Source organism: Gossypium arboreum, chromosome 12 (assembly GCF_025698485.1).
Source record: "Gossypium arboreum isolate Shixiya-1 chromosome 12, ASM2569848v2, whole genome shotgun sequence".
Classification (NCBI taxonomy): domain Eukaryota; kingdom Viridiplantae; phylum Streptophyta; class Magnoliopsida; order Malvales; family Malvaceae; genus Gossypium; species Gossypium arboreum.
The window spans coordinates 13,682,345-13,754,433 of NC_069081.1; the positions used below are offsets into that span (position 1 = coordinate 13,682,345).

Consider the following 72,089-nt stretch of genomic DNA (forward strand, 5'->3'; position numbering starts at 1 on the left):
ATGCTTTGATATAACTTAAACTGTGAATACGAGACTTCAGACAAATTCTTCAATGACTCGATGGAAATTCGGCATACGAAATCTCGGTTGAACCTTAAAAATAGATTAGGATGCTAATGACATGTCATTAGGGAACATTAATTTGACTTCGGGCCATGATATTAGCACTTCAGGTGTGAATTATACCGATTTGGATTCGGGCCATGAATATCGGTTGATTTGGCTTCGGGACATGAATATCTGCTGATTTGGCTTCGGGCCATGATATCAGTATTTCGAATATAAGTTACATTGATTTGGCTTCGGGCCATGGTATAGGTACTTAGTGTGCGAGACTCCTGAGTATCCGACTTCTATTCCAAATGGTTCAATGGGTTAATGAATGATGTGGTTAAGAATGGGATTGGCACGATATGGTACAGGTATATGCATAAACCATATTAGCTTTGAATCGAATAAATGGTGAAGATAGTATATAGTATTGTGAATGAGTAATTGAAAGGTTTGTTAGTTGATGTGAATTCATGTACTTATAATCAATTGTTGAATTATGTGTTTATGATTATATCGAGTTTATTTCATACGAGCTTACTAAGCTATAAAGCTTACTTTGTTTATTTTTCTATGTTTTATAGTGATTTCAAAGCTAGCTCAGATTTGGGGATCGTCAGAGATTTTGTCACACTATCCTACAATCAATTTTGTACCTTTAAGCATATGTTTTGAGAATATGGCATGTATAGGGACTTTGGTCATGTTGGTTATGTTTTGATAATGATTTTTTCCATTTAAATTGGTTTGTAAATGTATATGTTTTGGTTTGTATATAATAGCCATGAGAGTTGGCTTATTTTGAGTTAATTTACTTGTGTATTAGTGTACATGCCTATAGATTATGTTATGTAAACTGAGGTTCGTTTTGTGATGCTTATTAATAGTTGGTATTAAGGAAGCTGAATGTTGATATCGGTAATGTTATTTGTTTGTGAATCAATGTAAAGAATACATGTTCTAAGTAGCCATATTGATGATCTAAGTTTATGAGATTTGAGTATAAATGGATTGGTATATTTTGTAACTTGTGTATATTGAGAAATGTAGTATAGAATATGCATGAACTAGGTTTGAATTGGCTGGTTTAAATGCCTATTTATGCTATGTGATGGTGCAAATTGATGTGTTGTAGGTACATTCAAATTTGGGTGGCAAATTGGTTTGGTAAATAGCATATTTTTGTCCACACGAATATAGAGACACAGGCGTGTGTCTCAGCCGTGTGCAACACACGGTCATGTTACACGGCTGTGTGTCCCTTGGTGTTGAATTTGAAACCAAGTCAGTATGCTTCACGTGACCTCACACACGAGGTGTGACTTGGCCGTGTGGCATAAGTCAGTATACCCTACAAGTTTGGCACGGCTTGGCACGCGAGCGTGTATGGCCATTTTTAGGGCACACGAGCGTGTGTGTTGGCCGTATGACCCAAGTCAGAGAGTTACACGAGGTCAGACACGGACTGGTACACGGTTATGTGCTCTCGTTTCGAATGTCCACACGGCTTGTGACACGGGCGTGTCTCACACGTCAGACCACACGAGCGTATGACCCCTGTTTTTGAGAAAAAATTTCAAGGTTTCGTGAACATTTCCTAAGTTATCGGTTTAGTCCTGAACCACTCCCAAGACATGTTTAGGCCTCGTAGGCTCGTTATAGGAATTATGCTTGAGTTTGAATAATGTTTGCATGAAATGTGAAATTATATGTGAATTGAATGTTTAAATGTTTTATAAGTTCAGTAATGCTTTGTAACCCTATTCCGGTGTTGAATACGGGTGAGGGGTGTTACAGATTATGACATTGTTCAACCAAAACCACCTTGATAATACGGAGTACGGGGTGTGACTTGGCCATGTGGCATAAGTCAGTATACCCTACAGGTTTGGCACGGCCTGGCACACAGGCGTGTATGGCCATTTTTAGGGCACACGAACGTGTGTGTTTTCCATATGACCCAAGTCAGAGAGTTACACGGGGTCAGACATGGACTGGTACATGGTTATCTGTTCTTGTTTCGAATGTCCATACGGCTTGTGACAAGGGCGTGTCTCACACGCCGGACCACACGAACGTATGACCCCTGTTTTTAAGAAAAATTTTCAAGGTTTCGTGAACATTTCCTAAGTTATCTGTTTAGTCCTGAACCACTCCCAAGGCATGTTTAGGGCCTCGTAGGCTCGTTATAGGGATTATGTTTGAGTTTGAATAATGTTTGCATGAAATGTGAAATTATATGTGAATTGAATGTTTAAATGTTTTATAAGTTCAGTAATGCTCTGTAACCCTATTCCGGCGTTGAATACGGGTGAGGGCCGTTACAGATTATGACATTGTTCAACCAAAACCACCTTGATAATACAGAGCACAGGGTTGTATCACTTGCCCGTGTGTGACACACGGTCGTGTTGAGCCCCTGTATGCCAAAATAACAAGTTGCCAATTCAACAATTATGTATGCCAAAAGTAGTCACTTATCCATTCTTTTAACCTATTCAAAATGCACCAAAAGCATACCAAAATGTAGCATTTTCCTAACTTTAACCAATATGCCCTAAGGCACCTCAATCACATTCAAACACCAAGTGAAACCTCTCACTTCATTTAAACATTTAATACCAAATATTCATTCCATCTAATACCAATCATACATCAACATTCATTGCATTCCCTATATTCATCAATTAAGCACTTAACCATTCACAAACATAAACATTTATCAAAGCTTATAACATACCAAATAGCCTTGTTATAAGTTTACACATTTGTGCATTTCATACCAATTCCATTGAAATTAGTCATCATTCAAAATAACTCAACCATTTAGCAAGACTTAAAAACATACTATATCATGATCAAACTCAAGCATTTGACACACATATCATTATCATTATCATCCAAGATGACATTATACATATTAAGTCTATATACATGTCGAAAAATTGATTCTTGGACTACAAAAGGTATATAGAGATAGAAGTTGCATAGTGTGCGCTTCTAGTTGATCCGATCCTCACGCTCCGCAAAATATATGTACAAGGTAGGAAACATAATAAGCATTATATATGCTTAGTAAGCTCATAGGTGTTAAAACCGTAAACTTACCTCATATTAGAATTAACATATCAAAATAAAAAGTTTAACTAAGTTTCCTGTCACAATATACCACAACCGAAAGGTGAGCATTTAATATACAACCATATAAATCATTCATTCATTCGTATAAATCAACTAAATACCATTTCATCAGACTATCAAACAAATGTACCATTTTATTCAATTCAAGCATAAGTGTTATTATAACCATGTGAACACATTCATTCCAATCACTATACAAAATCAAAAAATGCATTTTCCTTTAAACAGTCAACCGAATGAACTAAATGAATAGATATGAATATGTGGGTAACTAAACCACACTAGTAGGCACCATAATGTGTAAATCAATAGGAACCGAAGTGCAGTACAGTAGGTACTGTAGTACAAATCAGAAGGCACTGTAGTACAAAATAGTAGGCACCATAGTGCAAATTAGTAGGCACCGAAGTGCAGAGCAGTAGGCACCGTAGTGCAAATCAGTAGGCATCGAATTGCAAATCCCGTACACATGCATGACTAACCCTATTGGCTTGCCAATTGTATCCTATCTTATTGTTCATCCGGGCACAATTTACACATCTATACAATTCAATATAGTTCCAATGTTTCTCACATTCATACCAATTTGCATATAAATCACAGTACAATCAATACACATAAAATATTCATTACAACCACAAATAGCACAGTTATATATAAAAGTTTATCCTATGAACTTACCAGGTACAAACAACAATAATAGAACTGTCAGGGACTAATTTACAATTTTTTCTTTTCCTCGATTATCTACCAATTACTTCAAATCTTAATATGCAAGGAAAAAAATTAACCGAATTCTCCAAGCTCCCTTCAATGAGGTTTTAGTGTTGGAAAAAAAGGAAAATGAAGATGGTGATGGTGATGTTTTTCTTCCTTATTTTATGTTTTATTACTTTTTAATCTTTTATTTTAACTTATATTTTAACATATAAATTAATAAAATTGATGCACTAACGGTGCATAATAACTAAAAAGGATATTTTGCGACTTAAATTCTTAACCATTTATTTTTAATCCTTTTAATTAATATAAATCAATTTACTTTTACCATTTTTACAATTTAATTTCTTTATTCTAATTAATCATTTCATTGACAAAATTATCATATTGAAATTTAATATATCTCTATAATAAATTAGTAAATATTAATAAATAATATTTACCTACTTGAATCTCAAAAATGAGGTTTTAAACTACCATTTTCGATACTACTAAAAAGCAATTGTTATATTGTCAATTTAAATAAAACAAGTGATTTAATCGCTTTAATAAAAATTTACAGTGGGCACTATCAAATGTCACTCAACTCACTCAACACATTTTGACTGAACAAAAATATTATAAATACATTTTTATATTAATATTTATATATTCTTACAATTAATTTAAATTTAAATATAATTTTATTATTTAAATTAAATTCAAGCAAAAACCAAATCTTAGACAAAAACCTCTATACAAATTCCAACCAAAGGCCAAACTTTCTGGCAATATATAGGTCTAACGAGAGACTATACTCATCTAAAAGGGACAGTCTATCATTTAGAGGGAAACGGCACCGTTTTGACGGTGCTTTTAAACCTAAAAAGAGCCTTACATTTACAATTACAAACATCTGCTTTCCTCCTCAAAACTCCGCCGTCTCATTATCCTCTTGTTGTAAAACGGCCGCTGCGAAATCCGCCGCTGGTGACAACCTTTTCTCCTTCCTCTTTCTTTACCCCGATTGTTCTTTTTTATTCTTTCCCTGCGCTTTGTGGGAAAAAGAAAAAAGCAAAGCAAAAAAGAATCGAGGAAGAATTTAAGACAATGGCACAGCAAGCAGTGCAGAAGAACACGTTGTACGTGGGAGGACTAGCAGAGGAAGTGAATGAAACAATCCTCCATGCAGCTTTCATCCCCTTTGGAGACATAAAGGACGTCAAGACTCCATTAGATCAGGCCACTCAAAAGCACCGCTCCTTTGGCTTCGTTACCTTCTTGGAGAAAGAGGATGCTGCTGCTGCCATGGACAACATGGATGGGGCTGAGCTCTATGGTCGAGTCCTCACTGTCAACTACGCCCTCCCTGAGCGGATCAAGGGTGGTGAGCAGGGCTGGGCTGCTCAACCCAGTATGTCCTCTAATCCCCTTACCTTTCCTTTCTTTTGTCTCAATGTATTTCTCTTTATCTGTGATTCGAAAGGTGCTTAATTCTATCGGGTAGTCGGATTCAGTTTCAAGCTCTACCTCTGGTTTTAGTTTGGTTTCGGTAAAGGGGTTACATAGAGATATGTTAAATACCCTTTAGGCAAAAACAGTTAGGATTATGTTTTGGCAACTTCTGGTCCAACTAAAGAATTTGTTGGGTTGATTTGAATGTGTATTTCTTTTGATCCCTGAATATGCAGCAATTTGAACTTGTGGGTGCGTAGAAAAAAAATGGAATAAATGGGGTTTGGGTTGACTCAAAAGAGATCAAGAGAGGCATACTGAAACGAAATAGCTTTTCATAGTAGCATTAAGTTTGTCTTTGTTTCTTCATGGGTTTATTTGAATCTACATTCCTAGCCTTAAAAGATGGGAATTTTGACACTTTCTTTTTGGTACCATGCTCGTTTCTACCCTTAAATTGGACGTCTTCCTTGTTATTGCAATAGCAATAGTGCCAATTGAACTAAGATTGTAATTTTGTATTAGTTTCTTATACTGTATTTGTGGCCTCCGGGATAACCCTTCCAAGGAATTTTTTTGACGCTCATCCTATCGAGTCTGGGGAATGTTTGGGCTATGATTAGAGATTTGTAACTGTGATGCAATATACTCAATTCTTTTCCTTTTATCGTAAATGTTTGCTTTTAGGCTTTTCATTGTAGAACATATTCTTGGTCGCTTGCTCCTGAGATTAACAACCCATTTTGTACAAACTGCAGTTTGGGCTGATGCTGACACATGGTTTGAGCGGCAGCAACAAGAAGAAGAAATGCAGCGTATTCAGGCAGAGAACCAAGCAGCAATGCGTGCTGCAGAGGAGTTGCATAGGAAGAAAATGGCAGAGGAACGACAAGGGGAGAAAGAGGATGAAACAGAGATGAAGGATGATCCAATGGCAAGGGCTGAAGCTGAAGTTTCGAAACAGAATAACTAGTTTCTTTGTTATTAAATTCAGCAATCAAATACTAAAAATACATTAAGGTTGTCTTTTATGCTAACCAACCTTTTGCCTTGTGCAATCTACAAATTCCAAGGCTGGCCTAGCTACCCAAAAAGGTTTATAACGGAAGTTGACTCGGGAATGCTTTGTGGTTAAAGTGGCTTATTACTTAGAATTTCTTCGAACTAATTGCATCTTGTACTCTGTTAATACGACTATGGATTTCAAAGGTGTGCTGTAATTGCATCAAATACAGTTCCAAGTCATTTCTTTATTATTCCTAATGCTTTCAGAGTACAAAAATCCAGGAGAGTGGAGAATCAAAACTCTCTTTTTCATTTCGTGATTTCACCCCTAAATTGTCTTTTGAGATAGTTGTAATTAAATTATCTGACTAGTACCTATACTGTAGGTTTACCAGCAAATTAGTGAGTATTTTAGTTCCATGTACATTTAATTAGAAAAAAAGAAAGAAAGAAAGTTCTAAATGAAGATAATATTGATAATGTCTCTGGATTTTATTTGTATCAATGTTTTAAAATTTTAAAAATGAATTTACTTGTTTCGATAAATGTATTAAAGAAATTTAAAATTTGTTAGTAATTTCAAGATTAGCCTAGTTTCTGTTTTTTATTTTCAAATTTTATGGAAGAGTTGATTTTTCAATTTTTTTATAATTTTATTTAATTTAATACAAATTGTTTTACTATAAGATAAAAATTTAAATTTCTTATTTAATTTTAATATATTTTTTAAGATTTTATTTTTTTATAAAATTTTACAAATATAATGATATTTATACTGTATATTTTTATATTATTTATTTTTAATATATTTATTTTTAAATTTATAAAATGAGTTAGTATTTGGTACACTGGCAATTTATTGTTTTTATTCCACAAATAACTTTTAAAAATTACACGTATCTCTTTTTTAAAATATTTTATTATTCTCTTATAAAACACTGATCAACCTATTGACCCTGCTTGTGGTAGCAGTGTACCAAACTTTTCTCTTGTAAAATTTCTATAATTTATTTATTTATCCAAACAAAACAATTACAATTTAGAAAATTTATTCAATATAAATATCATTAAAAACATAACCTCGGGTTGCTAAATTTTTATTTTTAATAATTCAATATATATACTTTTTAAAATATAAAATTATAAGTTAAATAACATAACTCACTTAAAACTTAAACTTAACTTTTAAAATTTTGAAAACTAAACTGTGATATTGTAACAAAGATAAATATTTTATGGTTGAAAATTTTAAGGAATTATGTGATTTATATAGTTAAAAGGTTTTTAGTTGCAAAAATAAAAAATTTATAATAATATTTATATAAAGTCATTTAATATTTTATAATAATTAATATTAACTTAAAAGGAAGATTTTAAAAATATTTTTAACAATTTGTTGCTCATTTATTTTATGAATTTAATTTAGTAAATGTTGCAAAAAAAAAATGTACTTATTACTAAAGTCATGTGTACCATTCTATCAGAAAAATCGTTTCAATTTTTATATGTTTTTATTTTGTATTTAAAGCAATTTATGTTGTTATAATAGATAAAATAAAATTTGTAACATCTATAAGAAATTAAAAAAAAGATAAATAAAAAAATTTTAACTCCGCCTCATCCCATATCCACTTTTAAAAATATTATTTTGTTTTAGAATCAAAGCTCAATTCCTATACACCCAACCATTATAGTGTTGAATGCAAATCTTCTATCCCTATCTATAGTGTTTTAAAAAGATTATATATACTCATTATAGTGTTGAATGCAAATCTTCCATCCCTATCTATGCCCCTTTTATAAAATCATGCCACGTGTGACTTTAGTTAAAGTCATAATTTTTTTCAATTATGCAATGCAATGATTAAAATTAATAATATTTAATTTCTAAAAAATTAATAAAAATTGAAATGAGAAATTAGAATAGTAAATATTAAATTAAAATTCATCTTATTTTTAATTTGTATTATTAAAATTTGAAAATCCCTTTTTTAAAGAATAATCCAACACTTCTTGTATCATTAAATTAAGTAAAATTTTTATTGACCTTTTTACTTTGAGAAACAATTATTAAATCAAACATGTTATTTTTAAGATTATATATTTATTTTGTATATATAAATTTCATAATAAATATAAATGTTTTATAATTAAAAGAGTTGGATTTAAAATTGTTAAGAGGGCTGGCACCTTCAAAAGAAGTATTCGAAAGTGTTATCCGTCATATAGTTAATCGATCCCTCAACAATCAAATATATTCTCCTTTTAACGGAGGGTTTTATTATTGTAGTTGAAGATTTTAGGAAACAGTTATGATTTTGTTGACCTTGTTTTTAGGCACTTTGTTAGTAGTTAATTATTTGTTCATATTTTATAGCTATAATAGTGGATTAATGGTTGCTATTTTTTTTTTATATATATAAAGCTATGTTAATCAATAAAGTAGGATGTGACAGTTTACTAGAAATTTCTTCAAATTATTCTCTCTAATCATTTTCTTTATAAACTTTGTTATTAGCCTTCTATCTATAACAATGGTATTAGAGTTAGGTTAAGTTGTGAGCAATGTGTTAAAGTTGTATTGGGTAGTTGTTTGAGAATTCCAATGGCATCAACATCAATAGCTTTCGAATATTTTGTTCAACCTGCAATTCCTCGCTTTGATGGTCATTATGACCATTAGAGCATCTTGATGGAGAATTTCCTTAGGTCCAAGGATTATTGGCAAGTTGTTGAGTTTGGTGTGCAGGAACCAACAACGAGAGTCAACGATAGAAAAAGCTGAAATGGAGTTTTTAAAGTTGAAAGATCTCAAGGCCAAGAACTACTTGTTTCAAACCATTGATCGAGCAAACCTCGAAGACAATTCGTTGTAAAGATACCTCCAAGCATATTTGGGATGTTATGAAGAAGAAGTATCAAGGGAATGCAAAGGCCGAACGTGTGTTGCTCCAAGCACTTCAAATTGAATTTGAGAATTTGCATATGAAACCGGGTGAATCTATTGCTGATTACATAGGAAGAACAATGAAATTTGTTGATTGCAATATTGTAACTTTCTATATTAACGCTCAAAATTTCCTATTTAGTCACATGGCACTGTACCCAGCTTCAAGGCATAACGCGTATGTTACATGTGCTTTGTGCAAGGTGGACTCAAGTTGGTCCTGGCTTTCAATCGAACGGCCTTCTTTGCTATCCTTAAACCACAAATCACGTCAAGTGTGGGCTTGAGAAACTCAAACCAAAAACACAAAAAAAAATGATTTACTTATTTTCAGTAAGAAAGTAAGTTTTCTTTATAATTCGATAAAACTCGTAATTCCCAGAAAATAGAATTTATTCTTAGTAAATAAATTTCCACTACTTTTGGTAGAATAATAATGTATGAGCATCATGTGAAGTATATTTTTATGTCAACCATTGCTCCTTATTTATAGAGGGAAGTACAAGAGTTCTAGTTGAATAATTCTTTGATAAATAACATTATTTAAATAGAAAATTAAGTCTCACTTTAAGTGTGTGAGAGTCGAGGTAGGGGGTGGCACACCCTTGTATTTTTACTAGGGTTGCTGCCCCTCATGTTACATGAGAGATAGGTTAGGTCCTCTCATGTATTGGGTCCAATTATATGTGCTTCTTAGACTTTTAACCCAACACTTTATAATTTAATCTAATCTAATATTTATTTTCTATTTCTTAAAATAAATATTATTTAATCAAATTAAAATTCTTAATTAAATAAAATTTTCAACCCAATTTTAATTCCATTAAAGTTATAACAACTTTACCATAATAGAATCTATGAGGAAATATGTTTAATTTTCTTATTCAATAATTTCATAATGATTGATTAATTTAATTTCATTTTGAACTTCAATTATTTTATTATAATTAATAAAATAATAATTCAAGAACCTTAAATTAATCCTTAAGTTATTTTTGTACTTAGCAAAAAAAAAAAAAAGCATCCACTGCAGACAGTGATACATGCGATTTATTTCCCTCACTTTATTGTTTCCATTTATTTCTATCTATTGATTCTACATGCAATTCATTTCTGGCTATTTCGAGTTAGCGGAGGGATCAATTGGACATATATAATTAAGGCTCAAATAATTTATAATTAAGTTTCGACTTTTCACTTATTAATTATAAACTTATTTAGTTATAAAGTCATTATTGAGTTCTCTCTTATTAATAACATTATGAAAGCGACTTAATAAGTGATTGTCCAATGACCTTCTTATAAGTGTGTTATCCTCATAGGATATCCTTAATCTCTTTAGGATAAATACATTCTCCCAACATTATCATATTTTATCTCACAGTATCCATTAAATCTTCCTTCATGAAAAGTTAATTATAAAGACAAATGATCGGTGGTCACGTTTATTTTTCATCTATCATGAAATGCCAATGAAAGGATACCATTTACCCTTATGTTGGGTCATGAATTTCACTATTGTGGAATGATGCTAGATACGGTACAAGTCATATACCCAACGTACTAGATTTTGGTTCCTTATCTATTTGAACTCAGGCTTTCATTTACATTAAAGTATATGAGTCATGCATACAGAGTCCATCATCCACTCAAGATTAAGGTATGTCACACTCTGAATAACACAAGTGAATAAATCCATAAATAAATCTATGATCTATTCTACTTGGGCCCTGCCCGATGTACTGTCAGTTTAGTCAATCACGTTTATGTCTCTATCTTCTGGGAGTCATATACTCCAATACCCAATACAAGTTATCTCCCTAATTGGACTTGATAGACGACATATTAGTCTTTCAATCGATTTACTCGTTTGTGATTAAACTAAGGACATGTTTAGATTATCTACTAATATAAGATGTTTTTTTTGTATTACAATCCAACCACATAATACTACTTAGTATTACTTAAACATTAGACAATCAATGAGAAAATATTTGCTTTCATTTAGCTTTGTGTGAAAAAATCATTGAGAACAATATACAAAGGATATTAATGTAATTAATGGATACTTAATCAAACCAATTTGTTCAAAAAATACAAGTACACAAAGAAGAAAATACTACATTAAGGGCACTAAATCCAATGGGAACCCCTGTCTAACCCAGTTGTATCAGCACAAATGGGTACTTGTACCAATACAAATACTTTTTACTATTCATTTCTAGCTATTGACTTACTTGTACCAATACATCTGACCCATTGTACCAAAACAAGTTTGTCAAGACCTAAAAATGACCCTTAAAGTTACTGGTTTTTAATGTAAAACACCAATTCATTTCCAAAGCTTTTGGGACTTTAAATGCATATCTCAACATCATACATCCCTATTTAAACACATTCAAATACATGGATAATATCATGGTCACAACATTTCGAAATTCAAACATTAAGTTCACTTACTTGGCATGCAAGCAACACTTGAAACATGGCATAAACATTGCAACAAGGTCATACATACCATCATATTCATATAAATACATATTGCACATCTTCTTACATATATAATCACGCTTAAATTTACAAGTTCCTTGTATTTCAAATGCCAAAACATCAAAAGAGACTCTAAAGCTAAGTCTTGACACTAGGTATATACCAACTTAAAACACAACATACAAAAGGCTATACAAACTTTCCTAAGTCGAGATGTAAGTAATGGATGTTGTCAACCTTCTTGAATCATTGAGACCTATTTGATACGTGCACACTAAAATAAACAAATTCGCACGTTAAGCAAAGAAGCTTAGTGGTGCTAACATAATTTAAAAACAATGCATAATCAAATCAAGTACGTACATTAGTTATTAAATCATCTATATACATGCTTATAATATCTATTATTGTCTCATGATTCATTTCATTAGTGTCTTCATATGATTCATCATTCGGCTTAAGTTCCATATGCCATCTTATCAAATACCTTCAAAGTTTTACATTATCATATTTAGTATCTACATATTTAATCAAATCATGTAATAAAATCAATACTATCTCAATATCATTTATATACATATGACATCATAATATCATTATTTTTGTCTCAATTTCACCAAATAAGTACTTTAACTTGTCTTATATCAACATCGACCCCTTAGGTTAGTAATATCCAATTCGCATGATCTTTCAGATGTTATTGTTCAATATATTAACGTTTATAATCAATTAATCATATTAAGCAACTATAGAGGTCACAATCATGATTGTGGCTGTGGATGTAGCTTTGATGTGGTCGATGACGTACTAGTAACCGAGATCATGGTGATCATAATGGTAGTACTTCTAACCACAAAAAAAAATCAAGGAAGGGTTTAAAATACCAAAGGATATAGAGTTCCTTAGGAAAATTTCACGATCAAATTAAAGAAATCCTTATATAGATTAAAATAATTAGGACATATGTGGTATAATGTCTTAATGAATATTTGTTGAAAGAATGTTATAAAAATGATTCAATTTGTCTATGTGTTTTTATAAAAAGGTTTGGATCAAATTCTGTGATGATTGTTGTTTATGTTGACAATTTAAATATCATTGGAACTCTCAAAGAGCTTCAAAATATGGTAAATTATTTAAAGAAAGAATTTGAGATGAAAGATCTTGGAAAAACATAGTTCTTTTTAGGCTTGTAGATCAAAAAACTAAAGGATGAAATTCATGTCCATTATTCTTTTTTCTTTTTTTTTTATAAAAACAACCCGAAGGTCAATCTCATTTTATTGCTTCACGACTAATAACATTGTGGATTCCCAACGGATAATCCATTTAAAATGTAACAAATCACATCTGTTTTTAATAGCTAGCTTAAAAGTAAATCAGCAACTTCATTACTTCTACAGTCAACCCAATTAAAATAGACCGACTCAAAATTCCTAAGGACCATACACTCTTTTTTAACACATCGACCCAAAATAGTAATGTCATTTTCACACTTTTTGACTGTGTTAGTTAAGGTTGCATTGTCAGACTCCATTATTAGCTTGGATATTTTCATAGTTTCAGCCTGCTTCAAACCTATAGACAAGGCTTCCAATTCCGCCCAAATTACATCGAGAGTCTTATAAGCAAAGCCATAACAGCCACCCAAAACAAAACCATCAACATCTCTCACAATTACCCCGTAACCAACACACCCATCTAAGATCACAGCATCAACAATAACCTTAACAAAATCATTCGGGGGCTTCTTCCATCCTTTACACACTAAAGTAGGGGGAATCATAGGGGGATCGTTGAAAATTCTGAACTCATTGCTAAGAGCCTGCACCCTCTCTCACACCACCATAGCAGGATTCTCATTGCCCTGGAACACCATCTTATTCCTGTTGTTCCAACAATTCCAGAGGAGAGTAAAAAAATCAGCTGCAACCTTTGAGTTGAGCTTGCGAAGGGTATTTTCCAGCCAGTCTATGCAGCGGTCATAGCTACCATCAAGAAATATGTTATTTAAACCCCCAATAATAAGAATTTCACGGACCTTGGGGCATTCTTTGCACTGTTTTTACATCTCAGGTAGGTTATGGAAAAATTCTTATGAATGCAATCGATGTTGTCATAGGTTAGTAAAATGTCATGGCCAATTCTCCAGCTGAAAACTTTAATCTTAGGAAGTATTTTGAGCTTCTAAATAATTCTCCAAGGGAGTCTGTGAGGGCCATAACTGATTCTCTTGAGGGATAACCAGGTGTAGGCTGACTTCGATATATAGAACCCATGGGGGATTTGTATCCATGTTATATTGTCTTTTATACCATTATGAGGAATGGGTAAATTGAAAATACACTCCCCCATAATTTTGCCATAAAGTTTAATGACCTTTTCCCTTTTCCATCGCTTATTATGTTGGTCCCACAAATCATTAACTCTTCTTTCATCGTTGGTTAGTATAGACCTATCAAGAGAGTTCCTATTAAGCCCCTCGATGCCTCATTGGTCCCACAAAATATTTATCATACTGCCATCTCTGACTTGCCGCTTTAGCAATGCTCATCTAGGTAAACGACGACTTATTGCAGCGTTTGGGCCTGAAAACATCTCCCTAGTGCTCAAGACTTTAAAACATAACGTATCTTTGAAATTAACGAGCCTCCATACTTTTCTTCCTAAGAGGGCTAAATTAAACAAGTGCATATCCCGAAAGCCCATGCCTTTCATCCCTTTTGGATAGCATAAAAGATTCCAGGCCATCATAGCCCAACCGCGAGTCTTCTCGTTACTCGTTTACCACATTCGGCTTATTTTCGAATGAAGCTCCTCAATGGTTCCTTTTGGGGTAAGAAAAATAGAGAAAGCATATGTAGGTATAGATTGAAGAATGGCTTTAAGGAACACCTTTTTCCCACCATAGGACAGCGACCGTTTTAACCAACTATTAACCTTACAAGTGCACCGATTAATAATGTTAGTAAAAGAAATTGATTTTTTTCTATTAATGGGTAAAGGTAAACCTAAGTAGCTGTTAAGAGTCTCTACCATACGCATTTCGAGCATAGAACTAAAATTTCGTCTTTGATGCAAAAGAGTTTTCGGGTTAAACATGATCATAGACTTATCATTGTTAATCTTTTGTCCCGATATACTTGTAAACCTTTTTAAAATATTAATGATCTCCTCAACATCCTTTCTTTTATTACAAATGAAAATGTGTGAGTTATCAACAAAAAAAGGTGATTAATATGTAGCCCATTAATACTAGCCCGAATTTCTTTTAACATATTTTCATTCTAAGCTCGGTTAAGCAATTTAAAAAAGGCTTCCATGTAGAATAAAGAAAGATAGAGAGAGAAGGTCTCCTTGTATGAGGCCTGCTAGATTTGCATTTTAAGACATATCGAACCAAACGAATACAGCTCATAACTTTTTTTCACCCAAGCCTCCGCGTAACATATTTTTATCATAACCGCTTCAATGAATTTCCACTCAACCCGATCATATGCTTTGCTCATGTAGAGTTTGATTACAAATACCTTGTTTGGACCATTCTTAGTACTTTGAAGGTAATAGACTAGCTCATGGGAGATCAATATGTTGTCGTAGATCATTCATCAGGGTACAAAGGCTCTCTAATTTTGGCTAATACTCTTCGGAAGAGTATCTTTCAACCTGTTAGCAAGAATTTTAGCAATAATTTTGTATACCACCCTGCATAGACTAATCGGCCGGAAATAGTCATATCAATAGGATTTTTTATTTTAGGAATAAGAACAATAATCGATCTCATTGAGGCTGTCTACATTTTTATCCCCTCTTAAAATCTCATGGCACAATTTTAAAATATCAACTCCCACCACGTCCTAATGCTCATTGTAGAAATTACCTGACAAACCATCAATGCACGGGGCTTTCCTCAGGTCTATTTGGTTGAAAGCTCTCTTAATTTCCTCATCTTTGAACTCTTCCAGCAACTTCTCATTCATCTTCCCTGAAATGCAATTTTCAATAAAATCAACATTTAGATCATCATTTGTTTGTAAAGTTGACCTAAATAAATTTTGAAAATACTTCCTGGCCGCCGTACATATATCTTTGGTGTTGTTCTTCCAATACCCATGAATATCTTTTAGCCTCTCAATATTATTATTTTTTCCTTCTATTGGAAGCTCTTACATGAAAAAACTGGTGTTCCTAACGCCCTCTTTCAACCAATTTACTCTTGATCTCTGAGCCCAATATTTCTCTTCTTTGTCCATCAAATTCCCAAGCTTTTTCCTCATGGATTTGAGCCTGTTACCATTATAAAGCCTTCTAAGATTATCAATGACACTATTTATCTTGGATTTAAGCTTACCAATCTGGCTGCTCATCTCTTTGTATTTCTTATACTGCCAAACTTTAAGGTCCTGACCCACCTTTTCTATTCTATCCATAATATCTTTTGTGTCATCATACCAAACATTTTTAATAATATTTTTAGCTTCATTTTCTTTCGCCCAGTAAGAATCATACTTAAACATAACCCTAGGATCTCTCAGCCCAACTTTCGGCTTACGGCCTTCGGCATCCAGCAAATTAATGTCATGGTCTGAATTCGACTAACGAATCACCTTAGTCTCAATGAAAGGGAATTTGGTAACTTCATTGGCCAAAATCATGAAGCGGTCGAGTCTTTCTTTAACAATAGTCATGCATTCCCTATTATTGACCCAAGTGAACCACCCATTGTCAGTCTTCAAATCAACCAAAGATAACTCATCCACAATCTCATCAAAGTCAACCATCAAGGCTTTCGGCTTCCTCCTGCCGCCCTCCTTTTTTGAGTTGTTAAAGATTGCATTAAAATCCCCCCTATAATCCATATTTCCTTCACATGTCTCCCCACCCTCTTCAACAATTCCCAGGAACTTTTTCTATTATTTAGATCAGCATTCCCATAAAAACCAGTGAACCTAATGGCGTTGTCATTGTCAAAGTGGATCAGGGAGTCAATACGGTTCCTAAAGTAGTTCGTGATTTCAACTCTTATGCCTTATTTCCAAAGCATCGTTAAACCCCCGCTTTTGCTAACCGCATTAACTGCTACAGCTATGAAACAACTTATTAGAATGAACTTTAGTTTCGTATAAAAAGATAACATCTGGATTGTTAGCAACAAGGAGTTGCTTCAAGTCGCGAACTGTCGCAGAGTTCCCAATCCCATAATAGTTCCAACCAAAGATTTTCATTGACGGGGTTGATCTCCAGCCGCCGCCTTACACGGTGAGATATTATCCAATAACTTTTGCCTCACTATTTTAGATGGGCTTTCCTCCGTAAGGTCTCCATTCAAGCTTCTTTGCCTCTTTCTTTTACTTTTGAATCAACCCAGCCATCACTCACTGACTTATGAGCTTTTTTATCCATGGGTGAGTTGGATGTCAAGTCCTAATCTCTCATTTTTCTTTTGCCTTTTTGCAATATTTTCTCACTTTCATCCTTTGTGTCCATCTTGCTTTCATCATTTGCCTCATTTGGAAATCCATTATTGCCACTATCTCGATCCCATTTCTCCATATGCTTCTGTCTTGGTTTTGAGCTACTGTATTTACTTTTAGCTAAATCCCATATTGTAAGTTCAAGTTGTTAGAATCGATGGTTTCCTCTTTGTTTGGACATTTTCCTGTTGTATGTCCGATGAGTCCGCACACATAACAGAATGCCAATAATTGTTCATATTTTAGAGCACAGATAACTTCAACCCCATCTATTCCCACCCACCTCACAACTCTTCGCAGTGGACATAACACATTGATTTTTATTTTTAACCTCAAGAATTCGGTCTAACCCCCGTTCCTATCTTTCCAGTCGATCGCGACTAGTTCTCCTATAACATTTTCGATATCTAGAGTAGTTTGGCGATTCATATATTTCGAAGGAATATTGTAAATACGCAGCTAAAAAGGAGAAAGGTTAAAAGCATAAGTATTAATTTTTTTTACCCTTTATGAATGGCATCATGGCGAAAAGGCAGTTATCAAACAGACATGGCATAAGGTTGAGGATTTTGTTTCTATTTTCCAGGCATCCAAATTTGGCTAGTGTTGCTCCTTCATTAAGGGCTACAAAATGTACAGCTTATTTAGTAAACCATAACGATCTTAGAACCCTGTACATCGCCTCTCTATTAGGTTTTTCTATCGCCATTATTTTGCCCACCGCCCATGCTTCAAAACCTTGAAGATTGTTTTCGGTGTTGGTGCTTATAACTCTAGTCGACTCTTTTTTCGAGAATTTCAATCTTTCTAACATTACGTTGATTTCTTCATCCATTTTGATCTTTGACTCCACAAAGATTCCCTTTCCCCGGGTGCACCAAAAAGGATGAAGCCAATGATTCCATCCTTTAGAAGAGAGTAGACTCCTAGGAACACAAAAAATAATTCAAGAAAGCTCTGTACAACAACAAACAAATAAAACCCAGCTGCGAAACACGAGAAACAAATAGAAATCCAAATACCAATAAACACAAACCCCACTCACCAAGATAAACTCCAGAAAACCCCACGCCCAGGCAGGGCACAAAAACAAAAAAGAAAAAGAAAAAAAATTAATAAAACCACCCACACAAGCGAAAGACAAAAACTCAAAAAACAAAACAACTTCTAAAACTAGAAATATCAGTAAAACCTTAATATAATGGAAATAACAAAAAGAAAACATATAACCTACTTACAATTTTTTAATGCCAACCGAAACAAAGGAAAATCTATTTAATAAGTCGTCATAAAGTCAAAATCAAAATCTTTTATTGATGGTGTGCCATGCATTACAAAACAAAAAACCATGCAAAAAGACGTACAAAACCATATATCTCTACAAATCTTTAATGAGAAAAATATAAAATTTGAAATAAACGACAAAACCTTTACGAAACCAATGAATTTTCCATCATGCAGGACCTCCTATGGGCTAGAGAGACCACAGCCATCCACGTTTCACAGCCATACTCCCTCGCAACCCGCCACCGCTTCAAACACTAGACCCACCATAATTTGGGACACCCTTCCCACACAACCAACAATTATTCTTTTTTAGAAAGAATAAAGATGGACGCACCAATCAGCAAAAACAAGAATAGGATGCTTCGCAATCTTGGAGAAAAAAAAATTCATGTCTATTATTCAGTTTATACAAAAAAGATCTTAAAAAATTTTACATGGATAAAACACATCCATTGAGTATCCCAATAGTTGTAAGATCACTAGATATGAGTAAAGACTCATTTCATCCTTAGGAAAATGGTGAAGAGTTTCTTGGACTTGAAGTACCATATCTAAGTGCCACAAGGGCATTGTTGTATCTTGAAAACAACACACGAATTGATATAGCATTCACTGTGGACTTGTTAGCAAGATTTAGTTCCTCTCCAACTCATAGACATTGGAATGGAATTAAACATATATTTAGATATGTTAGAAGGAACTATTGGTATTTATTTTATTCAAATGATTCAATATCTCTATTTGTTGGCTATGTTGATGCAGGATATTTATCAAATCCACATAAATGTCAATCTTAAATGGGATATTTATTTACATGAGGAGGTACAACCATACCATGACATTTAACAAAACAAATATTAGCTCCTGCCTCTTCAAATCATGTAAAAATAATTGCAATGCATGAGGCAAGTTGAGAGTGTGTTTGGCTAAGGTTGTTAACCCAATATATCCAGAAGATATGTGATTTGCCTTTACAAGAAAAGATGTCAACTATCTTATACGAAGATAATGCAACATGTATAACTCAATTGAAGGGTGGTTACATAAAAGGTGACAAACCAAAATTATTCTTCACTCATGATCTTAAGAAGTTCAGTGATATAGAAGTTCAACAAATTCGTTCTAGTGATAATTTGGTTAATCCTTTTACCAAGGCATTGTCAACCACAACATTTGAAAGACTAGTATACAATATTGGAATGTGTTGGCTCAAAAATGTATTGCGATGTTGTCATTAGGGGGAGTCTAAAACACGTTGTACTCTTGTCCTTTAATCAAGGTTTTTGTCTCACTAGGTTTTCCTAGTGAAGTTTTTAAGGAGATAGCTTGTAATACAAGATTGTGTACTCTTTTTCCATCTTTAGATTTTTATCCCATAGGGTTTTTTCTAATAAGATTTTAATGAAGCACGTTTTTTTGTTAATGGACATCCAATGGGGAGTGTTGTAAAATGGATGTCCATATAACTCCCATAACCCCCAAGAGTTCATTTTCTTACAACTCTTGTAACCTTTAAAAATTTACAGGGTGCATTAATTATCTTTATTATAGCTTTGTAACTTATGGTGATTGAAGCCCTATAAATAGAGGGCATGTATAAGCTTTTTTGTATCCTAAAGTGAAAGTTGAATCATCTTTTCATTTTCTACTCTTCTCTCTTGTTATAACTCTCTTAGTTTGTAATAATATTTTTATTTTTTATTTTTATTTTTTAATTTCATATAATTTTTAAATTTTCTATTATTTTTAATATCTTGTAATATTTTTTGTAATTTTATATTTTTTCCATATTTTATAATTTTGCACTTTTCTATATTTTTATAATATTTTTAATATTTTCTATATTTTCATATTTTTACAGTTTTTTTATTTTTCGTTAATTTATAATATTTTTATAATTTATATAAATTTTGTGTCATTTTAATTTTTATAATTCATTTTCACATTTTATATATTTTATAATTTTCATAATTTTTATGGTTTTTATATTTTTATATTTTTATGATTTTTAATTATTTTAAATATAAAACATTATATTTCGTCATGGGCATAATCCTAACATGCCACGTGACAAAAATAACCACCCATAACAGTTGTTGTTGTTCTTTAATAGTTGACCATTAATTTTAAAGATCAAAAGACTTGATTAATTGAAATTTTAATGTTCAAGAACTCAATTAAATGCGAAAAAATATTAAGGGCTTAATTAATTTTTATTTTTTTGAAACGTTGAAGAGCTTTAAAGACTTTTTTAACTTATATATTATTATTTAATTTTAATAAAAGATAATTTTATATAAATAGTTTGAGGGCATTTCAACAAAGTTTAAGTTTAGACAAAAAAAATGCTTATATATTTTATATGCTTAAATAAAATTTAAATAAATTACAGGGTGGCCCTTATAAAAGCCATTATTCATTGTTTTTTATAACATTAATAAGAAATCCGTATCTTCTCAAACCTCAACCAATTGCAGTGCATCATCAACATTCGTTTTTCTTTCTATTTTGTGGCAAAGTTGCAATTTGGAGGATCAAAATCATAGATTTTTGTGGTTCTAAGCCTTTGATGGGAAACCATTGAGAGCCATATGGACTACCTCCACTTGTTTATTGTCCTACCTGTTCAGATTTGTGATTTCCCATTCCATTACTCATTCTTTTTTCTTCCTTTTTTTTTTTTTTTATTTTGGATTAGAGCTTTGACATGAGTTATCTTTTCACTTTTTTAAATAAAGTTATAGTATTATGGGCAAAATTTGAGGTTTTGGGTTTTTAAGTTATAAATCCTATCACGATAATTGTTATTGGTGTATTTTGTTTGGTATATTCTGATTTTCTTTTATATATTTATATATTTATATTAATTTAATTCTATTTTTAATAATTTAAACATATATTTATGGTTGTATATATATTTACTTTGAAAAAATAAATTCAAATTGAATTTAAAGAAATTTGTAAAAAATCTATTCGGCCTTTCTCAGTTTTGAAATTGAATAAATTATTCTTCTTAAAAGTTAGAGCAATTTAATCCCTTTTAACTTAGAAAGGAAGCAATTAAAGACAATTAATTGCGAGTTAATATTTTCATTAGTTGTACAAGATTCTAATTAGTATAATAATAAATTTAGCCCTCAAAATTTATATATTTTGTTAATTTGGTCCTAGTTTAAGAATCTATCTCGCACCATTTGTTTAAAGGTCTAAATATTAATATTGAATTTGTTGAATTTTTTAGAATTAAGGTCAAAATGACCAAATATGTAAACATCGAAGGCTAAATTCATTATGTTACCAATCAAAATTATGTACAATTGATAGAAGACATTAACACTGAAATTAATTATCTTTAATTGCTCACTTTTGATATTAACAGGGATTATATTGCTTTAATTTTTTTAAACGGACCAATATGCTCAATTTTGAAATTGAGAAGGACAAGAAAAGTCTTTTTACCAAAGAATTTTGACAACAACTTTTTGATACAATAACTAGAACTACCTGTAACCTCTAACTCTTAAATAAGAGAATAAATGTGCTTCAGCATACTTATGTTCATACTCGTGCTCGAACTCAAATTCTATTACATTAGTAATGATAACGATGTTATCCGAACTAAGATTCAATCAACAATTTGACAACAAATTTTAAATTTGGATTCACCCATATTATTATCTATTTGTAAAAATAAAATATTGTTTTTAATATTTCTAAATAATTAAATGAACTTTTTGAATTTAAAATTCAAGTTGTTGACAATGTTTTTAAAATTAGACTAGTGGTCGAACCAATCAGATCATTGGTTCGCCAATCATATTAAAATTTTTTAAAAATTTCAGTTCATACTGGTTCCCGATATAACCAATTTAAAACCACTTTCTAAATCAATTTCATGATCCAAACAATCATTTCGATCCGATCCAAATAATATTAATTATTGAGGAACCTCTAATTACAATTATAAATAAATCTAAATAATTAGAATTACTTTTTATATAAATAATAAATTATAACTCAAATCAATCATTATAAAACATAATGGGAATAATAACTACAAAATATCTGAACAATGCCATGCATAAAACCTAAATCAAAATAAATATAAAAAAGTTATTGCATAATTTACCCGTTAATATCTGAACAATGCCATAAATAAAACCTAAATAAGAATAAATATAAAACAAATCTTACATACAGATAATTCCATAGTTTAAAGACTCCTCTTCATTAAAACCTCACCCACTAAGTTGAACTCGTCTCAATATTTTTTTTGGCTAAAATATCAAATAAGCTCTTCGAAAATAATTTAAAATTCAATTAAGCCCCTTGTTGAAAAGTCCTCGACAACAAGCTAATGTGGCGACTGGCATGGGAAAATAATGACGTCGCAGCTGACAATGCAAGTTGGCATGTTGGACTTAATTAATTTTTATATTATACAAGAGCTTAATCAACCATTTAATCCTAATTTTTAAAAATAATATATTAAATATTATAAAATTTTAGAAATTATTTAAAAATTAAAAAAGAAACTAGCAATTTATTAAAGTTACAAAATTATTAAAAATTATAAAATTTTATAAATAAAAATTCTTTAAAAATTCTTTAAAATATTAAAAGTTATAAAATTTATAAAAAACTGTTATTTTATTGTTTGGAGTTTTGGTTTCTAGAACAGGAAATGGGAAGATTGAAGTGAGGATCAGTGGTTGATGACTTAAGGTGATTGATGGATAGAGGTGTTCATGTGTTGATCTGATTTATTGTTAAAAAATTATATAAAAATAAATTTATAATAATAATTTATATATTTTATAATTAAATTTAAATAAAAATATTTTTATTATTCTTAAAATAGTGAAACCAAATTATTTCAGCAAGCCAAGTCTATTTGAACTTGAGCTTGGAATATTTTTTTTTTTTAAATTGAGCCTAAGCTTGGTTAGGCGCATAAACACCTCAAGCTATGGGTAATAATGTTTAGTTGAAGAAGGATAAATGTGAGGAAGTTGATAGAGATAAGTGGAGGTTGTATGTGAAAACAAAAGTGTACTAATTCTTAAATTTTAATATTTTAAATTTTTAATAAGTTTGTTAAATTTTATATTTTTTTCTAAAACAACTTTATAACATTTAATTTTTATTATTTTATAATAATTTATACTTTTAAAAAATAGAACTTTTAGAATTATAATATTTTTACTTAAATAATTAATTAAGTCTTCGTAAAATAATAAAAAATCAGTTAAGTCCATATCATCATTTTTTTCACGTCAACTTGCCATGTCACTTGCCACATCATCATTTTTATCTCAACAGCCACATTAATTTGTCATGTCATGTCAACACTTAACGACTCGTCAATGAAAAATAAATTTAAGAGATTTAATTGAATACAAATCATGATTTTTTTTAATGCAAAACTACCATTATTCAAATAATTCAATTAGGTACACTTTTCAATGAAGAATTTAATTATTTTAATTATTTTGGAGGATTTATTTAATATTTTAACCTCTCTTTTTTCTACAATTAAAAGCGTACCAACTAATAAGGTGTAATTCTATTCATTCGACGTACCATGCACATAGTATTGGAACTTTAAAAGTAAATATTATTGCTTTTATGAAGTGATCCCAAATAAAGGAATTTACCCAAAAAAATTGCCCCTAAAACCATTCAACTCTAAACCTGTCAAACCAACCTCCTAATTTGTTTCGCCACTCAAACTATCTCTCCATTCACACACCAATTTGATTTCTTTTATCTTTCTCTTTGGTTTAAATAATTGGTTTAAACTATCTCTCAATCTATTTGTTCTTTTAATATTCTCGTATTTTTAATTTTAGTTTATAACTAAAATCTTATAAAATTTGGATATTATAATTTTATAATTTTATAATTTTATATTCAATTTTTATACTATAATTAAGAATAATTATTTATTATATATAAATTCTCAAATCATAAATACACAAAATACTAATTATTAATATTAAAAGATTCGATCAATTCAATAAATTCAATTATTAACGTTAAATGTAAAGATTTTTTTAAATAAAAGTCACTAGAATTGTACACAGATTATTTATTTCATACCCAAATAACATCACAAATTATTTATTTGCATGTGATATATGGTATTGTTTATAAAGTATGATACAATGCATGCTAATAAATCATGATATGCATTAATGCTAGTTAACTCAGTATGCGCTTATTTGAAAAACATTATTTCTCTCTGTTTTATAATTGTTTAATGCAATTTATCATATTACTTGAATGCATGAGTATATGTATATAACATGAGAAAGCACCAAAAATAAAATGTTTTGGTCCTTAAAAAGAAAACAAAAATGGCCGTTTAACAGAAAATTGTGTTTTAAATTCAAATTTTTATTTTAAAATAAATATATTCCGTTTCACCAAAGTTTGTGACTGCTCCTCAAATTTCCTTTGGTGAATATTATGATGTTTCATAAATTATCATTAAATGTTGTTGATGTATAGGATGAACAAAGATAAGATAGCAGATCTACAAGGAAGGAGTGGTGGAGATGATGAAGGTCAATTAATTTTATTTGGGTTAAGTGTCTAAGAATACTGAGAATGAAGGTGATAGTGGTGAAGACAAACTGAGAGCAAGGTGGCAAAGTGTATGTTAGGATGTTGGAGAGTTGATCCCTTCTTCATCGTCCTGAAGGTTATTTATAGGCGAGGTCCCATGTTAAATAGCATTAACAATGGCGGATCCGCTATCACGCCATCATTATTGGACGTGTGAAGAGGATGTCCGTGATAGAACGTGTTCTGTCATTCCTTTTAAATCATGGTACGGAGTGGTTAAACCCACGTGGGCTTTGGTTGCCAAAAGAATCACATTCTCAATAGGAGATCGGATGCCAAGGAGAATGAGTGGTGCTATCCTTTTAAGAAACTGCCAGCTAGCTTCTTTGAACGCCTACATCCTACTTGGTCTTACTTGGTCGGATACTCAAATTGGGAGACAGAACTTCTAATAACCACCCGGTCTGTACAGATGGAGGTCACTTCTCAAGTGGCCTATCATGTTGCCACATGTCTTCAGTTGGTGAAGGTATAACAATATTCCCCCTCAAAATAAGAGAGAGAGGTTATAAAGTGGCATTTCTCAAGACAAGTTGTTTTTGCACTTTCTACGAGAATCATAATAACGGATGGTAAGGAACGTTGGTGTGACTTGCAATGGAAAGTGAAAATTCGTTGTGAAAGCTTCTAAATTTTTTCTATAAATGCCCACTGGGAATTGTTTCTGGAGAATCGAGGCATTGATGACTGATAGCTTCTATCGACATGTGTTGAGTTGCCATTGGTTTTCAGACTGGTAGTAGAACTGTTTGTTTTAAGGAAGCCTCTATATATTCTTCAATTGTTCTTCTTTGATGTCATTTTGCTTCTGCGATTGTTGAAATCCCTTTGTTGTTAATTTTTAATAGTTGTGTTCTTTCTTTTTAGGTTTCTTGTTCTCTGAATTTCTTTTGTGATTTTTGTGGTGGTTTCTTATTTTTAGTCTTTTTTATTTTGATTTCTGGAACAATACTTCATTTTTGACTTTATTCCAGTGATTTTTGGTGTTAGGAAAATATGGCCAGAGGTAGTGGCCGGTCTAATAATGTGCCATCAAGAGAGGCGGTGAAAGAACAAAGGGTTATTATCAAGCAACCCGAAATAACAAAAGATGAACCAATAACAAGTTTTAGCTACTTGTATAGCACAACCAAGTTGGAGATGCAGAGGTTGTTAATGTGTCTTGGGTTGATTGATAGACATTATAAATATGATTTTGCATCTCAGAAGGCACTCACCATTTGAGTAAAATATTTGGTCCCAACTACTAGTGCGAAGCCTGACTTCTACCTCCCACTATTTTTACTTGAAGCAGGGTTCACATTCCCTCGTTCTGAATTCATACGAGACTTGCTTAATGATTACAATGTAGTGCTCAGGCAACTGACAAAACATTTCTTGGTGGCTGATAGTTAGGTATTTTATTTAATGTTGCAAGCACATCTTCCAATATATTTATTACTTGAGGGAAATAGATGACGAGAGACTTTTGGGAATGTTTGAAATCTACCCGTGAGAAACCCACCCAAAGACAGAATATTTTCTTTGGGGGACAACTAGGATCAATTTTGACTATAGCAAGTATATTCTTGTGGAGCTGAAGTTTGGTAGAAATTTTGACTTCCCAATCGAGTGGAAACGACTTTTTACCATTAAGTGCACCTTTCATTTGAGGCTGATAAATAGTCTAAGTGCCACTCAACAATATAATATCATGAATCAATAGGGGATACTAGTGGCCCCACTTGATATCACTCTACAAAGTGTGTTTAAATTTTGTCTTCAAGACAAAGGAGCTTGTGAGTGTATGACACGAGATTTTACAAAAGACTTCCAAAATGACAGGAGTTGGCCACAAGCTGCATATGCTTTTCCTTTCTACTCAAATTTGGAGTAACAAAGTGCCTCCCGGGGGTAAAAAGGGAACCTCTAGATTACATTACTCACTATTTCAGTTAACCGTATCGGAAGTGGCAAGTTTCGGCTGGTACACTCGTAAAAATGTTTCAGCTTTTCAGGGATTACCATCTTTATCCGACAGATTCCTCTAACTCTGACATGAATTCTCCTGATAATGGTTTGGGTACCAAAGTTTATTATACCTTATGGTGTCGAATATGCTAAGTCAATGCAAACCTTTGCATTATCTATTTTGTGCAGGTGATGTTTTCTAGCTAATGACAAGAGGTTTGGGGGAGAGATTGAGGATTTCCAATGGTAAGATGTTGAATCTAGTGCCCTAAGTGTAGTTGTTGAAAGCCAATTTTGGGCCATCCCTAAAACCCAATTACAATTAAAGCTCAACAGAAGCCCAAACCCCTAAACTAACCCCAATTTACATTTTTTACAAACCTACACCTAAAACCTAATAACCTACCCAATCAACTACCCGGAGCCCAATGTTACCCACAAGCCTGTTTACAATATTCAGCCCCAACCCACCTAAACCCAAATCTACCCATAACCTAAACACTCAACCCCAAGCCCAGAAGCCCAATTTTAGACATTAGGGTTTCAGAAATTGAAACCCTAACCTAACAGGCGCCGAACCTACCCCCACCTACCCCCTGCGTCCCCACGCCATCGGTCACATCTGCCATGCTCACCTGCTCCGCCGTTCACCCATCCCCTGCAAGGACAACACAGAAGACGTGACAGAAATAATAGAAAAAAAAGCATGTAAATAGGCTGTAAAAGCCGAAACAAAATCTTGTAAAAGGGTCGGAGAAATTTTCAATCAAATACAAATATTAGCTTCCTAGATACAAGCAAAACAGCGACTCCAAAGCAAGGTTTAAACTCCGAATCTAAAGATCTAAACGCTAAGAATCAGATTCGACCTTAAGGTGATTTTTAAATTTTTTTCATCACTATTTATCTTCGAGTAATACATATATATATATATATATATATATATATTAATAACATAAAATATAAATAAATAAATAAACAAAAAAAAGGAGAGTTTTTTTACCTTTCCTACCACTGTACGGTGGCCTTAAGACTGCTGAGGGTCGGTGGCGGACGGTGATCGCCCCGGCCGATTTCTCCCCCCTCCTCTCTCTTTCTTTCTTTCTTTTTTTCTCTCTCCCGGGGCAAAATGAATTTTTTAAAAAAATTTTGACTTATAGAGGGGGCCAAAACGCATCGTTTTGGACCCCCCTCCGTTTAAGCCAAAACGACACCGTTTTGGGCTCCGGGTTGGGTCGACCCGACCCGCTCCGACAGGATCCGCGTGTTTTTTTAAAAGAAAGGGCTATTTGCACAATCGGCCCTTCCGCTTTTTAAATGTTTTACAATCAAGTTTTTATATTTTAATTTGACCCTGAAATTTTGTATAGTTTTCAATTTAACCCCCGTGTTAAGCGCTGCGTTTTAATGACTGGGGATATTGCTATTTTGGTCCTCCCATGTTGCACGCATATTGCAATCTGGTCCTTTCTTTTATTTTCTTCTTAAATCTGCCCCAAAACTTTGATTTTAATTTATTTTTCGTCCTTTTTTTCATTTTATTTATTTATTTATTCATTTTCGTTTTTATATATTATTATTATTTTTACTAATATTATTAATATTATTATTTCTATTATTATTGTTGTTATTGACACCTGATTATGCACATATAATTATTTTAATGTACTATTGTTATTTAATTATCATTATATGTAATATTAGTATAGGTTTTATTATATATGTAAATATATGTATATGATATTATTTTGATTACTTTATTTTAATATTATTATATTATATTTATCTTTTATATTGCATCGTTATTTTAGTATTACTATTATGTATATATTATTATTTTATTTAATATCAATTATGGTACCTATTTTGTTATACGTATGTGTATATATATATTTTTAGTATTATTTTCATATTATATATTACTACGTATTCTTTTAATGTATGCTACATGTATATATTTTCTATATTATGTACTTTTCAATATTGTTGTTTAAATTACATGTCATCTTATGTATTTTAATTCCCATATTATGTATGTATATATCTCTAGTACATATATAGGTATATATCCATGTCGTATTGTAATAGGTTTTATTATTATTCCCAATGTGTATATATTATGTAAATATTTAAGTGTTATATTATATATGCATTTTCTACGCAGTATACATTTTTAATTTTGTATTTTTATATCTCATGCATGTATTTAGAATACTCTATTATATTTTTATATTATATCATGTATATACATTTTTCATATATGTCATGTACATGCAATTTTTCAATATTCATTTTATATATATATGTAAATATTATGTATACATATATTTTATATATGCTTTGTACATACGTCTTTTCAATATTTATTATTATGTATATACTTCAATATTACTAATTATATATTTTATCACTTCTGTATAGTTCAAATAATATATATAGTATATTTCTAACATTATCACTACCTATATATATATATATATATATATATATATGTGTGTGTGTGTGTTTTTATGTACATATTCTTAATGTCACTTTACATATGTATATTCATTGTGTTCTCGTATGTGATACTGTAATTACATTTAGCTTTGCATGTATTGTTAGTATTTTTAACATTATTGCCATATTTGTTATTTGCTTCAATATGTTTTAATTCTTCCATTTATTTATTTTTATTTCATCTCAATTTGCTTTACATTACTTCGAAAATCCCATTCGTGTTTCTCAATTAATTTCAATAATCAAGGCAATGTATTGATTTAACATTAAGTCGAAAGTTTCATCGCTATGTTGGATGGAATTTGTCGGCTCGTGTTAAAACGATATATCCTTCTCAAAAAACCAAAAACTAGAATTCCTTGACTTTTCAATCGGATCACGATTGAATCATAAATTGAACTCGTACTTTTGAAAATCAAGGCAACACATGTTTATACGATACCAATTTTGGGCGTCGCGAGGGTGTTAATACCTTCTTCGTGCGTAACCGACTCCCGAACCCTAATTTTGTCTCCGAATTTTAACGTGGACCTAAACTTAGCCTTCTTTTTGTTTTAAAAACAAAGGAATCTAATTGGGTCCAATCACACCCTAAAAAAGATCGGTGGTGACTCCCGATTTATTTTAAAATCAAATTTCAATTTCCAAGTTTTCAATAGATCGCCACAAATAGCGACCTTAAACCAAAATTTTTACGTCGCTACAGTAGTATTTTCTTTTATGTACAATCGTAATTTTATCGAATAAGTTGATTAGGAAAATTATTCATGAATTACATTAATTCCCTTTATATATTGTCCTCACGTGATTTTTGCATGTAAAGAAAAATAGAAGTAAATATTGGCTCACTAGCTGTCTAATGTTTAAACTATACTAGGCAGATTATGTGGTCAGATCGTAATACAAAAATGCAGTTTATATTAGTAGACGAACCTAAACAAATCCTTAGTCTAATAGGAAATGAACAAATCGATTGAAAGACTAATATGTCATCTATCAATTCCAATTGGGGAAATGTCTTGTCTTGGGCATCGGAGCAAGTTACTCCTAAAAGATAAAGACATATATGTGACTAACTAGACTGATAGCACATAGGACTGGATCCAAGAAGAACAAATCCTAAATCCATTTATGGATTTATTCAATTGTGACGTTCATAGTGTGATTTACCTTAATCTTGAGTGGATAACAAATTATGTATGCATGACTAGTATATTTTGATGTAAGTAAAAGCTTTAGTTTAAATAGATAAGGAACCGAAAGCTGGTACATTATGTATATGACTTCTGTAGTATATAACGTCATTCACAATAGTGGAATTCATAGTTCGAGATATGGGTAAATGATATCTTCTCATTGGGACATGTTAGATGAAAAGTAAATGTGCTCACAGGTCGTTCATCTTTGTGATGAATGACTTGATTACTATTTGATAGTAATTGACTTTTCACGAAGGAAAATGTAATGGTTACCATGAGATAAAATAGAGTCATATTAGGAGAACAAATTTATCCCAAAGAGATTAAGGATACCCTATGAGTATAACACAATATAACAAGTTCATTGGACGAGCACTGATCGAATTGATTTCATAATAGTATGTCATTAGGGAGAGCTAAGTCAAAATACTATATTGGAATGACTTCGTGACTATATGAGTTTATAATTAATAGGTGAAGAGCCGAAACTTAATTATAAATTATTTAAGCCTTAACCATATATGTTCAATTTGTAACACCCAAGTACTCAACCCGCTCACTAAGTCCGAATTACGAAATGTCACAGTCGTTGTCGAAACAGCTACAGCTACGATTGAAACACAAACAATTCATAGTAGTCAATAATTAAAATTCGATTAAAACATACATTCGACATGAAATAGAGTCAATAATACAAACTTGATTTTATGAATCTAAGAACTGTGTAGATGTAAATAGCATGTGAAGATAAGCAAATTTTGCTCCCACGTTGTGGCAGGATTAATAAAAGAGTTTGTAATTACGATCTAATTCTAATAGTGTCTCTATTAGCTTGTAATTGATTGTATCCAATTTTTACTTTAAAAAAAAAGAAAAAGAAAAAATCAGGGTATGAATCAGCCCGGTTCGGCCAGTTGGCAGTTCCATTCTTAAATATTAAAGGAAAAAAAAATCAAGCTTAGCTGCATCAAAAAACGGGTAAGAAAGCGAGAAAACTAGAAGGAAAGAAAAGAAAGAGCTCCAGAAGCTCTCATCTTCGATGGCATCGGCAGCCACGGCCCGAGCTGTCATCTTCTCCCGCATCGCCGCCCTTTCAGTCAAACCTCTGTCACCTTCTCTCTCTCGCTTCCTCCCTAGCCCTCGCAACCGTCCTCCTTCCGCCTTGACCGTGAGCTGCTGCTTAAAGGACAGCGGAGCCTACGACGACTACTCCGTTTCGACGCAGAAATCGAATTTAGATCGTGGATTCATAGTAATAGCTAACATGTTAAAGCACATCGAACCACTCGACACTTCTGTTATTTCCAAAGGGGTTTCTGATTCCGCCAAGGAAGCTATGAAGCGAACTATCTCCACTATGCTCGGAATTCTCCCTTCTGATCAGTTCTCCGTTTTGGTTTCCCTCTCGAAACCTCCTCTTCATCGTCTCCTCTTCTCATCCATCATCACAGGGTAATATATCTTATTTTCTTCTTCAAAAAGTTTTTTTTTACTGCAATTAAAAAAAATATATACTTTTTTTAGGTATACCTTGTGGAACGCGGAGTATAGGGTTTCACTGATGAGAAATCTGGAAAGAGCGGCACCGGCGGAGGACCTAGTGAAGGAGACGGAGGAGGGCGTTAGTCAGCGGCACAGAGAGGTGGTGGAGAATAATATTGAGGAGGGAGAGGGTGGAAATGGTGAATATGAAGAACTGGAGAAGATAAGTCCGAGGGTTTTTGAGGATTTGTCGCCGGAGGCTTTGAAGTATATTGAGAAGCTGCAAGCTGAGTTATCTGATATGGAGGAGGTGAGGATTTTGGACTTTTTATGTAATTATAAATTTTGTAATTAATTATAAAATCAGTCTCTCTCACACACGTACATGTACTATATTTACAAATAATGCGATAGAGGGTTAAAAGATGCAAAATTTGAAGCTCATATTCTTTTCTTTTTAGAAATTATTAAAAATTTGTGATACTTGCTTAATATGTAAATTAATGAAAGAGAAATGAAGTTAGATGATTCTTGGTCAATTTGGAAGTAGTTGTCTTTGAGAAAATTTAACTCTGGATTTTTCTTGACTTTAGACATACCAATTGGTTGTTTGAATTCCGGTTTTTCGTGATTGCATTTCTTCTTCCTGACTGTGTCTCTGGTTATTAAGGTGCTCTAGCAACAAACATGTTTTGGCAATCAATTTTATACTGCTCTTTTCTTTCTTGTTATGTGCTATAAAGAATGTTTATATACATATCCGAGCTTTCCTGTAATGGTGAATCCTTCGTTCCTCCATTTGATGGATCATGGTACCTAACTCATTGTCAATAGCTCGATATAATGTGTTCTCCGAGCTCCCTCTATATAAGATTTTTGTCGTTTCAGGAACTGACTGCTCAAAAGAAGGAAAATGTGCGAATGGAGTGTGGCAGGGAAAACATGAATGGTTTGTTAGAGTATTTACGATCCTTGGATGCTGACATGGTAAGAGCTGGAAAGTGTTTCTTAGTAGATTGTCATGTTTTGGAACTGAATTAACTTTGTTTGATCCTACAATTAACTTGAAACTTTCTCATTGTTTGTACTTTTTATTTTTCAGGTGACAGAATTATCCCAACCATCATCGGTACAAGTGGAGGAAATGATCCATCAGCTTGTTCAGAATATATTGCAAAGGTTCTTCAAGGATGCCTGTATGAAAGATTCAGGGATAGTAAACACGGGAAATCTTCAAGATGCTGCTGATGAAACTTGTGGCACTTCACGTGATTACCTTGCAAAGCTGCTTTTCTGGTATGTTTTCATGCGCTTGCTTTTTACAAGTTAGGTTCAAATGTTTCGTAAAAGCAGGCACATTAAGCTTTTCTTTCAGTGAACGTATCTGGTAGGTCCCTCTATTACAAGGACCGGATCAAATTAGTCCATCTACTATTAAATGAATCAATTTAGTCCTTGTATTATTAAAAAGAATCCAATAACGTCAAGTTTCAGCAGAGCTAACATTTACTGTTAAAAAAATGTCATTTATTGTTTAATATTTAATATTTTGAAAGCATTTGATGGTTCTGCAAATAAAATTTTGATTGGAGTTGAGCTATAAATGGAATAAATTAATTTTTCATGTTATTTTTAAACAGTAAATGTTAACTCTCTTACAATTTAGATTTATTTGATTCTTTTAATAGTGCAAAGATTAAATTAATCCATTTAACAGTATGGGGACTAATTTTATCCCGTCCCTATAATAGAGGGACTTGATAAGTAGTTTCACCCTTTTCTTTCACTCTAGGACCCTGTAATGCACAGACATCTGTGTACCGCTACGCATGCGCATTGTAGTTGTTGAGAAGGGGGTAAATAAGAAAGTCTATCAGGATTTTAATTTGAAAGAGATTCTGGGTTGTCATTCATAACATAACTCGCAAATTATTGGTTTCAAAGAAAAAAGATCGATAACTTCTTTTTAGTTGCAATATATCAAATGCAGTGATACTATTATGAGATTAAAGCCAGTTTCTTTCGGCAGGTGTATGCTATTAGGTCATCATTTGAGAGGCTTGGAAAACAGATTGCATCTAAGTTGTGTTGTTGGATTACTGTAAAGTAAGTTACGTATGACATATGCATATTCTGTTCGTTTTTGGTCCTTTTTGTTACAGTTTTGGTTAATCCGATAATATACATTCATTTACATTGAAGGTGCCAATGTTTATCGCATCGACATTTTCTTCTGCCTGCTTTAACATGAATTATTGATTCATTGTGAGAACTTGAAAAATCTTTTGAATTAGGATGAAGTAACCAACCTATACGCAGCTATGTCGGATACAAATATGTGCTGGATGCGGGTATGTTTACTCCTTCCCTTATATTTTGAGGGTCATATTTTCATACCTGCTCAGCATCCATTTTTGACACTAGTACTTCAAGGAAAAAAAATGAAAAGTCAGATTTCAAAACCTTATTCAGATTATTTTCCTATCTGAGGCAGGCAGGCAGCATATGTAAAAATAAAAAATAAAAAAAAAAAGCTTGCTTGAGTTTACACCTTGCAATTCATATATTTTTTTCTTTTTACTTGTTTAAGGTGTTATATGTTTATATAAGTTGGAAGTTGAAATATTAATAATTCGTATTTATATAAATATTAGTATGTACCTATCAAAACTCGGTTCGATTTAAAAAAAATTTGAATTTTGAGTTAATGGAATAGAGTTATTCTATTTTTGAGTCAACTTAAATAAGTAATTTGAGTTTGAGTTGGGTTGAATTTTATAATTTGAATGACACAAATAATAAATTAGTGTGAATACCTTTAATGGCATCAATTTTAAAAATTAGTAAATTAGTCTCTCTCAATAAAATTACAAAAGAAAATAAAATTTTAAAATTTATATTTTTTAAAACCTAAAAAATTGAAAAATTTAAAGAATATATAAAGTTAAAAAGTTTTAAAATTTTCTAAAATAATAATTTGGGAGATAAGTTAATTAATGATTCAAGTTTATTATATTAGTTTTTTTTTATTTTACTTTGAGAAAGTTTTCACATATATATAGTTTTAAATTTATTTGTTGTAATATAGAATTAGTTATATTATATAATATTTAAATTTGACATGTTTAATTTTTAATTTAATTTAAATAATTTTACTCGATTTAAAAAAATTTAAATCAAGTTAAGATGATAAAATTGAATTTATTAATTTAATTAAATTGAAATATTTTTACTTAGATTCAATCGAATTCCAACCTTAATATTGGTATCTTATTCTTGTTATTCTTTTTCTTATCTTGTGTTATTATTGTTGATTTACTAAAAGGAATATAGAAATAACTGGAACAGCACAAACCAGACCTCTGCGTTTCATTAACCTTTCAAAATTTTAAAATTACACGAGCATTAATTAAAAGAATAAGTAAAATAGAAGATATAAAATGATACAATAACTCATGAGAAATAATTTTTTTCATTTATGTTCCCAGTATAAATTTTAGTTCGTAATAAAACTCATCTAGATATAATTAACACAAGACATGTTTTTAGTGTGCAAAATTTATATTATTAATATAACTCTTGATTCAGTTGATTTCATTTTAATTAGGTCATCAATTCAGTTAAAAAAATTAAAAATTTTTATAAATGTATTTTTACAAGTAAAATAAATTATATAATTTGAAGGTATTTTAATATTTTTTTAAAAAAAACATGTATATGATGATATTTGAATCTAAATAAATTATATTAGAAAAATCTTTAATTTATCATTTAATTAAAGTTTTATTTTAATATATTTATACATTTTAATTTATTATGCATACTTTATTACTTTCATTATTTATATAATTAGTTTTAAACCATATGTTTTATTATATGCTACAAACATCTCTATTAAATATGTGGTTTTCAAAGCATACATGTGCGATAAAATTTCTAGTTATTAATAAAGATGAAGGTTCTAAATCTTAAGTGCTTAAGATGAAATTTATCATATGTAATTATATGTGTGGATGTGTGAGTTTTAATTCGATTTTTTCATGTTTTCCATTCATTTGTGTTATAATAATTTAATTTAGTTGTTTGAATATATATATATATATATATATATATAATATTTGGTTGTATTATTTCAAACTTTGTATTTGAGGGGCTCGTCAGTAGCCTGTATTAGATTGGGTCTTGTTCAGGGGCTCGTTAGCGGCCTACATTAGATTGTGTGGTGGTTAAAAAAAGTTAATTTCATTTATTTAAAAAAAAAAAAAACAAGTTTTGCATGCAGCCGATTCAAGCTTGGAAAAGGAAAAGAAAAATTAGTAATGGCGGTCCACTAACGCTTGTATTCATGAATCATGACTGATGTTTAAAATTTAATAATTACTGATGAAATTTACCATATTAATCATTGACTTAATGGATATGTTATTTTCATAATCAGTTCACGTTGAAATTGTAGTTACCAAATTTACTGAATTCATATATGTAATTGACTTCCTTAACTAATCTTTAATGCAATAAATGTTGGTTGAAATGTCTAAAATGGATCCATAAGGTATGTAAAAGCTAACAAGTCTACTACTTTTGTAATAGTAACACATCTATCCAAACTTCCTTAAAAGGCATGTAAAACTATATTTTAGATTATATATATAATTTAGACCATGGTAATCGTTATCGTGCTAATATTAACTGGCATGTAAAGTTTTTATCCTAAATCGGTAATAATTTATGTTTAGTTCTGATCAAAATTTTGTTACGTTTCAGTCAATACTAGTGCATACCAACTGGTACCAATTGATATAAAATTTTGACATTTTAAACTAATTTTTATTTTTATAAAATTACATATAATATGAAAAGTTATCAGTTTGAATTATTCAACCTATTTAATAATTTTTAACATATATTTAGATATAAATATTATTTTACACTTATACCAAGACAAAATAACAAAAGAGATTAAGGGTTTGATTGGTTGAATTTTTAGTACATAAAAACATTATTTTACATTCATGTAATTTATATGTTTCTTATATTATATTTATATTTAAATTATTTTATAAATTTTAACATGTTAGAATATTCATATTTAATATTTGTATATTCTGCGTCATGTTTTTAGTTATTTGCCATATGATAATAAACTTATTCATTGGCCCAACTACTTAAAAAAGTTTCAATTTTAATCCGCCCCAACCAGCTCATACTGTTTAAAAATTAATAAAATCCTTTTTAAAATTAATTTTAAATTTTAAAATTTTATTATTTAAATTAAATTCAACTGGATCAGCCCAAAACTTATCTTGTCCTAACCCAACCTTAATCGAGCCAAGCCTATCAATGGAAAGCCAACACTGTTTGGTGTGCATGCGACCCTTGTAATGAAGCAACGTTAATAAACAGATATTTTTTTTTTTTTTCCTTTTATAAAAAGAACAAACTCTATTTACACAATAATGACCCAGATCTTTTGCTCATATGATATAACCAATATGCTACATTTCCTAACCATTCTTTCCTTGTTTCACTACTACTATGGCCAACCAGCACCATATATGAACATACATGAAACATGTCTCCGGTTTCTGAAGCCTGTCAAGGTTTCATTGCACCAACGGCTTCTACAAAGAAAAAACAATGGGTTCAGTACCATCACTGGAAAACTCTCAAAGAGAAATGATGGTTATGAAGATTTAAGAATCATAATAATGTTGTTGCATTTACCATTTGTGCTGGTCCGAGACAAAGAATGGTATATTATTGTGAAGCAGATAAAAATCTATGGAACCTTTGTACTTTTGCCTGATAAATATTTGAAGATTTGTGTTGTGGTGATTTTCTTCTACGAAAGAAGAAATCTTCTGTGTCCAACACATATGAAATCTGCCAAACATACATTGCATGGCGTAAGTGATTTATTAGTGATACGCATGCTCTGTGGCAGGTCATGTAAGAAGGAAACGTAAAAGATTAAACCAGATATTAATAACAGCAAAATACCTTGTATGAGTTGCAAGCTATCTTGTTCTCTAAACCATTAACCACTTCAACACCTTCCATAGCCATGCATGTAGCACCGTATTCATCCAGGGTTGCATATTTTGTCTTGTTTCTGCAAATATCATTAAACAAAAGCAGATTCAAGCATATGTTACTCAGACTAGGAGGAGTCTAAGATACAGGTAATAAGTGCTATAGTCATGTCCAATTGTATGGGACTCAGATTCCAAATCTTCCCTTTTCGTTGAACCTAACATTTATATGCCATCAGTTATTACCTCTTTAGTGTAATGCCATGTGGCTCCTTTTTGCCAGGAAACACCGTCAGAAAATCATTGTGCAAAAAAGCTGAAAAGTTAGGTTCCATGGAAACAGCAAATGCCTCTGGCTTTTCAATGACATTGTCCATCAGCTGGATAGACAAATGAGGCGGCGAAGACGACTGCAAAGAAAAGGGATAAAAAAATTTGCATAAACATACATCAAGAGTTTGAAAGATAGCAGAGCATGCAAACTTACACATTTCAATCGATAAACATTCTCTTCGTGAAGGAGGACACGTGCATTCTCATAATAAACAGAATCCATTGTCTTCCCATGTTTCCGGGACTTTTCATACTCAAACAACTGGAGAAGCTTATTATCCATATCATCTGCTGAGACAGCTTGAAGCTGCCATGAAAACTATAATTCAGAGCAGTTGCAGGTGAAATGATAACGAAATAATTAAGGGCAAATGACTGAATAAAGCAAACCTGCTTAACCAATTTATATAATAACTTGTCCAATGTGAATAACACATATGATTGGTTTCCTATTACAGCTCGACATTCGTCTTCAAACTTAGCATTATCAGCAGATCCATCAAGCAGACTGTACAGTTCACTCATAAATCTGTATAGCGCAGAGATGATGTTTTCAAAATTAGTATGCATTGGATCCTTCATCTTGTTTGAAAATAACATTTATAAGTAAATCACCTGGCATATAATTCTGCAGGAGTCCCCTCTGTTGGAATTTTCCACTTTATTTCAGAACCTGTTGAATTTGTTTTCGCAGACACTATTCTTTCATACAGGATCTAATGAAAATCAAACATTGAAGAATACTTATTAAAATGTTGACAAAAATATTAGAAGCAATAACTAAAAAGCTTTAGATGTTCGACGTACTTGATGAAGTCTGAAAAGAACATAGAAATCATCATTTGCATAAAAAATGCGAGAACTATTACTAGCTTCTTTGGGTAAAAGAACAGGTACGTGCTTTGCAAGAGGCTTCACTGTAAAAAGAAACCGTTCCGGAACTGACAAGAATGCGCCATCTCCTCCCACCTGTGTATCGGCCGTCCCTTCAGCTTCCCCTTCACTCTCGGCTTTACCATCAACTTCATCGCATTCTACCTCTTCCTCCTCTTCATGAGAGCATTCATCACCTGCAGACTCACTTCCTGATGCGTCATCACCGGCCTCCAAGGCATTTTCACTATTGTCATCATCAGCATCATTTTCTCCTCCAGCATCCTCGTAATGCAACTTTTTCCTGTTTCCAGACCGGTACTGTCTGGTTTCACCACCATGATTTGACTTTGAAGCTGCCCTTACATCATTATCACCATAAGAAACAAAATTATCCTCCTCAAAATCACCATTGGGTGATAATTCACCTTCTTCTTTCTCAGTTCTCGATGGACCAGCAGATTCATGATATCTACTCACATTGGATCCATCAGTAGGCACTCCATTTGCTGCTACTAAACCATGTTTTGTTACATCACCACCCTAAAGTACCAAACAAGTTTGTGTAAGCATATTACAACAAGAGATCAAAGAGAGAAGCTCCTTGCTTTTCCACGTCAAAGTTCATTTTTATTAAAGTATCCATGTCTGGGTGAGGGGATATGACCTTTCAAGGACCCTCCAAATACGTGAAAAAAATTGGTAAAATTGAGTATAACTGTGGTAAGACACACACACATCCGACACTCACATCCAAGTGACATAGGAATACAGTAGCCAATATGCATAAATTCGTACCTCTAATGAATGTGCTAGATCAGCATTAGCTTCAGGTTCATGATCCTCACTGGCAGAAATGCTAGGTCTAGATGCTGTTGCACCACACCCTTGAAATTCAAACTAATCTCAGTATCGCAGCATGATTTTGGAAAGGAAGGAATAATTAGAAAAAAAAGTAATAACATAACTAGGTTAGCAAAGAAGAAAATCATGGAAATGATTTCCGTGTTAAATTTTTCTGTCATACACACCTGATGCCCCTTCAACACTGTTTCCAATGTGATTATTTTCTGCTTCAATTGCAAGGGTGCCAAGTCCAGTTGCAAGCTTGTTAATTACAGGCCTTTTATCAGCTATAAATTTGATCTCTTTCTCTAGCTTCGAATCATCGCTATAGACATGATCTGAGCGTTCTTCCACCCTAGTTTCCCCATTTGTCAAGCCATTTCTGCAAGAATTAGTTAATTCTGGAAAACTGTTCCCATCCCCATCACTAGTGGCCTTCTGTTGCCTGGATCTAACAGTAGCAACAGCTCTGAGATTTCCATCACTTTCAGCAATGCTTGATGCAGTGCAGTTTACAGCAGGACTTTGAGCTTTACCAGCATCATCAGTACCCTCTCTGCCACTAGGTCGAGGAGGAACACCCAACATCATCTCCAAGAAACTGGTCCATAGCCTCATGACTTTATTTAACTCTTCTCTGGTCGAGCAAATCTCTTCACATGAATATTCTATAAGTTTATATAGGTCTTCATGAATGCTGACATCCAAATAGTCATATTCAAGGTGCGGAGCTAGGGGTTGTCTGTGACCTGCAACGCTAGCCACAAGAACATCATCCTCTTTCTGGTTCTTCTCTTTCAACTCCTTGATTTCAGCCACTAAAGCTGCAATTAGGAAAAGCGATCAACGAGGATAGACAAGAAAGTAATAGAATATAAAGCAGCATAGCAATGAACACAATATCTTCAAGAGACCACGGAATAGCATGCCCATGCATTTAGAATCTAACAAACTTTTTGATTCAGTACAAATGAAAATATTCCATGAACATCTAATTTTGAAACATAGGAAAATGTAGCATGATGTTTTGATAAGGAAATTTCACTTACATTTTGCACTCAAGTTCTTTGAATCCTGCTGCTTGAAATAGAAACTGCGGTGATCAAGTGATTTGTAATGGTTTCTCGAATAAATTTCAGCCCAAACCTTGTTAAAATCTAAACGGCACTTTGTCCACTCTTCTTGCTTCTGCTTCAAGCGAGTTAAAATGACAGGTAAAGCAAGAGTAGGAGTTTTACGTAATATTTCCATTACATCGAGACCATGGTCACCATATAAACGCTCAATGCACCTTAAATTTAGAACTGCAGTAAGTGGTTCAGAAGAAGCAAAAGTTAAAAAGACGAGAAATGTACACATAGCAGAGACTCACACATAATCTAAACAATCTAGCAAGAAATACGAACCAGTAAAGTGGTCTTCTACACAAAATGGAGACTCCAAACTGATTTCATTTTCATTAATGCTGTTCAGCAAATCCTCGACACGCTTGGCAGTTGAACTAACGGATTCTAACAACATATCCAGCTCAAATCTAAGACCATGAAACAAGAAGTCTATTATGTCTAGGAGATAATATCAAGAATTTCAAACGGAATAGGAAACATAACAACTAATCAGTGCACATTGATTTTTCATCTACAAAACTCATCCTCACCTTCACATGCAGCATAAAATATTGTATACAGATTAACAGAACAATCAAATTACTATAGAGAGAATGAATTCATCTATGTTACACGGACTTTGATTTGAGTTTCGATTACGGGTATGTGTCTGACACAGGTATGTCCAAATTTTTCCTATGTATTTGGATGGTCCTTAGAGGATCATATTCCCATATCCATATCCGAATGTGCACTGGACACAAGTACTTCAAAACAAATGAAGAGTCCGAGTAACATAGATATTTATTGCATACACGGTACACGGTACCCGCACTAATAAAGGAAGACCAGCATATTTTACCTATCGTCCTCGCATCTGAACAAACTCTCTTCATACTGATTTCGGCGCATGTGCTTAAAAGAATAATCCTCACTTCCTGAAGTAACGGATACCCAATGATCATTCAGCACTTGAGCACCAAGTTCTGATCTCTGACTTGCTATATGTATCGGATACTGAGTCAAACAACAAAAAAATCGAAATTAAAGCTAAATCATGCATAGTTTGCAAGTGAAAAATTCAATCAAAAGTTAATACATCATCAGGCAGAAGCCGATAGCTTGGAGTACAACGTTGGCAGTTAGAAAGGTCAAGCTCTTGTATTGATTTGTCCATGTACTTCTCCCTGTATCTCTCCTTTTCCTTAGCGCTGTCTGTTTCCCGTTTCTGCTCTCTATCTTTTTCCTCTGACTTGAATAGCCTTGATGCATGTCCATTACCACTAAGTGATTCTACAATCAAGAGGTAAACATCATTGCATTATACATATACATATACTTTTGCATATTATATGATTAAACCATGCACACTTAAGTTGATGGAAAATTAGAGAAGAGCAAAGAAGAATAAGAAAATGAATAACAAATAACAAATAAATGAGGCTATGAATTACATACTTTTACTAATAACACCAGCCAGGAGCCCATCTGCAGGAGACATTTAGATTAGAAACAGCCATACCGACAAATAATCAAATAAAACAACTCAAAGATGAAACTTCATCAATTACCAGTGTTCTCACAACGCTCCAAGAACTGGTTGAACTCAATCATAAGATCAGGATACTTGCCAAGTAAATCAGTCACCTGAATATGCATAAAGCACAGTAACAATATAACTGAACTACCGGCTGATAAAAGGTGAGAGATGTGCTTCTTGATAATTCTATGAAGACAAGTAGATTGAATGATATGAAAAATCAAAGATAACTACTGGAAATGTTGTGAAACATACCAAATTTTGCAAATCATTTCGTTTGATTATTCCGTTGCTGTAAATATTAAGGCACTTTAAGAACACTTGGTAGTCATCTGAGCTGCATAGCCTTTCCTTAACTTTCTCACAGAATACGAACCCTTGGTTGCACATGCCTGAGGTTTGAAAAGAAAAACCTAAAACTCAAAAGATTGATATATGAAAGACAAGATGAACACACCCAATCTCATTACACAAGCAACGAAAATGTTTAAAAACTTCAAAAAAAAGGCTGAAATGGGATTAAAAACCATTTGGAGAAACACATTCGAAAGGACTACCAAAAATATTTCCCTCAGGTTAAAAAAAAAAAACGCCATTTCTATATATATGAGAATGACCACATAGAAAATTATTAGAACTGATTTTTCTTTTTTGGACAAAAAAATTATTTGAACTGGTTTTGCTAAGAAGATTAAGATGCAAATTCATGACAGACAAACTAACCTAATATTGCTTCTCACGGACATTGATTGCTTCAAAATAAAATGAAACATATGTTATATTCCTATGCAAATTCCTTCAGTCAAAAGCATCATTTATAATTGCACCCAGCATGAGGTAAGCACAAGTCATACCGGCTGATACGCCTAAATAAAACTACAAGCACATTCTCACCAGTAAATCATGCTAATGGTTGATGAAGAGAAGCATTGAGAAGAATATTAAAATCATTTACTAGCAATATATAGAAAAAGAAGAACAAAATTTTTCATCCTAAACACCATAAATACATATACCTATAATATGCTTTAAAAAGGGAAGTAAAAGTGACAACTTGCATATTATAATTATATAAAAGCGGTCAAAGAGGTTTCTGGACTCACTTTTTAAAGTATCCTTTTCATCATAAGAAGCAAATCCTTCAATCTTCCTTCCAGTTCTTTTTTTATCAGGAAAATGCTGCATGTTAAAATCCCTATTGTTTTCATGCTCAGGGTCATCCTGATCACGAGTTCTCCGATCCCTAATTTCCTTTTCCACGTGTTTTCTCTGCTCCTTTTGCATTTTCACCATAGCTTTGTCATCTTCCAGGTCTGGACGACCAACACTGAGATCCTGATCAGCATGGGAAATAATAATCCTATCCCTCCGACGTTGCTGGAAAAGAAAAGATAATTGTTGAAATAGCATCTAACAAAAATATTAACATTAAAACAAACAAGTGTTGGGGTGCAGTAGCAAGGCACATTGCACTCCCAATGGGAGAACAAGGTTCGAACCTTGAAGACAAAATTGTTGGGAGGGGCAACCCCAAACCCCAAACATGGACCGTAAAACGGACACGAAAAGTACCAAATTGAAAAGAAGAGTTACCTTGTCCATTTGTATATGCCGCAAGGTGGGTGTAGCAGAGCTTCGCTCGTTATAACGATGAGTTGAGTTTCGACCATTTGGTACTTGTTGAGTCAAAGGTGCTTCTGAAGCATCGGGTAAAAATCTAGCGAACTCCTCAAGCAGATCTGGATGGCCCACGAAAAGAGAAGCAACCTGAAAATAATGAGACCAAAAACACGAAAAGTATTTTGAAAAAAGAAGTTTCCAAGAAATTAAGAGCCGGAAAGTACCAAAGAGCCAATGAACATTGGTAACAACCCTAATAAGACATGTTACCTCTCTGTAGACCTCATCTATGTCCTTGTGCTCCTTCCGGTACATATTCAAGATATCCAGGAATGACTTATAAACATGCTCGTCATTTTGGAAACGTTTCTGCTTAGTAAAATGGATAATTAGATGGCTAAACTTGGACAAGAGTAAGGTGGAAGATTATGGCACAATAATTTCACCTTTATTTTGTTTACAAAACTGATTGCTTCATCAAATTCAACAGTCTTTTTCAGTGGAGCCTCTTCCTCATCAAGGGTTATTTCATATCCCTTTGGCAGAAAGGTATTAAATCCGTAAATCAAGATGTTATGCCCTCGGAATAATTCCTTTACTCGGGCAATGACACCAACTGTGTCAGTCCTGTGGCATACAAAAGACACATTGAACATTTAGTAGTTTAAAGCACGAATCCATCTTCATCGACAAAAGGTTGCCATTTCAAAAGAGGATACCTTTGAGCCTTGAAATCCTTCATGACTTCAAGGAACATGTCGTACTTCTCCTTTTGATCCTGAAACATCTCCTTGACTTGCTTTAGATACGATAAGGCATCATTTGTAGTCAGTTTCTGCACCGCAACTTCCCCTTCCCCTCTAACGGCTCCACCTCCACCTCCACTTCCCCGTTCTCCACCTCCACCTCCACCTGGAATCTGGTTTTGCCCATTGCTTCATAGGTAGAAAATAAAAAAATAAAATAAAAAATTTCAGAACCACAACAATTCAGCCAACACTGATAAACAACAATAAAATTTTGTGATAAACGTAATATGCTTTCGGCAGATGATTACTGTTAAAAAGAACCTGAAATTTTCATCAAATTTAGAAGTAAATTTACAACATATTGCAAAACCAAGTGATATATTCTATTCAGTGTAATGATCCCAGAATTAAGAAAATCCAGCATTACGCAAATTAAAACATGACAAGCCACTCAATTCATGTGGTAAACAAAACAAACCCACATCGAAGTTTCATATAAATGAACCGAACCACACAAAACCCTCATTAAAAGCAAACAACTTTAAACAGATTAGAAAAAAAAGCAAATAAAAGAAAAAGAAAACTTCTTACGATTCAGCTTTTGAAGAACCAAAGGGACGTTTAAATTGGGAACCAGAATATATATCATCTCTTAGTCGCTTCATCCTGTAAATGGAAAAGAAAAGTGAATTTTTTTTAGTAATCCTTGAAGAAATAAAAAGAAACCCATTTTAACAAAATAGTTAAAAGAACTTACTTTCCTCTGAAACAGATCTTACAAGAGGGGGGGAAAGACAAAGAAACCAAACCAGTTACTTTTTTCTTTTCTGATCCTATATGTTTTGTCTATATTGTTTCGGTTGTGTATAAGATTTAAGGGGAAAAAGAAACAAAATTGAAGAGATAGTAGAATATATAGGAGCAAGGGAGGAAGTAAAAAGGAGAGTCAAAATCTGAAATGGATTATGTTTGGTTCCTTTTGTTTTGTTTTGCAATGGGATTTTGTGAGAGTTTTAGTTAGTGTTCTAAATTTGGAAAAACATGAAGATTTTGGTTGTCTTTCGTTCTTTGTTTTTGAGCTTCTTCGTGGGCTTTTTCTTTTTCAGTTCGAAATTGAACTACAGGCCGAATGAGGGTCTTTTTTTTTTTTTCCTCTTAAATTTTGGGTTGATTTTGGTGGATTAGGGTTTTTAGGGATGTGATCTTCTTTTAATTAAAACGAAGAAAAAAACATTTTTGTGGATTGAATTTCATGTTAAGTCTTTTTGAGGTGAAATTGAAGTTCATCGAATTTTATTTTAAAATTTTAAATGTTTGATTTGAAATACAAGGGAAATTGATTGAATTTGTTTTGGATAAATTTGTATAGCTGATGATTGGATTTTAGTTCGATTAGTATAGATATTATTATCAATGCAAGAGGATGTCGGTTCGAGTGCATTAAAGCGCATTATTATTTTATTTATGGGTTGTCGAGAGGCTATGGATAATTTTAGGCATTATATTAAAAAGAGCAGATATAAACCTATAATGTGATTGTAAAAAAAAAAAAAAAGCTTGTGTAGCCTGATTTTCATGAATACAAGCTATTAAGTCGATTAAGAGAAGAATGCAAGTGGATATGATAGACTTTTACATTTGCATCTATATTTTGCTAATTTACATGTATTAATATTTGCATTGTTTTTTCTTTAAATCTTTTTAATGGTTATATTTGTCATTAAGTATTTTTCTTATGCTATTATTGCGTCTATTCCTTATATCAAATATAATAATTCTATTATCATATCATTCATTTAACTAAATTATTTTTACTTTCATTTTATTCTATTATAACTCTATTAATTACCTATTCTATTACAACAAACCAAACATACGTTAGTTTTAAGTTACTTATTTGAGCTTCAAAATATTTCTATTTTTAGTTATATTTAGAGTGGTCCCGCTTTTGAAAATAAAGTTTGGATAATTATTCTATTCATTGGCAATGGAGTACAAAAACTCCACAATTGAGTTTAGGATAATGCTAAGTGTACTTTTTAATTATTTTATTAGACCCTAAAATAAGTGTCATCATCTTAAATCCGCTTGCAGAATTTTTTTTATTCCATTGACCGTGTATAGGATAATAATTCATAAACTTTTAAATATGATTTTTTTCCATTGACATTAATTACATATTTTAAATTATTAAATATTCTAAATAACTCCTAATAAGAGATTGATTCATTACTAGATTCTTCATCACTCCAAGTGGCACAAAAAGACTTTTTCTTCTTCTTCTTCTTCAAGGTATTTGCACACTCTGCTTGAATGTGGCTAAAACCATGATATTCATGGCACTGGATTCCTTTGTTTTTGTTTTTGGTTGCATCCTTGTTGATGATAACCCCTTTAGACTTCCTTTTTAAGTGTATTTGAATTTGTCAAATCTTTTACTTCATTTGGATTTGAAAACTTTGTTGAAGTTCTTGATGAGTAGACCAATCTATTCTTGTAAGTCTTCAATGGTTGTGCCAAACTTAGTGGGCACTATCTTTGCCACTTGTAGAGCAATATTTTTTCTCTTTAGGTCTACTCATCTTAGCTTCATCAAGATTGATATCAAAGGTCTTAAGAATCCAAGCAGTTCATTAATATGCATAATATCAATGTCTTTGGCTTCTTCAATGGTAGTAGACTTGATGTTGAACCTATCAGGCAAAGATCGAAGAACTTTCATTACAAACTTAGCATTGATTTACTCATTACCAAATGCAAAGGCCTAATTAGACAGTAGCATAACTTGGCATAGAATTCTCCTATAGTTTCATTCTCTTGCATTCTTAGATTCTCAAACTTAGTAGTAAGCATTTGAAGCTTTTGATATTTTTACAATTATAATGACCCGATTTCCAGTGGTGTTAGAAATTGCAATTTCGAGACCTCGTTTTAGTAACCGAGTTTGTAAATATTAAATAGAGATATTTACAGAGTTACTATATAATTGAATTGAAATTCGACTAAGTAATTTAGTTAAAATTGTGGTTAATTAAGGCATAGGGGTTAAATTGTAAATTTTTAACTGTTATAAATTTTTAATTAGGAAAAAGCTTAGGGTCTTAGATAGCAAATACCCAAAGGGCCAAAATGGCTAATAAACCATTTTTTAAAAAGTGTTATTGGATGGTAATAATGTATGTCTTTTAACTTAAGTAATTAGAGATTAAATAAATAAAACTTAATTAAATATGTTAACTAAGATTAACTAAAAGCTAATTAGTGTATAAACAATAAACAAGTGGAAAGAAAGATAAAAATTTTATCATCTTCATCATCAACCGCCAAAACCAAAGAAAATAAAATAACAAAAGCTATAGGTTTTCTTATATTCGACCATTCAATTTCAAGTAACTTCCTAGCTATTTTTCTTTGATTTTTATGGAAATTGAATCATGAGAGCTTGATTTAGCTAGCCTATATACTAATTTGTGAAACTGTTAAAGTTTTAGAAAGTTGTCATTGTTGATTTCTTAAAGAATGAGGTGTGAAATTGATAGAAATTAAGCTTAGTTTATAAAAAATGACTCAATTGTAAAGCTTAATTGTTAGTTTTAGTTTTGTACATTAAGGACCAAATTGAATAAAATGTAAAATTATTACAAAAATTTGGTAGGAATAGAAAGTAGAAGGTCCCTAATGTGTAAATGTGAAATCAGATTTTAATCCAAAACTTTAGATCGAAGGTTATGCTTGTCCCAAATTTAAGGACTAAATTAAATAAATTGCAAAATATGTTTATTTTTATATTTGAATGTGATTTGGATGGAATTTGATATTATGTTACTGTTGAATTATTATTTGTTGTTAAAAACGGCATTGAGTCATCAAGAGGGAAATGAAATGCAAGAGTCGACGACAAGTGACTCGAACTTTCGTTTGTATTTTTATGATTCGGGATCAATTTAATTACTGTATATTCATGACATTTTGCATTATATAATGTTGATGTGAGTTTTCAATGGTTATTTTAATTGAATTGCTCTGGTTGAGATTGAATATTGAGACAATGACTAAACTAAATAGAATAGAAAGTAGTATGATTTAATTGATATATGATAATTGGTATGAAATTGAGTTGAAACATGTTATATTACATGATGGCTTAATAGTGAATTGGATATGATAAAGTATTAGTTGAACCGTATACTGAAATTGGAAATTTGGTTACCCTATTAGCTGTTCAAATAGGCCGAATGCAATTTACATGCTATAAGGTTAGAATATTGATTGAAAACCATCATTATCGAGCAACCCAAGATGGTAGATTGTATATATAGAGTCATTGTTGTCGGGTAATCTAGCGTGATAGAATATTCAAATTGTGAAAACCATCGTTGTCAGGTAACCCAAGGTGATGGATCCACATATTCATTTCGAGTCTGTGTCTGGTTAATAAGGTTATAAAATAAACATGATGCGACAATATAATATATGAAATGCAATGAGCTGAAAACGAGCACTGGGGGCCAATTGAGTAACAATAAGTCAATAGGCTTGGAAATGGTTGAAATCTTGATATGAAATGAATATATGAGTTGGTATGTTAGTAATGGTAATGAATAAATATATGTGCCTATACATGATAATATGATTTGGTTAAGTTATTGTGAAATGAAAGAGATATGGTAAATTTGAATACATACGAGTGATTTGGTATGTAAAGATGATCATATGCATGTTAATATGGTAATGAAAGTATTTGGTATGAAACTATATGAGATTTGATTACAAATTGCACTAGGTTTGATTGAATGCAATGGTTTTAAATTGTCGGAAAAAATCCGGTTTGAAATTGATTTTCTTGTACAGCGGAAAATAAAAATTTTGAAAATTGACCCGGTTTGTGATATTTATAGCAATAAACCCTAGACCGAAATTGTACCTATGTTTTCGAATAGATGTATCCTTGTTGTTCCCGACTTTCAACCAAATGATCTTCTCCGTTATTCTCATACCACTAATTGCTTCAAGTGTGGGTTCGAACAAATCGAATCAAACAAAGAAACTAGAAATAATTTTCTTTTCTTTTTGGTGAAAACGAAAATTCTCTTCTCAAATAGAAACTGACAGAATTGTTATTTCAAAAAAATATATTTAATAGTTGAGAATAAATTCTCTATTTTTTGGTAGAGTAATAATATCTTAGAGTTGTATAAATAATCTTACCATGCCATCTATTTATAGGAAAAGAAGGTAAAACCCTTGCTAAATTGTAGAAGTTTATTTCAATTAGAAAAATGAAATTCTAATTCTACTAAGGTGTAGGGGGTGGCAACCCTAGTTAATAATACTAGGGTTTGTCGTCTCCCTTTATTACATAAAGGGTTTTGGGCCTCTTCCACATTGGGTCTAAGTACAAGTACCTCCTGATCTTTTAACCTAATAGTTTATAGATCCAACCCAATATTTGTTTTTCTATTTCTCAAATATAAATTTAAATATATTTCCAATCAAATAATTTTCTCAACCCAATTCTAATTCCGTTAAAATCATGACAACTTTACCGTAAAAAAATCTATAACAAAATATATTTAATATTTCTGCATTCAATGGTTCACTATAACCAAATGGTTTATTTCCATTTTTGAACTTTATTTAATTTAAAAAACATAAAATCATTTTTTAGTTCTTTTCATTTTTCATTTTCATTTTGGAGAATACCATATTCATTTCCAAATATTTCATTTCTCCATTTTCATTTTCATTTTGGAGAAAACCTTAATCATTTCCAAATGTTTCTTATTTCTCCATTTCACCATTTTCATTCATTTATGTTCATTTCATTCAATTATGGTTTCAATGAAATAGCGGAGGGATCGATTCTACATATGCAATTGAGGCTCAAATAGTTTATAATTAAGTTCCAACTTTTCGCTTATTAATTATAAACTCATTTAGTCACGAAGTCATTCCACTATAGTATCGTGATTAAGCTCTCCCCAACGACATACCATTACGAAAGCAATTCGATTAGAACTCGTCTAATGACCTTATCATAAGTGTGTTACTGACTGTGTGTGCGTATGCGCATAAAGCAAATGGTTTTATAAAACAAATTTAAAGCGCAGTTTTATTGCAAGCGTATAGGTCAGTTGTAATATTTATAGTTTTGATGGAACACGAAGTATTCCAATAGGTCAAACCCAAAGGAGATGGTGATTGAGTGATAGATAGCGTACACTATAGAGTCTAACCAGCTACTGGTATGATTTTATAGTACGACAAATCATAACAAGAAAGTTTTGCAAGGAAATTAAATATGTTAATCTAGGGACCAAATTGTAAATAGTACAAAACTAAGAGATTAAATAATAAATGACTAACGGTGGCTGGTTGATTTTGATGTGGCTCGCCGATCTTCGAAGAAGGGAATTAAATCGCTTAAAATACTAAGTGGGTTCATTTTATCTCTCGATTTAAATTTTACCAACTTAGAAAAATTAATTTAGTTTATATCTTGATCTCACCGGTTAATCCGGGACTAATGAATTGGTGCACAACAAGATTATCTCTCAGTCTCATTTGTCTAGATATGCCCTTAGGGGCATCAATTCCTAAGTTTTTAGGTCTATTCGATGTAGTTTAATTTATTACGATTTAGTCCTTTGTAAAAAAATTAACTTACCCACATCTCCATCAACCAAAACCCTTTAAGGTTTAGCTACCATGCTGAAAATAAAGATAATGGACATGGAAATGAAAAATAAAGAAACCACTAAAGTCAAACTTAACAAAAGTATAAAAGTTTGGATTTTTATGCAAGAAAACTTAAAGAACATGAATTTAAAAGCATTCAAAAAGAAAATCTAAAGCAGTAAACATAAAAGGAACAATCTTTAGCTGATTTAAAGTAAAAGAAATTGAAATACATTAAAATAAAACTAAAAACATCTTACAACCAAGGTACAGGGACTGAAAATGCAAATAAACCTAAGCTACAGTGGTAACTAACTTAACTAACACTAAGAACACTAAGAACAAGAAGCAAATACAGAAAAATAAACTTTAAAACTAAGAAAGAATGAGAGAAAATAAAAAAAATTGAAAAGTTGTAGAAAAACTAAGACCTAGAGAAACTAAAGCTAAAAACTAAACTAATGTGTGTCTCTCCTCCTCAGTAAAAATTAATTGTTTTAGGCTGAATGTTGATGAAATTTTGTTGCCAAAATTTCCCCTACACGGGCCTTGTGTGATTGGTGCATCTGGTGGACAAAGACTACCCTTTTTATCCAATTTTGTTCCCCTCATGATATTGATGTTGCAATACCCAGAAAAGGATATCATGATACCAAGTCAACTTCAAACTTAGGTGTAACAACCCATTTTCAGTGAAATTGAAACAGTGGTTTCAAGACCAAAAATCTGAATTCAAAAAATTTATTTTATTATTATTTTATGGTCTACAGCATGATAGAAATACCATATAAAAATTTCATTCAGAAATTTTATCGTTTACATGTTCAATTTGATAAAAAAGGACTAAATTGCATAAACTGCAAAAGTTGAGTTCTAATAGCTAAAGGTATTATATAGATATAGAACATTAATGTGGAGGTCCTTATATGGTAATTAGCCCATTAGCATGTTAGTGGATAATAATGGCTTGGCAATTTTGTAATTTGAATTAATTTTAAAGGTTAATTAAGTAATTAAATAATAAATGATAAGTTAAAATAAAATTTAATTTACTATCATCTTTCTCTATCTTCTTCCACTGATTTTCAAGAGGAAATGAAGCCATTTTCATCCTTAACATTTGGCCATCTTTAATCCTTCAATTAGGTATGTAATTTTGTTTTGTTTTTAATGATTTTTATGTTTCCAGGATCGTTGTGGCTAATCTAGTTAACCTAGGGACTAATTTGCAAAATTGTTAACTATTAGGGTTTTGCCATTGATGAATATGCATGAGCTTTGAAGTTTGATGATAGAAAATGAATGGTTGTTGTTAGATAAACAACTTTTGTAAATGAATTTTTTATGAAATTGTCAAATAGGGACTAAATTAAAAAACATAAATTATTATATAGAAAAATTGTGAATTTGTGAAATATATGTGCTGTTATTAGTATGTTTATAATTTGGCTAGGCTTGGGTAGGGATAAAATTGAATGAATTTCATTTTTCGAGCTTAAAGACTAAATTACAAGGAATTAAAAGTATAAGGGTAGATGGTAATTTTTTCAAAAATATGTTGTGGGATAAATCGAATATGAATTATATTGAATTGAGTTAAATTCATTTGTATAGATCCTGTCAGACCTCGTATGGAGTTAGATCGAGGCAAAGAGAAAATCTCGGATTCGTTGCCTCCGTATTTATGTACACTCGTCGAGGTAAGTTTGTGTAATTAAACTATACATTTATATGTTTCAATTGATTTATATGTATGTGAATTGTGTAATTGCCATGTATGGATACTGAAAGCATATCCGACGACGTACGACGATTACCGAGCCCCGTTTGAACCTTAGGAATTTGTAGGATAGAAATGACACGTCACTAGAGTTACTGATTTCAGCTCGTATGACTTATCGATACTCAGCTCGTATGAACTTACCATTATTCAGTTCGGAGGAGCTTGCTGTTTACAGCTCGTAAGAGCATACTGATTCAGAGCTCATATGAGCATAGATTACAGGAATTGACGGATTGCAGTTTAGTACACCTCGTGTGTACTACCCGCATATCCAACGATATTCTAAATGGTTCAACGGGCACAGTTCTGTTACGAGATTATATGAGTTAAATATGAACTATTACAGGTATTTACATGAAATACTTGAAAGTGATGTTACATGATACATTGATATATGAAATATGATTAATTGTTGAATTCATCCATGTGTATTGGATTTTATATATGATTTACATGGCTAATATGTTGGTGATCATGTGTTTAGGCTTTTGGCCAAATTGGTTGGGATATGCTATGTTAGCTTACCTTAATTGTGATTTAAAATGGTAAGTTAAATTCTAAGTTATAGGAACTTACTAAGCTTAAATGCTTACTCTGTGTTATTTTCTGTGTTTTATAGTGATTTGAAAGCTCGTTCGGGTTGGAAGCTTGTCAAAGCTATAACACACTAACCTTCGGCTCTTTTGGTACTTTCAGTTGTTTAATTTCGGTTATAATGGCATGTATAGGTTATTTAGGCTAATGTTGGCCTATGTGTGATGTTGTGGTTGTGGCCATATGCTTTGGCTTGTGTTTTGGTATATTTTGTAAATGTATATATAAACAGCCTTATCATGTTTGATGTATGGTTTGGTATGGTTAATATGTGAAATGATTTATGTTTGATGGATGAAAATTAAATGGTAGTTGAATATGCATATGGATATGTACTATAATTTAGAGTGATTTAGTGCTTGTTGTGGAAAGCACATATGTATAATGATGTTAGTTTTGAATGGTTTGTATTGGTGTTTCTAGTGCACAAGTTACAAGTGACTTATATGACCATTTGATGCTAGAGATCATGTACATAAATGGTACTAAATGGTATGTTTTGATTAATGACCTACATGGTAAGTTTTGGTACAAATATGCATATAAGTTAGTTAAACAATTGGATATATTGAATGTTTAGATATACATGTTATAAGTTGTCATTTGAGATGCCTAAGGGCATATTGGTTGTATGTGAAGATATCACATATTTAAGGCTTGATTTTGGCTTGTTTTAGATGCCTATTTATGACTTGTGTATATGCAATGCCAATTTGGGTGAGAAATGTGGCTTGTAAAATGACTTATTTTCGTCCACATGGACATGTGTCTCAGCCGTATGTGACACGGTTGTGTGTCCCCTGTAGCTTATTAAAGGTTTACAAGTCAGGCTGTTACATAGCCTAGCACACGGGCGTGTGAGGTTACATCGAAAGGGTACATAGCTTGACACGCGGGCGTGTGGCTTGGCCGTGTGACCCAAGTCAGTGAGTTACATGGGGACAGACAAGGGCTGGGACATGGCCGTGTATCCTTATTTTCGAATGCCTGCACGGCCTAAGACACGGGCGTGTCTCTTGGCCATGTGAGTCACACAGCCTGGCCGCACGGCTGTGTGACCCTTGCAGCTTTGAAATTTTTTAATGTATTTCGAAAAAGTTTTTGAGTTTTCGATTTAGTCCCGCCTTGTTTCTAACGTGTATTTTGGGCCTCGAAGGCTCGTATAAGGGATTATATGTATGATTTCGATTGGTTTCTAACATGAATATTATATTACATGAAATGTTTGAAATTTCTGTCAGTTTGATCTGTAAACTCTGGTAATGCTCTGTAACCTAGTTTTGGTGATGGATACGGGTTAGGGGTGTTACATTAGAGGTTTTCTTTGAGGGTGGATATCGTGATACAGCTAAAATGTGATCTTCAATCTTCAAACCTGTTGGAGGTGTCACGATTCTAAGGCAATGATATCATGATACCCTTTCCTTTGGTACCATTTTCGCTCATTTTCAACCTCCAACCCTTCTCTACACCACTCAACAACATGTTAGGCCCCCAATGACACTATTGGTCAAACTGGGTCACAAAATGAGTAAAATCGAGACATTTACACTTATTAACTTAAAATCTAAAAACTATGAAAAAGATGATACTTTGCTTGAGAATAAGCTCCTTAAGTATATCGAGAAAACCTAATTTTCCATATCAAATTATGGAAGATTAAACTCTCCCACACTTAACTCTCTGTTTGTCCTAAAGCAAACACACCAAACATGCGAAAAAAAAGACTACTCGTGGACTAAACCAGACAATTAAGTCACATAGCGATAGAATATCAAACTCGTACTAGAACTACCTCACATGTAACTTAAGAGTGATATCTAGTTAACTTTTTTATTCCTAATGTAAACATAATTAGTTCACTAAGTTAAAATGCCACTAGATGTAGAGGCAATAGAAATGAACATATGTACAAATGTTATCCATCGGTAAGTTAAAAAGACAGTACTATAAAAGTTTCTTTTAAATCTAAACAAAAACCAGTTCTTAATAACAACCTAAAATGTCCAATTGATTCCACTTCCACCGATTTTCCTTTACCTAAGAAGATGTGTCTGTCACCATCACTTGGCTTTCAGTAGCTCAGGCAACCCTACATAGAAACACTTATGTGAATAGTAGCACCAAAATCTATCCACTAAGTGTTTCTAGGTACTGAAGCTAAATTAACCTCAAAATAGACCAGGGTAAGAATTATACCTTTCCATGATACTTATGGTATCTACACATTATTTCTATGACACTTTAATACCTGTGACACATATAACATAATTGGTCACTTAATTTCGTATCATACTTTATAATAGTATTATACATTATATATATGTGCCCATAATTAAAGATTTTAACCCAAATTTGAAGAAGGTTGAAACTAGGAGATGAACTCATAAACTCCATTGAATGTTTCCTGGTCAGAGAAGACACCGATGAGTATTAGCGTTGACAGTGAAAACATGTGGCTCAGTCTTCTTTATTTTGTTCTAGAAAAGATGCTTGAAGAGGCAAGTACAATTATTTTTCTTTTAGTCATAATTAAAATTGTTTTTTAATTATAATAAATATTAGGTAAATTAGCTTTAAGCCACCTATGGTGGCATAAGAGATAGATACATATTCAATGACATGGTAAAATTTTCACAACTAATCTTTTTATTGGTACGATGTCATGTGATTAATAGTTTTAAGGGCAATTGCTATTTTAATAAACGAAATTAAAGTACAAGTATCAAAATAAATAAATTTTAAAGTACAAAATTATATTGACAATTTTGATAAAGTATAGGGTAATTTTGTCATTATCCCTTAAATTTTAAAAATAAAAAATTAATAAAAATATTTTTAAAATTAGAAATTATTAAAAAGTATAAAAATATTTTTATTAATTTTAAATTTTAAAAATTAATTAATTGCTAACATGGCATATATGCGATCGCCATGTGAATACCACGTTAGTAAAGTTAACAATGTTGACTATTCCATTCATTTTAGGATGATTTGTTAAATAATGCAAGTTCAAGAGTTAAAAAAATGAAAAATTAAATAGAAGGCTAAAATGATTTTTTTATAAAGTTAGAGAACCAAATAAATCATTATGTCAATGATGGGTGATGATGATTAGAATGTTATAGGACATTCACCAGCTTCCATGAAATGATTAAGCTCATAGTGAAAGCTAAGGGGCATTTTATCACCCACTAAAGCTCAAAAAATGATCTATCATCTAAAAATACACAACTTATTTGAATGACTAGGTAGAATTATGTGCTCTACTCTGAAGATTAATCAAAGAGTAGTAAGCTCCTGTTGGCCCTTTGGCCAACAAAGATGAATGGTTGCCTTTCTCCTCCACCTTCCCTTTGTCTAACACAGCAATAAGATGACAATTTTTAATGGTGCTTAGCCTATGTGCAACAATAACACTAGTTCTCCTCACCATCACTCGCTCCAATACCTCTTACACCACTTCCTCAGAGTAACTGTCAAGTGCACTGGTTGCTTCATCTAACAATAACATTGCTGGGTTCTTCAATATGGCTCGGGCTATGGCGATTCGTTGCTTCTGGCCCCCAGAAAGTTGCACACCTCTGTCTCCACACCAGGTATCATAACCATCTACTAGACCTGCTATGAAATAATGTGCATTTGCTGCTCTAGTTACTTCAATGATTTTATCTGATGCTCCGGATATGTTTTCCCTGATTGTGCCAGAAAATTGTGTTGGTTCTTGACTAACAAGTGCTATTGTGTTTCCTCAATGACCTTAGGTTGTATTCCTTTATATCTCGACCATCAATCTTCACTACTCCTTTGACAGGATCATAAAATCTCTCAATTGAACTAAGTGGTTGATTTACCAGATCCACTTTGTCCCACCAATGCTGTTGATTTCCCGGCTTCTATGCTGATTGATAAGTCTAGCTGTCACAAAATGAATGTCGCAGACATTCATCAGGTCCTATCCTTGTGCAACGATCAAATATCGCAAACAAAGATCCAACAACCTCAGCGCTCTTGGCTAAGTCCGATGTCATGCTTGCAGCTTGAGCAATGACAAGGCCGGTGCTAAACAAAACAAGGAACGTTTCAATAAGGGCTTTCGCAGTGATATATCCTTGCGATATGAGTTTTCAACCATACCAAAAATCAAAGGCAATAATACAAGCAGTAAGCAATTGAGCTGAACCGAGTCCTAGACCTGCAAGCCAAGATTGTCTAACATTCTCTTTTCTTGGAACTTCTTGGGCTGTTTGCAACATTTTCATGATTTGGTCTTGAGATGACAAGGCAGTAATAGTTCTATGGGTGGAAACTGCCTCTGCAGCAAGCTTGCTGCTCTCTTCTTGTGCTTTTTATGGCTTTCACAGACATTCTTTTAAGTATAACCATTCGAGTGTACATGCTAAGGATGATGAGCGGTTGGACAACAATCATGACAATGGCAAGTCTCCACGCAATGAATAGGCCCATCACACAAGCTAGAGTTACACCCGAGATGGTTTGCACAACAAGCGACACTTCATCACCAAACAAAGATTTCACCTGGAAACATACAGGACCATAATCAAGTATTACAAATTTATAATCTCAATCAATTATATATAGTCATAAAGAAGGAAAGAAAATGCAAAACATACCACAGTAGCATCTTTTTCTAACCTAGCACAAACACTGCCACTGGAATTCTCATCTTGGTCAAACCACCCAACTTCAAAAGTCAACACCTTTGAAAGCATCTTCTCTCTTATCCTCTTTGTCAAGTGCTCTCCCATGTAAGAAAATTTGGAATGCTGGATAATATTAATTAGTAAATCATGTGATGGGGTTCCTCTGGAAGCAAACTAATGAAATATAAGCCACAGCTTACCATCAATGATCGGTGGATTTTGGTTACATGGAATAATTATACATTATTGAATCTTCAGTCCTTTCCTTTTGAACTGGTTTGACTTCCTATTCTCAAGTGTTATGACATCGTGGTGTATTGATGTGTGTGATACATGATTGTGGACTATAAGGAGGGGCTTGAAATAAAGCGGCTAACATCTTTTCATTCAAACCACGCGATTAAAGAAAATACTGTTTTAGTTTTGTTTATCGTATTCTTGGCCATATTCGTGGGCATACCAATTCTTTTTACTGGAATTGATATGTATTGGTATCAATTTATTTTCGTGTATTTTTTAATTTATTAATATTTTAAAATATTTAATATATAAAATATTTAAATATTTTAAATGAATTAAATTAAATAATTTTAAATATAAAAATATTAATTGATTATATAAAATACTCATCAATAAATTTCACAAATAAAATTTTTTATTTAATAAATTTAAAGAAAATAAGAAAAAAGTATCTCACAAATTAAACAATAAAATTATCCACGACATAATTTAAGAAAATCTACAATAGAATCATATGAAAGTTTAATAAAACCATACACATAAAAATGTGTTCGTGAAGCTTTTAGAAATTTTTTTCTTTTCTTTAGTTTTTTTTGTTATATAAATTATTTTTTATTATTAATTTTTACTTTAAATTTTAAAATTACTCCATTCCTTTGGTTAAAGTTTAAATTGATTAATATTTTCTTTAAAAGTTGAATAAAAATAATTTTATTTATTTTTAATATTATTCATATATCATTTGGTGAACAATATTCTGGTCATTATAATCGAAATTGACCAGAACGAGCTGATGTAATCAGTATGAACTAAAATTTACATCGATATAAAAAATTTATTTCGATTTATTATTGAAATGATGCACAACAATCGATGTAACTGAAACCGGTGCTTTAACTAATTACATTTGCTGACATTTTGTTTTTGTTACCTTTGTACTATGCTGCTTTTTTTTTTTTTTGAGTAAAGTATACATTAAACACTTAAAACTGATGGAATATCTAAATATGAAAGGTTGCCCCTTTGAGTTATAGTGGAAAACATTACTACAGAGTACGTGCAAGCAATATAGGAGCAAACTTCTCCCAACTGAATGAAACAAACAAGGCCGAGAGCTGACAGCATCTATCCATCACATCCTACATGAAACTTGATTTATTTATTCCGAATTTTTAACTTGAAACCGAATTTAATTTAATTATTTAATTTTTATTTTTGAAGTAAATAAAATTATATTTTTACATTTTATTTTAAAGTAAATAAGGTTAATTTTTGAATAAAAACTTAGAATTTAATGTATTTTATTTTTATTTATATATTTATTTATTAAAACAAAAATCTAATATATATACATATTAAGAGTAATGGCCGTGCAACTTTATCTCAAACTCAAGCTTAATCTCAACCTAATTATTTTTCAAAATTTACCCAACCTGAACCTAAATTCATTTTAAAAAAAATCTAAGGGTTGGAAATATTTTACATCCCTAATCCCATCATACCCCTGATTAATTAATTAAATATTCAGTTCAACCGTTAAAAATGGTATGATCAAAATAAAAAAATAAAAATCCTATAATCGTCTTCTAAATATCTATACCAGAGCAGGTCCACATACAACTTGGAAAAGTCAAAACAAAAGAAAAGGGGAAGCTACTCTTGTCTTGCAATTAATTAATTAATTAATATTATTTTATTGTTTCCAATTATTCTCTGCTTTGCCATGCCCTTTCAATGGCTGTATTGCTTCGCTGAAAGTAGAGGCTAAACAAACGCAATCTCTCCCTTCCCAAAGGCTAAAACTCAACCCCCATGTCCCGAAGATCCATTCCCCTCCTCAGACAACTCTGGACCTTACCGTCTTTTAATCTGACACCAACTCGATCCGTCACCTACATGCCCCGCCCAGGCGACGGTGCCCCGCGAGCCGTTACCTTGATCCCTGGTGACGGGATCGGACCTCTTGTGACGGGTGCTGTGGAGCAAGTGATGGAAGCGATGCACGCGCCTCTATATTTCGAGCGATACGAGGTTCACGGCGACATGGAGCGCGTGCCTGAAAAAGTGATCCAATCAATTAAGAAGAACAAAGTCTGTTTGAAAGGAGGATTGGCTACGCCGATGGGAGGGGGTGTGAGCTCGCTTAATGTGCAGCTGAGAAGAGAGCTGGATTTGTACGCTTCGCTCGTCAATTGCTTCAATTTGCCTGGCTTGCCCACAAGGCATCAGGATGTTGATATTGTGGTGATCAGAGAGAACACCGAAGGCGAGTACTCTGGCCTCGAACACGAGGTCGTCCCTGGAGTCGTCGAGAGTCTTAAGGTACTCCGTTTGACTCCACTCTCCACTCTTTGTCTTGTGCTGCTAATTCTGAATAAAATTTAGAATTATTCTATTTTTATGTTATGTGTCTCATACTGATATTACTCTATTGCTAGTTGATAACAAAGTTCTGTTCGGAGCGCATTGCAAAATATGCATTTGAATACGCTTATTTAAACAATAGAAAGAAAGTGACCGCTGTGCATAAAGCCAACATCATGAAGCTTGCTGATGGGTTGTTCTTGGAATCTTGCCGAGAGGTTTCTACCAAGTATCCAGGGATTAAGTACAATGAAATAATCGTGGACAATTGCTGTATGCAGCTTGTTTCCAAGCCTGAGCAGTTTGATGTCATGGTATTCATATCCTTCCCTCGCCGCTATTAATTTGAAAATTTCATATGCACTGCTTAAATTCAGAATTTTATCTTCTAATCCCTAGAGCAGCAACCTAGAGCAAGTGGTGCTAAAAATAATGAAATTAGACACTACGATATGGTATTCCACTACCATACTGTTGGGATATCTCTGTTTTACTGGAGATTGCATAGTCCTGGCAATGTCAATGAAAGTAGATTATTCTAAGAGGCTATACTAACTTGGTAGAAAATAGGTGATTATTGTTCAACTCTCTAACTTGCTTCTTGCTCTATGTACTTATTATAGTTAATGATAAATTATGTTGGCTATTTTTTTTAGGTAACACCCAATCTTTATGGCAATTTAGTTGCAAATACAGCTGCTGGTATTGCTGGGGGCACTGGAGTTATGCCTGGAGGTACATCAATTGACACCTGATGGTCTTTTGTAATGTTTTCTTCTGTTTGTTAAATATTTGCTACCCTGACCTTTTCTGGAATGGGCTACATTGTTTTGTTGGATCATTGATGAATATAGCTTTGGTTCTCTTAACCAAAACTAGAAAGTGGTGATTCTGAAATCATTAAAAATCAAATATTCATGCCTATCCATTTTATTTTTTTTGTTTTTCCTTTCAATAAGAGCAATGAAAACTGTGTATTAAGCAATAGCAAATGCTCATGTTTTAGTAGACCATGTAATGAAGATGTGTAATTGCCATAAGAGGAATTTTGAACCATGTCCTCTTTTCTCTGTTTTAGTAATCTTGTTTCCTTAAATACTTTTCAACACTGGACATGTATCTTTACATTGAAAGGCCAAGTGAATTTTCACTCCACTTTATTCAATTTTCTAATGTTTAGGTTATAAGATATTGTCGGCAGAAAAGGTACCACCAGTTGTGGTATAGTGTTGGGATCTCACTGAATCATGAATGTATGACTAAAATTTTGTTCAATTTCTGGGGTGCTGTTTTTGCAGGCAATGTTGGGGCTGATCATGCTGTTTTCGAGCAAGGAGCTTCTGCAGGAAATGTGGGCAATGAGAATCTGGTGGAACAGAAGAAAGCAAACCCTGTGGCCCTGCTTCTGTCTTCTGCTATGATGTTAAGACATCTGCAGTTTCCCTCATTTGCAGATCGATTGGAAACTGCTGTGGAACGGGTTATATCGGATGGAAAGTACCGTACGAAGGACCTTGGAGGAACTAGTACTACTCAAGAAGTCGTTGATGCAGTCATAGCTGCATTAGACTGAGCAAGAAGATAACTGACTAATCACGGCTTTACCATTTACCCGCAAGTTATAGGGCAATTACACCCAACGCAAGTTATGACCAGGCAACCAATCCTGACAACTTTTGGTGCTATCAAACTCTGAAATATTCATGAAACCTGCATTTAACAGCCCAAAAATACCATGATAGAGATCAATGCTTTTGATACTTGGACTACTACAACACAAACTACTATTCCTTTGATTGGAATGTCCACTAATGATAGTATAAAATAATCACTGTTCCAGCTTATATTTAAATAAAATTGTGGGTCTGTTAATCGCGATTTTATTGTATTATTGGATGTAATTTGCATTCAAAGTCAGTATATCAGTTTTCCTGAGATCTCATTTCTGCGTCCTTTGTGTGTCATGTATTTAGTAAATTTATCGCTGTTTTGCTATCGTATGGTTCAATAAGTTGGGAAGCGTTTAAAATCCACAGGTAGTTATTGATAATCAAATTAGCAGAAGGCAAGCCATTAATTAATGTCTGTAATTTGATTCTGCAGCAGCAGGGGCAGGGAATAATGTAGTAAATCTAGTTTTGTTGCTCACACAAACACAGTTGGTCTGGCAGGATGTTGATTCAGATCGAGGCTGGTAATGTGGGGATAAACAAAAGAGCCACAGTATAAACGATTTCCAATCTTGATTGCGCTTGTAACCGAACATAATTTGTGATCATGGTAGTGGGCAACCGGTTTTCCTTCCAAATCAACTACTAAGACACCTGCATTGTTCCCCTTTGACAATCCTCCAATGTACTTCTCCATCAGTCCCATGGCCTTTCGGATGAAAGCATATCTCAATGCCAAGTCCAAAACAACCGAATTTCCCTGCCCAATTAAATATATTTTACAACTATGCATAGCCAGTGTATAGAATATCAATGCATCAAATAGTATTAACTTTTATTAATTTACCGTGGCTAATGCAATCCAGTAGTGGCCCTCTCCATCATATTTAATATTATCAGGCAGACCAGGCAAGTTATCCACAAATTTCTCTAGCTCTCCCTGTTTGTTGCCCTCTATGTAATATTTTCTACATCTTCTCCTGCAATTAAATTGATTATCATTGTTATTAGCATTTCACTGTTGGGATTATAAGAAGCCTTTTGGGGAAGGGAACATACATTGTGGTTTCACATAAGATTAGAGAATCTTGACGTGGTGACACAGCAACTCCATTAGCAAAGTAAAGATGGGTGACTAACACCCTGGTTTTTCTGGTAACAGGATCGAAGCTCATAAGCCGCCCATGTGGCTTACCCTCTAGCACGTCCCAAACGCTATCTTCCATGCTATATTTGTAGGAAGCGTCGGTGAAGTATATCATGCCATTGTCAGCTATATCTACTCCATCTGCAAGCTTGAATTTCAACCCATCAGCCTCCTCCGTTAGCACCTCCACCTCACCATCTCTGCTTATATTCAGCAATCCCTGTCACATTAATCTTCAGTTTAAAAACGAAAACGTGTTTTGGCTGCTTGCTGCTTCCAGGTCTGTGAGCAACTAACCTTATAACCATCAGCCACGATAGCTTCCCCATTGTGGCCAAGAGCCACTCCTAGCGGTCTACCGTGGGTGTTAACCCATTTTTCCACTGCTGAATTTGCGTGGTGCAATCTAACTCGCTTGATCCACCCATCCTGACAGCCGGTGTAAATGAGGTGCGACTTGGAATCATATGCAATGTCTTCTGGTCCTAGCAACTCCCCTGCGCCCACGAACTCTGCACCTTGCAGCATGCGATCGTTGCGCAACGACACAGACATGGCTGCCTGACCCAACTTGTGGATGGGCAAAGGAGCTGGATCGAATGGATCAAGCTGGTAGACAAGCATAGCTGCCAGTACGGGAAACAAAGAAGATAAAAGAAGAGGGAAGGGGCATAGTCTCTTTTTTGGATGAGGAGCAGGAGATGCCATACCCGAATCAGAATTTGAGTGAGGCATTGAAGCGTTGGGGACTTGCAGATTCAACAAAAACGATTTTAATATATACCAATTTTACAGATCTAAGGGGTCATAGTGAAACCAAAAATGTTAGGATAATGCAACTTGCCAACTTTTAATAATTAAATGTTAGGATAATGCATTCTTGACTTATATTTAAAAAGACTAAACTAGTAGTAACTCAATTGTTAAATTTTATTTTTCGATCATTTAATTAGTAAAAGTTATAAAATGATTACTCAATTATTAGTATTTTTTTTATCACTTAACCATTTGATTTTGTATTTTTTGGGCACTAGTTGTAGTAGCAACTTTTAAAATTGATATAACAGCAACTTTAACCATTAATATTTATACATTGTATTAATTTAGTCTTGGTTTTAAAAATCTAACCCTCAACATTTGCACTTTTTATTGCGACATTGAAGGTTAATTTTAAAGGAATTAGAAAGTATGAAAATTATTATATTGTATATTTGGTTGTTTTTATTTTTATATATTTCCAATCAAATTTAGATAACTTTTTTTTAGCTTTTTAGATGAAAGGGTGATAGCCAAATAAATTTATATTTTAATATATTTATTCTTGGCTAATTATTGGATAAAATGCTATTAAATTTAGATTTTCTTATTAAGAATGAAGTTGGTGTGTTGAATTCAAACTTTAACAAGAAAGAGCTAAATTGAAGCAAAAAGCAAAGAGGAGGGCTTGATTGAAAGATTGAAGACACAATGATGACTAGATAAAAATTAAAGGGTTGAAGATTTTTTTTAAGGTGGCTAGATAAAGATTGAAAGATTTTTTATATTGTTATAACTCTGTAGTTAGTTTAAATTCACTCTCTAGTTTAAATTTGATTTTTAAATTTTAAATTATTTAGTGATAATATTTAGAATTATTTAATGATAATATTTAGGAAAAATCTAGCTAAATTTTAGCACTGAAACTGTATATAAATACCTAGTGGCTACAACCAATTAAACACACACTTGGCATTTAATAAATCCTTTATTTTTTTCCATTCCTGCATGATACTCTATTCTACTTCAACTATTTTTCTTTTACTTTCAACTTTTTAACTATTTGCCTACCAAGCCCTTTCCCTTCCCCTTCCCATTCTCACATTTTACAATTTCATTGAAACCATTTATTTTCAAGCATGATACTTTTCATGATTAACTAAACCTTTTTTAGCCTTAGCCCAATTATCGCTTCGACAAAGTAATCATGAGATATGAACCCACACTAAATATTTTGCAATTCGGTATTCGTTATCTCTCTGGTATATTGGATAGTACAAATTCGTCCCTTAAAGTTGATTTGATTTCAATTCGAAAAGCGTGCATTGGGTTGGAATCGTTTGGCGTACAGTTGGGAAGTTGAGTCGGCGGTGTTTTATTTAAAATCCTGCGAACAAATTGACATGTTCAATTGGAAAAAGCTAGTTGGATTCTGTCAAGGGAGATAGTGATCATATTTAAACGACCCACACGGTTGAGACTGTTAATTCGAGTTGGGCTTTTTAGATTGTAAGGTTGTCAAAATCTTAAATTACGGGTACGTGCCACGTGGTTGGAAATTCGACAAGGGTCGATTTGCAGGTGATATTGGGATTGAATACGAGAGGAAAAGTTGGCGATTTGAGGGATCCTCGATTGCTATAACCAGCTTATTGCTTGGAAGAGAAAATTTATTTCGGGGATCGATTCAAGATTGGAGTACACCGAGGCTAATGCTAAGCTTAAAAATATTCTATTTACCAATTTACTTTATTTACTTAAATTTATTTTTTTGCAATTTTGAATCTATTTTTATTGTATTATATTACATTCGTATTTCCTTATTTTATTATCTTTATCAATTTAAACCTGCCACTTTTATTATTATTTTTATTTTTCAGCTTTGCTAAGCATAGGTCATGGGCACAACTGTGAATGCGACAGCGATTTTGGTTACGAAAAAAGGCAAAATTAGATAACCAGTACTTATGGATTCGACCCTACTGCTCTATACTGCTATTACTATTATTTTTGTCGTAGGAATTTATATTGGTAGTTTCAATACCCATCAAATTTTGGCGCTGTTGCCGAGGATTGGTAAAAATTTTTAATTTTTATTTGTTTTCTTTATGACCAGGTCAGAATCGGGGCTCTCACATTTGAATTAGAAATAGAAAAGTTAGCTCAAACACTTCGAAGAGAAGCTATTTGGCTCGGTAAACAACCACAATCTGACTTTAAAGAAGGATCTTACATCGAAGATTCAGACAAAATGACAAATCAAACTATACACCAACTTACAGTTGTACTAGATGAACAACAACCACTATGCAAAACTTATCTGACAAGTGAAACAACGTTCGAGTTAAAGTCGTGATTAATACATTTATTACCTACTTTCCGTGGCTTGAAAGATGAAAACCCTCATACTCATCTAAAAGAGTTCCACATGGTTTGTTTAAGCATGAAACTAGAAGGAGTAACTGAGGATCAAATAAAACTACGAGCTTTTCCTTTTTCGTTAGACGACTCTACTAGAGAATGACTGTTTTATTTACCTTTGGGATCTGTTAACAATTGGATTGATATGTCTCAATTATTTTTTGACAGGTTTTTCCCTACAGCTCGAGCAATCGAATTAATGAAGAGAATAGTCGGAATACAACAAAAGGAAGTAGAGTCACTCTATGAATATTGGGAGCGATACAAGAAGTTGTGCGCAAGTTACTCACAACATGGTTTGTCTGAATAGTCACTCTTACAATATTTCTACGATGGGTTACTCCTAATGAAAATGAAGATGATCAATTCCGCAAGTGGAGGGGCTCTTGTAAACATGACTCCTCAAAAGCTAGGGAATTAATTTCGACCATGACTGTAAATTCTCAACAGTATCGACCACTTATGAAACCTATGAAAATGGTTCACGAGCTAAGTACTCATTCATTAGTAGATAAGATTGATGAACTTACTAATGTGGTTAAAAATATGCTTGCAGGAAAAATTAACCCAGCTTGGTTGTGCGGGATTTGTGCCAGGCCAAATCATCCAATTGACTCGTGCCTGATTTTACTTGAGGACACAACTACAAAAGTAGATACCATTGGGAACTTCCCAAGGCGACTTCAAAGGCATTGCGATCGATATTCAAACACATACAATGCAGGGTAGAGGGATCACCTAAACCTGAACTATGGATCGAACCCTCAATACAATCAATCGTATCAACCAAGACCACCTCTGCCTCAGTAATATCAACCTCCAAAGTCATTTCTTGAAACTATAGTAGAGAGGTTAGCCATTAGCATTGAAAAGTTCCAACAAAAGTCTTAGGTGGACTTCCAAGAAATTGATCAACAAATAAGTAAGTTAGCAGTTACAGTTAGTCGCTTGGAGAACCAAGGAAAATTGTCATCTCAAACTGAGCCAAACCCACGTCAAAGTGAAAGTACTGTAACCATAAAAGATGGAACAGAGTCAAAACTAGTGCCTGGAACAAGTCGTGACCACGACGTTGAATAGGAAGCTAAACTAGCAGCTTCCATTGAGTCAGTGCCTCATAAACCATTTTTTGTACCTCTCTCATACCCTAGAAGGCTCGCCCAAATTAAAAAGGAATGAAAGGAAAAAGAAATCCTTGAGACATTCTAGAAGGTAGAAATTAATATTCCTTTACTTGATGCAATTAAACAGGTTCCACATTATGCAAAATTTTTGAAAGAATTGTACACTGACAAAAAAAACTCCAAGAAAACAAATGGGTGAATGTGAGAGAAAATGTTTTTGTAGTGCTACAAAGGAAAATCATGCCTAAGTGTAAGAACCAATGTATATTTTCTATATACTGCAAAATAGATAATATTCGCATAAAGAAAGCCATGTGTGATTTGGGAGCATTTATTAATGTAATGTGTAACCTCCCAAACCCGGCCTAATGTTATGGTCGAATCAAGAAGGTCACATTAGACACCTTAGTGTCGAACCTAACCTAACGATAGTTAAAAACCTTCAAGTACTCATTTTTATAAAACCATGGTTTCTATTGTTAGCTTTGGAAAACGTCTATTTACTTAGTCCAACCATCCTTAGGCCAAATTAGTGAATTAGGTGAGTTTTTGTAAAACCTTACTAACGGCGTTGCCTTTTAAAAATCATTTTGTTATCTTCTTAGCAGCAAAAATGTACCATTACTAGTCAAATTGTTAATTTAGCCATATATAATGCATAATTCATTTCAACATATTTATAAAAATCTTGTATCTATACCAAATATACGTGTTATGCATGCATGAAAACCCCAAAATCTTGAATAGTCCTAAACCACAGTTTAAATAAAATTTACAATTTAAAATCGAATAATAATAAAATAACCTAAAAATATAATTAAATTAAAATAATATGACAAAGTAAAGTTCGAAGTCAGCCGTACATCCACATGTTAATTCTGATCCTAAGTTCGATCCTTACTTGAGAAGTTGAGCTAATGGGGTGAGCTTAACAAGTTCAGTGTGAGACTAAACAAGTATTAAGCATTTTTACAAGCCATTTCATAGAGGTACCAATAGCACAATCAAACATTATCAATAATAATTTCAAATGCACATGATCGTGAAAATTTTACATGTGAGATCCTACCCATACCATCCGCTACACACCACGAGTTTTCCAGAACCCGTCTGCCAAACTCCAACGTATGTGAGCAAAGCTTGATATGGTAAAACCACCAATAATCAATAATACAGTAAAATTTCCAAATAAATAATTTGATATAATCGCCAATCCTCTCGGTACTACAAATGCAGTGCATTGACTACAAATATATGCGTAATTAATATGCCGTCGGTACTCTACGAAACTCCTCCGTCAACCACAAAAACCCATCCCAATACACATGCAATATGTTATACAATTTCATACATAATCATATTTCAATACTTTTCACATTTATTCGACATGTTCAACATGTCCTCAATAATAAAAAATTTTCAGAAAAAGGAAGTAGTGTTCCCATTTTTAAATTACCATTAAGATGGTATCTATCAATATCGTTCAACTCACATTGTAAAGCCCCGAATTTTGGGCCTAGAAGTTCTGAGTTTTGAGTGTAGGGATAGTGGAAAGGTTGCACACATAAGTTAAGTTGTGCAATTTAGTGGTAGAATAGGCCTACTGGTCTAGTGGTTGTGAGTGTGTTGGTTTGTCTCAGGGTTTTGAGTTCGAGTCCCTGTGTGGGCGTTTTAGAAAACATTTTAGTTATTTTTTATTTCAGTTAAAATAATTATTTTATTTATTTGTCTTTAGTGTTATTATTAATTATTTTTATTTTTATTTTTTATTTGTTTTTCTTGGCACGTTATTTTTTGTTCTGTTTCTTCTTGGTTTTTGTTCTTGTGTTCTTCTTTTTGCTTTTTGGAATCGGTGGTGTTGTGGGGTCGAAGGACCTTGATTTTTTGCTCCTCTGTCGTCTTCTTCGTCATCGAAACAGATGTGGGACTCAGCTCTGACTAATCTACTTATCTTTTGTTTTTTACAAGTGTTGTTTCAGCTTTTCGTGAGAATGCTTTGATTCTCTAGTTTCAAAGCTTTGAAGGCTGAAATGGAGTGCGATACTCTGTTTTCTAATGTGGTTTCGATAATACCAAAGTTGGGGGATAGTTTGGTGGCCAAAGTGGTGTTTTCAGGGCTGTTCTAGGGTGGTTTCATGGATTCTCCGATGGCGGCACACGCCCGTGTGGATTTGGGAAATTAAGGTTTCAGCCAATTCTGGTGCCACACGGCCTGTGGCTGTTTTGGGGATTTTTGTCGAAAATCACACGACAGTGTCCATTGGTCCACACGGGCGTGTGAGTTTGGGAATTAGATATTGAGATTTAAGGTTACACGACCTGGCCACACGGTCATGTAACTGATTTAGGAATTAGAGATTTCATACGGCCGTGTGTTTTAGAACACACGACCGTGTCTGGTGGCCACACGAGCGTGTGAGACCCTCACACGGCTGTGTCTACTCTACACTTGAGCTTAGTGAAATAGGACAGTATCTTACACGGCCTGATCACACAGTTGTGCCTCTGCACCACAAGGGCATGTGTCTCTGTCACACGTCCGTGTGCTACTCTTCACACGGGCGTTTGGACCTCCACGCAGTTTGGAGTGCTCCACACGGCCAGAGCACACGGGCGTGTGGCCCTATCTCTTCAAACTTTGCGTTTTAGGTCAAATACAAGTGCAAATGCGACTCTGTGTGTTCCAACCCCTGACTAAGCCTTACTGGGGGTAATTATGACTTTGATTTGGGCTTGATATGTGCGCATTTGTGATTGTTTGTTAGATAAGTTGATACTAGATTCGAGATACAAAGGTACACATATTTGATTATGTAACTGATTGACCGGAGTGTGTGTCTCTTTTTGATTGACTGTCTGAATTTGTATTCTGAATTGTGTATATCTGTACATACATACATATATATATGCATAAATATTTTGGGGTGGGATGTTGAAAAGAAGGGAAATTTACGATTTGGCAGTTTGTCTGTATTCTGAAAGCCCTTAATAATACCTAGAAGGTCATGGGCAGTCCCAATACCCTGAGGGTCGTAGACATTATTAATAACGGTATAGCGATTTGCAACATTGTACTGTACCACATTTACGTTAGCTACGTTACGTACCATTATCTGATCTAGCAGTTATATTGCATGTCTATATCGCGGTCTTCCGCATGGCACCGTACAGCTTACTAATGCCCTAATACCCAGAGGGTCGTAGGCAGTTCCAATTCCCTAAGGGTCGAGGACAATATTG

At 32.9% G+C, this 72,089-nt stretch overlaps 5 protein-coding genes and 1 pseudogene across 8 annotated transcripts; 3 read left to right on the plus strand and 3 right to left on the minus strand.

Moving 5' to 3' along the window:
• The first annotated feature begins 4,717 nt into the window (after positions 1-4,717).
• LOC108478184 (uncharacterized) lies at positions 4,718-6,576 on the plus strand. Its single transcript, XM_017780609.2, has 2 exons — positions 4,718-5,305; positions 6,105-6,576. The coding sequence occupies exons 1-2, from the start codon at positions 5,002-5,004 to the stop codon at positions 6,317-6,319; spliced, it is 519 nt and encodes a 172-aa protein (XP_017636098.1). The 5' UTR covers positions 4,718-5,001; the 3' UTR covers positions 6,320-6,576.
• Positions 6,577-31,748: 25,172 nt separating this feature from the next.
• Positions 31,749-38,722, plus strand: LOC108478183 (uncharacterized). Of its 2 annotated transcripts, XR_008275532.1 has the most exons (7): positions 31,749-32,279; positions 32,352-32,619; positions 33,198-33,296; positions 33,412-33,605; positions 34,339-34,415; positions 34,604-34,660; positions 38,625-38,722. XR_008275532.1 is itself a non-coding variant. In XM_017780608.2 (6 exons), the coding sequence occupies exons 1-5, from the start codon at positions 31,867-31,869 to the stop codon at positions 34,412-34,414; spliced, it is 1,050 nt and encodes a 349-aa protein (XP_017636097.1). In that variant the 5' UTR covers positions 31,749-31,866; the 3' UTR covers position 34,415; positions 34,604-34,941. The 2 variants fall into 2 exon arrangements, 1 of the variants encoding a protein (XP_017636097.1); XM_017780608.2 differs by lacking the exon at positions 38,625-38,722 and having other exon boundaries at positions 34,604-34,941.
• LOC108478177 (paired amphipathic helix protein Sin3-like 2) lies at positions 37,702-46,571 on the minus strand. Of its 2 annotated transcripts, none has more exons than XM_053022456.1 (24): positions 46,166-46,571; positions 46,000-46,074; positions 45,379-45,594; positions 45,106-45,286; positions 44,930-45,028; positions 44,633-44,806; positions 44,143-44,416; positions 43,295-43,431; positions 43,071-43,146; positions 42,958-42,987; positions 42,599-42,792; positions 42,362-42,516; positions 41,800-41,927; positions 41,443-41,697; positions 40,579-41,217; positions 40,346-40,434; positions 39,482-40,090; positions 39,290-39,390; positions 39,065-39,203; positions 38,829-38,981; positions 38,588-38,751; positions 38,310-38,421; positions 38,034-38,192; positions 37,702-37,927 (listed from the first exon to the last, which is right to left on the minus strand). In XM_053022456.1, the coding sequence occupies exons 2-23, from the start codon at positions 46,071-46,073 to the stop codon at positions 38,067-38,069; spliced, it is 4,125 nt and encodes a 1,374-aa protein (XP_052878416.1). In that variant the 5' UTR covers position 46,074; positions 46,166-46,571; the 3' UTR covers positions 37,702-37,927; positions 38,034-38,066. The 2 variants fall into 2 exon arrangements, with proteins under 2 accessions (XP_052878416.1, XP_017636091.1); XM_017780602.2 differs by having other exon boundaries at positions 37,702-37,930; positions 46,166-46,548.
• An 11,139-nt stretch (positions 46,572-57,710) lies between these two features.
• On the minus strand, positions 57,711-60,500 carry LOC108477882 (ABC transporter B family member 15-like; annotated as a pseudogene).
• Positions 60,501-60,974: 474 nt separating this feature from the next.
• LOC108478181 (isocitrate dehydrogenase [NAD] regulatory subunit 1, mitochondrial-like) lies at positions 60,975-63,760 on the plus strand. Of its 2 annotated transcripts, none has more exons than XM_017780607.2 (4): positions 60,975-61,689; positions 61,818-62,045; positions 62,388-62,466; positions 63,030-63,760. In XM_017780607.2, exons 1-4 carry the CDS (start codon positions 61,180-61,182, stop codon positions 63,302-63,304), a joined length of 1,092 nt encoding a protein of 363 aa, XP_017636096.1. In that variant the 5' UTR covers positions 60,975-61,179; the 3' UTR covers positions 63,305-63,760. The 2 variants fall into 2 exon arrangements, with proteins under 2 accessions (XP_017636096.1, XP_017636095.1); XM_017780606.2 differs by having other exon boundaries at positions 60,978-61,689; positions 61,806-62,045.
• LOC108478180 (protein STRICTOSIDINE SYNTHASE-LIKE 5-like) lies at positions 63,754-65,324 on the minus strand. The gene is made up of 4 exons (XM_017780605.2): positions 64,846-65,324; positions 64,461-64,768; positions 64,249-64,381; positions 63,754-64,161 (listed from the first exon to the last, which is right to left on the minus strand). The coding sequence occupies exons 1-4, from the start codon at positions 65,281-65,283 to the stop codon at positions 63,877-63,879; spliced, it is 1,164 nt and encodes a 387-aa protein (XP_017636094.1). The 5' UTR covers positions 65,284-65,324; the 3' UTR covers positions 63,754-63,876.
• Positions 65,325-72,089: the final 6,765 nt, after the last annotated feature.

Bases quoted from the DNA above. Each gene is read 5' to 3' on its own strand.
- LOC108478183 (XM_017780608.2), top strand. From the start codon at position 31,867: ATGGCATCGGCAGCCACGGCCCGAGCTGTCATCTTCTCCCGCATCGCC. The intron at 32,620-33,197 runs GTGAGGATTTTG...TTGTCGTTTCAG, and splicing joins AGTTATCTGATATGGAGGAG to GAACTGACTGCTCAAAAGAA. The intron at 33,606-34,338 runs GTATGTTTTCAT...TTCTTTCGGCAG, and splicing joins CTTGCAAAGCTGCTTTTCTG to GTGTATGCTATTAGGTCATC.
- LOC108478180 (XM_017780605.2), bottom strand. From the start codon at position 65,283: ATGCCTCACTCAAATTCTGATTCGGGTATGGCATCTCCTGCTCCTCAT. The intron at 64,382-64,460 runs GTATGTTCCCTT...ATTTAATTGCAG, and splicing joins ATCTTATGTGAAACCACAAT to GAGAAGATGTAGAAAATATT. The intron at 64,162-64,248 runs GTAAATTAATAA...TTAATTGGGCAG, and splicing joins ACTGGATTGCATTAGCCACG to GGAAATTCGGTTGTTTTGGA.
- LOC108478181 (XM_017780606.2), top strand. From the start codon at position 61,180: ATGTCCCGAAGATCCATTCCCCTCCTCAGACAACTCTGGACCTTACCG. The intron at 61,690-61,805 runs GTACTCCGTTTG...CTCTATTGCTAG, and splicing joins GAGTCGTCGAGAGTCTTAAG to TTGATAACAAAGTTCTGTTC. The intron at 62,046-62,387 runs GTATTCATATCC...TATTTTTTTTAG, and splicing joins CTGAGCAGTTTGATGTCATG to GTAACACCCAATCTTTATGG.
- LOC108478177 (XM_053022456.1), bottom strand. From the start codon at position 46,073: ATGAAGCGACTAAGAGATGATATATATTCTGGTTCCCAATTTAAACGT. The intron at 42,988-43,070 runs GTAATTGATGAA...TGTCTCCTGCAG, and splicing joins GGAGCGTTGTGAGAACACTG to ATGGGCTCCTGGCTGGTGTT. The intron at 42,793-42,957 runs GTATGTAATTCA...TCTTGATTGTAG, and splicing joins GGCTGGTGTTATTAGTAAAA to AATCACTTAGTGGTAATGGA.
- LOC108478184 (XM_017780609.2), top strand. From the start codon at position 5,002: ATGGCACAGCAAGCAGTGCAGAAGAACACGTTGTACGTGGGAGGACTA. The intron at 5,306-6,104 runs GTATGTCCTCTA...TACAAACTGCAG, and splicing joins GGGCTGGGCTGCTCAACCCA to TTTGGGCTGATGCTGACACA.